Source organism: Cydia splendana, chromosome Z, assembly GCF_910591565.1.
Source record: "Cydia splendana chromosome Z, ilCydSple1.2, whole genome shotgun sequence".
Classification (NCBI taxonomy): domain Eukaryota; kingdom Metazoa; phylum Arthropoda; class Insecta; order Lepidoptera; family Tortricidae; genus Cydia; species Cydia splendana.
In genome coordinates this window covers 8,700,881-8,772,969 of record NC_085987.1, presented here as the reverse complement: position 1 = coordinate 8,772,969, position 72,089 = coordinate 8,700,881, and the positions used below count along the sequence as shown (strand labels likewise).

Sequence of the window (72,089 nt, the reverse complement as noted above, 5' to 3'; positions counted from 1 at the left end):
TACAGAACTATTAAAAGAGTTTTTATACTCGGTATTAACAAGAATCTGTGCTTGAATGATATGTTTACCGCAGCTAATATCTCATTCTTGATTAGAGTTGGTAAGAAATCAGGTCTTAAATATGAATTTATACTAGAAATATTGTTTTATGAGAATGTGTTTGAAATACTTCTTAGTCTTTTGACTTAAGATACGTTCCTTTTAAGTTTTTTTTATCCATCCATATCCATATCCTAACCATCGCCTGGGCCGCAGAGGATGCGTTATGCATGTACCAATCTCAGGTCTGATCGTGTTTCGTAATGCTGGTGCCTAGCACTGACCAAGAGGAATATCGTCACCGCCTAGGATGGCGTATATTTAGTCTAGGTCACGATGCACTGGTTAGCCCAAGAACTCTAACCGCCCGCACTCGCACGCTAAATGGGAATATACGGCGTGCTGATGCTCCGCGCCGGCTCTTTATGGTTTCAATCGGCCAGCAGGAGCTTTTTCTAGTTAGCGTTTTATAACTTATCGGCTAGAATAAACAATATTTTAATTACTTTAATACGGGTAACACTACAGGGGCCCTACACAAATCGTCCTGTTACGACTTCGAGTTGTGATTTCGAGCTTACTTGTACCCAGGGTGCAAAATGGAACCGTTCGTAAATCCGTCAGTCGGCTGTCATGTACAGAATTGAAACTCTTATTAACCTTTTGAACGCCACAGACGGCAATTGACGTCAACGCAAAATCGTGACAACGACGCCAAAGACGGCATTTGACGTCGATCGTTTTTTGATGAAAATCTACTGAAAAACACCCCACTTTTAGGTTGGCATTATTTATTCACAAAAGTAAATTTTACCCCCGTGGCGTCAGTGGCACGGCAAATGGATGCGCCGTTTGGCGTTCAAAAGGGGGGTTAGGTATTCGCGCGTGGCGTGACAATAGTGAAAAATAAAAATCATTTAGGTAGGTACCGCCCTTTGCAAAGCAATCTTTGTTTTGTTGTTTATAAATAATTATCGCACCACGCACCCGAAAGTGTAAAATGACCTCGATTGATGCTTGATTACCATTGCCAGCGATATTTTGGAGGTGCTACCTGATATCCGCGACAGAGCAATACCGGTCGTAACATGCGGTTCCTGAACACAATATAGAGAGCTTATAATATTTACTAGTATGTGTATAAATCAGTGTATGTAACTGTACATAATTAGGCATTAAAACACTCGTGTCACATGTGCCATATTTAAACAATTATTAACTTCGCGCCTATAAACTTTTTATATGCACAGTATTATAATTTGCGGACGAAAGTACCTACTAGTTTTAAACGGATGACCTTGGAGTCCGTTTAATTGAATCCTATCCAAACATAACTACCTATGTAAGAATGACAAGTTTGTAAACGGTTTCACTAATAAAAGAAATGAGATCTAATTGGAAACCAAGTTCTTTCAAAGCCTCTTAAGCCTCAGCTCCTATCCTGTATAACTTTCTTAAAATTTTACAATGGTATGTTATTTGTTATGTAAGTTATGTTACATGCTACGCATTAGTGCGACTCCTATCAGAATCTTTATCTTAATAAGAACTCTATAAGCCACACCATCACCATGTCAGGGCGTATGTTCACTGTGAGATTGTTTCGGTACTAAAAGAGATATTTTGGCAATTAGATACTGTATCAGGTCTCTGTCATCCAATCGAGTTTACGCTTGCTGATACCTTCATAATTTTCCCTCATTCCTTTTGTCATACGTTATTCAATAATTTCATAATTCCAATCATTATACTGTTAAATAAGTCAATTAGGTAATGTAATAATCAGACCTAGTCAAGATATGAAGGTATCTCAGCAATATCAACTGCATTTCAACACGTTTTACCTGGCTGATTGACGCAATAAGATGATAAGTCCTGCAGGCTTATAGTAAAGTTATATTAGCTTCAAGCATGCACTTCCATTAGGTACGTAGTATGCGAGGATGCGGTCGTGATAAAGCATTCGAATAGGTTCTCACGAGGTCACACCAATGAAGTTATGATTGCGTAGGAAAATGGGACCAATATCAATTCGATATACGTTCTAAAGCAATCAGGAAAACAAATTTGCCTTCATTTCCTCTCGGAACAAACGTGTACCGAATCTGGCTTGGCAATATCTCTTTTGAGGCGGTGGATCGTAATGGAAACCATTTCTCATCAATTTTCTAAATAAAGGCGCACAGAAGCCAGCGGATAAAACAAAGCGAGAGCGCGCACGACATAGATTGAGCTGAATTATCGCTTTACCGCAGAACACAATCTGCGCGGAGCCCTACGCGTGCACCTATCGCCGTGCGAGTAGGGTCACACCGATTTTTTGACCATTGTGTGAAATACTGAAACGATCGTTATTCATAGGTATTTAAATCACGTGATTAAATGTCGCCATTATTTTGACCCCTCCCGTTCCCCTTTGGAAGATCACTTCTACTTTTTTAGGACTAAACATATCAAACTGGGTTATCTTTAGAAACCTTACTGCCCTGCTTATCGTTTGTGCAGTACTTGAACGAAAAACATCGTTTAATTAAAGAACTTATTTAAAACTGAACAAGATAAACAATTGCATGACTTTTCAACTGCGATTACTGCATATGTTGTTAGCACGGCAGCTTAGGACACCAAGGATTATCATATAAATTTTGTGGTAACACTGAAATCTGCTCACAAATCACAATGCATTTCATTTGCAGAAATTACGCTTAGAGTTAACTAATTTAATTAGTGAGTTGATAAATTTTGTGTGGTGATTGAATAATTACTCGTGCTATTTTGTCACAGCCCCCTCCCCTATCGTGATCTAATCAAATCTAATGTATTTTAATGTCCCCTAATATATAAAGTGTTACATGATTAATTTTACAAAAGCTAATAAAAAAATAACCATAAAATGTAAACGCAAAGGGTATCTTATATCTCTATAAGAAATCACAGAATTCTCCAATTAGAATGTCCAACTGTTTTAACAGGCTTGTTTTTTCATCTTTAAGGCACTGACAACCCATATATCATTTAACTGAAACATTTTTGTCAGTAGTTAGATACCAACTTTTAAATTTTGTATCAGATGGTGACCCTACATGTGAGTCGAGCGCGGACCAGCCGATAGCGCGTAACTATGTTAAATGTACCCGCCGAGCCTTTATCAATTGAGGTGATAGCTTGAACTTTCATGGTATTACATTTAAGTTAAAAATAGAATATAATAAATATGGTGAGGGACAACGGGATTAAAACAAATGGCTGAATTAACTTTTTCTTCTTACACGTTGCCATGGTTACCATCGCCTGGGGCCTTCTTTAAATACTGGTTTTATGGCATTTGAATTAACCAATGCATTTTTGTTATAATATGTAGGGTCATCTATCAAGCACGTTTAATAAAGTGGTACAAGGTACCGTGCTACTATTGTCGTCTGACAGAATAACAGAAACGAATAGTTGTTTCACCCAAATTTCAAATCAAACTGTTTAATAGAACAAATTGAACATTTCCCGCCCTAGCTTGGTTTCCTCCAGGTATGTGGTGTTAGAGTTTGGATGGCTAGTCGTGTCATTTAAAATTCTTTATATGCCAAAAAATAATGCCAATCAAATAAGCTTGTAAATCCAAGATGTCATTTCATTTCATGAACAATGATATTATGGTTGCCAAGGGAGCTATCAAGTGGATTCATTTTCTGGAGTTAGATTTATGATTTGTTTATATCTGTATAACGCCATACGATTAAATAATTATTGCCAAGTAACTAAAGCTCTGTTTTCCACGGATAGCGGTGCCATATGTCATATAGTGGTTTTGTATTGAGACTATACAAAATAATACGGCTTAATATGGACGGAGTAGTATTTTGAATAGAGACGGCCGCTATATGACGGCACCGCTATCCTAGGAAACCAACTTTAGGCTTTTTTTAACAAGCTTTTATTAGGTCGACCTGTATGTAACTATGTAATGGAATCTAAGGTAACTAATCTAACCATCTTCCAAGGATCATAGCGTCATGAAAATTGGCAGCTGTATGTACCTAGTTCTGATGACAATACAATAATATGGTACTGTCGAACTGATCTGATGATGGAGACAGGAGGTGGCCATAGGAACTCTCGACCTGTATGTAACTAACTGTAATGGAATCTAAGGTAACTAATTTAACCATCTTCCAAGGATCGTAGCGTCATGAAAATTGGCAGCTGTATGTAGTTCTGATGACAATACCTACAATAATATGGCACTGTCGAACTGATCTGATGGTGGAGACAGGAGGTGACCATAGGAACTCTGTGATGAAACAACGCAACCTAATTGTGTTAGGGGTTTTTAGAATTGTCTCGATGAGTATTAGTTGTCTGTCGATGTCGTAAGAAAAGCGATAAAAGCTTGTACCAAAAATGAAATTTTTGCCAAAAACTTATTTAATTAACGCATTTTATTTTGTGACCCGATACGCTGGTCAGCGCCTAATAATTATACGCTGCGGTGTCAACAAGGGACCAGTTTTTGAAGCATAGGACCTATAAGCTTTCACACATCGAATCCTCATCTAACCATGTAAAAAGCCCTAACTCGTAATCTGTGTTCCTACATATACTGGCATCCCGTAAATTGTAAGGCTAGCCTGGTAAACGTAAGGCTAAACTTTCTATACCTATTTATTCTTCTGCAGTTGAGTTGGATAACTGTAAATAAAAACACCTTAATTCGGCGTCGCGACCAGGCAATCAAACTGTCGCATTCAAAACCACCAGTAAATTGGGGGAAAGACGTGTGACGCTAATATTCTTACGCATGACAAATGACCGCCATCTTGCGCCTAATATCTGCCGCGAATAATGAGCCCAAATCAAAATGGTGAACATTCGTAATTCGCATGTCACAAGTTGTATTACGCCGTGCGTGCTGGGCGGCATTACAGGCATACAAACTTGTCTGCGGGAAATATCAAGCGACTATAGACTCTCTGTCGGGGGATTAAGGATTGATAATTTGTTACATAAATTTGTGGCCGTTTTGCCACGCCCGTCTGTCAACTAGCCTCGTAAAAAAGTAAAATTATACATTCCCAAAGTTGTGTTATGTTATGAAATCTGAGGAGAAAACGGATCTGCGTCGTCATACGGAAAATTAATTGATACGCAACAATGAACGCGCTTCCTAAATTTGCGCGTGAGTGGCGCAATGTGCGCGCAGGGCACTTTGTGCGCGCAGCATTATGCGTTACCAGTAATACAAGTATAACTATCGCACTCACCCATATACCTACTTGCTCTGGGTTTGTGTTATGTTATGTTATCAAACAAACCTCTTTGAGCCTTATTTTCTACCTTAGTAACTTTACACTGATTAGGGGTCATCCATTAATTACGTCACACGAATTTCTAGGTTTTTTTACCCCTCCCCCCCTCCTTGTCACACTTGGTCACATTTGGCAAACCCCTCCCCCCTGGCGTGACGTCACATTTCTTCAACGAAATCGGCAAATATTTATTTAATATTCCATCAAAATATTTTTGTCAAAAGAAATATTAGTAATTTTATAACCCAAAACTGATTAAGAAATAAAATTAAACGAAAAAAAACGATTATCGTTTCAAAACCTTGTTATTTAAATGATAATTAGCGTATAAAATAATTTAAATACATTTTCGGTTACTGATGAAGTTAAAGTGACGTCACAAAGTTTATGACTCCCCCCTCCCCCTTGTCACAACATGTCACATTTTCTTGTCCCCCTCCCTCCCCCTAAACGTGTGATGTAATTAATGGATGACCCCTTATCCTTTGGCAACAGTTCGCAAATGGCGTGGTAGCTGCGCACTTAACAGATCTGGATGTAGGTGAGTTCAAAGGAAAGTGGACAACCTTCTTCACATAAACGTTGCCCTTATTTTCCTCTCTGGACATTAATATTATACAAAAGCCTAAAAGACCCCTGATGAAAGGATCTCTGAAGGATGTTTCTTATGCACGTGAAGCATAAGGACCTTTTATCTTATGGAAAGTCACGTATTTTTACGCAATTATGGATATAGATTATAGATATGTACATACATATGTTAACCACAGCATTGTCCCTTCATCAAATCAGGTAAATATATTCACCATGATGTCAGATTCAGAGAGGAAAATGGAGACTTCATTTGTATGGATAAATAGTCGCCACTTTGGTCTTGTCGTCGAGGCGCACCAGTAGCGTCAAGACGAGATAGACGTGCTGAATGTTCTGATTTCCTACCAAAAACACAAATGTAAATGATAGAGGGATCAAACTAACTAGTGGTATCTGAAAAGGTAGTAGGTAAGTTTGCCACCAGTCTTGAAAGACAAATTAAAGTGTTATTAGCATTTAAGTGTTTTGAACCTGATCCTTATTTGATTGTTGGTTGTTTTTACACGACTGGCCAAAAAAGAGTGTAAATATTCAGGATTGTAAGAGTGTAAGGACTGTAAGGTGTTAGTATGTATGTAAGTATGTGAGTTTCTTTATTGGTTTTACTCATCCTATGAGAAAATTGCAATAAGAATGATGGTATACAAGGATACCATCATTCTTATTGTAATTTTAAGAATTGCCAACCAGATGAGCAAACCATTAGGTATATAGGATTTGGCGTCGCTAAAAATATTGGCCTGACTGGTGAAATCCGTGTCGATCCACTCTCCTCCTGATCTCTGCCCTAGGGGCACGAGGAAAGTATGGCGATACGAGTCAGCGGACTGGGATGAGATGCGGCATTTCTTTGCGTCTTTCCCCTGGCAGCAGGTCTGTTTTTCTTCGGGTGACCCCTCGTGTTCTGCTGAGGCTGTTGCGGATGTGATTCAGCAGGGAATGAAATATTTCATTCTATTCTCCGACCTATCGCTCGATCACAAGACCCGAGCATGGTACAATTCGGACTGTGCTCGAGCTGAGGCCCTTAAGCAGTCTGCATACCAGGCTTGGGCACTAGCCCGCGATACCAAAGCTGGAGCACAGAGGGTTCGCGCGAGGAAAAAAGCCTTTAACTCAGCTGCCAAGTCCTGCAAACGGGTGCTTCGAAAGGCTCGATTCGACCACGTCAGTCGAATAGGGGCCAAACTCGCCTCCTACCCTCCTGGTAGCAAGCGGTTATGGTCCCTGTCGAAAGCGGTCGAATCCAACTTCTGCCGACCCACATTGCCACCTCTGCAGAAACCTGATGGGACAGTGGCCCACTCCGCGACATAGAAAGCTAACTTGTTTGCTTCTCTGTTTGCGAGCAATTCACGTCTAGACGCAGGCTCAAAACTTCCACCTACGCTACCTCAATGCAGTTCCTCTATGCAGAGAATTGCTATACATCAAAAAGAGGTACGCCGAGCTCTGCAGAATCTTGACGTGAATAAGGCCAATGGACCAGACGGTATACCTGCACGTGTACTAAAGCAGTGTGCGCCTGAGTTGTCTCCTGTACTGACACGCCTGTATCGCCTCTCTCTCCAAACTAGAACGGTGCCGAAATCCTGGAAACTTGCAAAGTGCAAACGTGCAGCCAGTACCCAAGAAGGGTAGTCGTGCTGATCCCTGCAATTACCGACCAATCGCCATTACCTCCATGCTCTGTAAAGTCATGAAAAGGGTATCTGTTTTCCGCAAAACGGAGTCCATTCGACCTGACTCCTTCTTTCCGAGGTGCATCTGTACCTATTACCGACAGCCTCCTCGGCGTGGAGCTGAGTTCAGTCCTCAGCTTCGGCAGCTTCACTAAAGCACAAACTGCAGCCAGAAAGCTGGGCGTCCTAAATAAGGTGAAGCGATACCTGCGAAACCTGCGAAACCTGGACAGCTTCTAACACTTTACAAAGCTCAAGTCCGATCGTGTATGGAGTATTGCAGCCACCTGTGGGATGGCTCAGCTAAATACCAACTCGCCGCTTTGGACTCAGTGGAGCGCAGAGCCAGGAGGATGATCGGCGACAAGAAGCTAACGGCTAAGCTTCAGTCTTTGGCCCATCGGCGGAAAGTCGGTATTCTACAGGTTGCACTTCGGGGAGTGTGCCCAAGAGCTACACGAGCTTATTCCACCGTCCCCATTCTACCATCGGACTTTTCTACGGCCGGTTTCCATCCTTACTTGGTAGATATTCCACCAATTCGAACGAAGCGCTTTGCTTCTTCTTTCCTTATGCGCACTGCCAAGGAATGGAATTCCTTGCCGGCGTCTATATTTCCATGTTCTTATAACCCGGCAACCTTCAAATCAAGAGTGAACAGGCACCTTCTGGGCGAGCGCGCTCCATCGTAGGCCACGTCTACGCCTCGGCTAGTCTGTGGCCATGAGTAAGCCCATTCATAATAAAAAAAAAGCCTCGGCATCCAAGTCATTAAATCTCGCAACTATAGATGGTCAAGAAAATCTTGTCAGTAGAAAAAGGCGCGAAGTTAAAATTTTCTATGGGACGATATCCTTTCGCGCCTACATTTTTCAAATTTGCCGCCTTTTTCTACTGACAAGATCTGCTTGACCCAGTATATTTTGGATTCTTAAAAGGGTCAATATTAATATTAAAAAAAAAACAGTTCAAGCAACTTCCTAATAATCGTTTAAACCCATACTTAGATATTTTGACATGAACTAACATATGCATTGTAATAATAATATGGTCTTATAGGTCTATAATGACTCTCCAATGTTTCCTGATGTAACAATGAAAAATGGTCCTCGACATCATAAGAGTGGAACCCTGCGGACAGTAAATAACTTCGATTGGACGCAGTTACGTGTCGCTTTAGTTATTAGACAATAATTAAAGTAATCATATCGACACAAAGCGCGATCATTAATTAACTCTGCCTGTTTTAAAACGACATTCACCAACCATGACCTGCTATAATCAATAATCACAAAATAATATTATGTAGAAGCGGAACTAACCGGGTCGGTAGAGAGTACTGGGGACGCAGCGGGCGACTAACTACAAAGCCGGGGTCATCCACACAATGCCGTGACGACGTGTCGAAAACGAGCATTCAAAGTCGACACCGAAAAAAATATCGATTTCCGTAAATAAGTGAGTGTGGCACATTTATAATAATGATGAATGGAGCCATCGGTTGTGTCGATATTGCGTGGCTAATCGTAACCGCTCGACTCGATTCTAGTATGTTAAATGTAACGCAATTACATACGATACGACGTCTGTAACTGAACGTACTGAGAGCTATATTCGCCCGACACGGCTTTTGAAGTAGTTTAACACGGTGTGTGTTCATTGGGCGCTAATTGAAAAGGAATAATCCCAGGCCGGCTATAAATCTAATTTAAACTAGGGCGTTTGCTCGGTGACCGAGGATTACAAAGATTTATTTATCCATAACATCATTAAAGTGTCTAGTAGACATGTGTGTCTTCAATAACGGCTACTATGAAAATCTGTGTAAAGATTTCAAAAATTACTTTATGCTTACATTTCACGTGTGTTGTAGGTATTTTCTTTTCAATTCTCAATCATAAAAAATAATTAACTCTGCCTGTTTTAAAACTACATTCCCCAATCATGACCTGCTATAATCAATAATTACAAAACAATATTATATAATAATATTGGTTTAATACATTATTGAATCATTTGATAATATTAATATTTCGCTTCGTTTTTAGCGCCTATGTCATGTCGTTGGTATGGCTATAAAACTAATAATATTTCTCTCCGTATAAAATTTACAAATGATGTAACGATTATTGTATGAGCAAATTGCGCCTGACCGCAGCACAAGCGCCAAATGTCGGCTGCCCATCGAGGCTAGCTTACTTCAATCGTGTGTTTCCACTTACTTTAAATTTGCACTATAAAATGATGGCGTAAAGTTCAATTTGTAAATTCATCCTTCTATTTAAAGTTACCTTGCGAAAATTATGCCTCCGCGACTAACCCTTCTGGGCGAGAGCGTGTCTAATCAGCCCATCGAAACTATTGCGCACGGTTCACTCACTTCCCAAACATACGCCTCCTTTAAAACTAAAACGCAGTAAGGATGAAAAGAAAAAGGTATCAACGTTTCTATTAATACGTATCCTTAGAGTTAAAATTGAACTGATAATGGTATTCGGTTTTTTGAGTCTAAAAGAGGGTTATTCTAATGAAAAATTGATTATTGTTACACGTAACACGAATGAGCTCGATAATCGACACCGTTACATAGTTTTACCCCTTTGATCTCGAGTCATTCGTCAATTATTTTCTGATAGGTAGTAGGAATGAATAATTTAGGGTCGACACTTAGTTGACAGGCGGTTTATTTATTAAACAAAAATCTATTTGTCACGGTACCAACATATGACGTTTAACGAAACGTTTTTAAACTGCTGTGACTTGTTTTTTTCATACTTACTCGTATTCATTCAGCTTCTAGGCAAAATGAAATTAGGTAAACATAGATTAAGCAAGTATACCTAACCGATGTTTTGAGCAACATTCGTTCATAAGATTTAAATAGGATACTTTCATAGACATTTTTCGCTTGTCAAGTCGGTGCAGATTCAGCTTAGACGGAATCTTATCAGTAGGTACGGAATTTTCTGCGCAATATTCGTCATCGTCGTATACTTAGATACATTCCCCGGGCAGGAACACGGAAGTCAACCATTACTTGAGTGTTACGTGTTTAACCATTACTGCAGCGAAAGTTGCAAAAGGCAACAGCTGTTGCGGAATTAAACGAAAGCAGGCGAGGACAAAAGCCCTCGAACTCCAATTCATTCCCTAATTACCTAATTAGGGGGGAGCGAGCGCGGGAGTCCGCGCGCATTAACTGGCCGCAGTGGTGCACGCTTAGCAAGGTACCAAAATCTACATCTGAATCTACCATTCATACATTCAGCAGATTCGAACGTGAAAATTTCTCTTTTCCGATCTTTTCTTTCGATCTCGGTCGCAGGTGATTTGATAATTGTATTCATCACCATCAGCTTCCTGGCTTTCAGATTCGATTGCTTGGAACCACGATCCCTTAATACCCTAAGAAAAAGCGGAACCCTTAGGTTTAGGATCACTTTGTTGTCCGTCCGTCCGTATGTCTGTCAAGACCCTTTTTCTCGGGAACGCGTGGATGTATCAAATTGAAATTAAAACCATTGCATATACTCAGGTCTAAGTTAGCGTAAAAAAAGATAAGCACGGCCTGTTATCCCTGAATGCTTTTATGCAAGAAACGTATATTTTAACACTCACAAGGAAATCAAAATTCATAGGGTACCTCCCGTCGAACAAGAACTATACAATTTGGCAAGTACCTAATGTCTTCTTATACTACAAGTACAAGGAAAAATCTCAAAACCATAAAGGACCCCGCAGCAAACATAGGGAAAAAGTGGTTTCAGTCAAATCTCACGAAATTTTAGTATGATGTATATTAAAGTCTCTTGATTATTATTTTTATTAGGGTACAACGCTCTCAGAAGTATACGTTCAGAAATTATTAGGTTTTTATTGTTCTATTTATGTGATGTCTTTCCTACAATCGATACCACAAGGTACACAAACTGACAGTGACAGTTGCTGATGTTATGATTTACAAAAACTAGGTATGCTGCATATAGTTTGTATGAAACAACTACATTCATTATTTCTGAAAGTATACTTCTGAGAGAGTAGTGTCCATACACAAAAAATATCGAGAGCCATAAATCTACATCATACTAAAATTTTGTGAGATTTGACTGAAAGCACTTTTTCCCTATGTTTGCTGCCCAAAACACAAACATACCCAAATCTTGAAACTTAGTCTTAAGTATTATAATGCAATGCTAATAATAGTCAAGGTGCACTCAATCAGTTCAAAATTTTCTCACATCAAGCGATCAAATAAAAAAGCTAGTTGATAGCGGCCATACAAATAGTGTAGGCTGTATGTTTAACCAATTGAGCAATTTACTAACGGGCTACAGATTTTCTATTAGAATAATTCATATGAGCTAATTATTGTTCTTATCTCGGATCACACGTCGGATAATTACACACACTCACACATGCACACACTCGCAACTTGCTAATTACACAAACCGCGCGGCACTATTCTGATAACAACTACAAAATACAATTAGGAAAGGTAGGTGAAGTTTGGCAGTATTTAGAGTGTAAACTTTGCTAACTTGTTGTGTTGAAAAGTAAACGGAATTATTTTTATAAGTATTTATGTAAGTATTATTATATTTTATTAGTTAGGCCGCAAATAATAAAATGAGAGCTCTTAACTATAATATGCACATTAAACAATCAGTAACTTATTTTTATAATTTTGACATAATGTTTTCACATAAAGCTTAAATATAGATGTAGGTACATATTCCCTTACAGTATTGAAATTATTTTTAACATACCTATGTGTATGTATACATTTACAACCTATAACATTTACGTCAACAATCGTATTGACTTAAATATTGTCTCTTCAATCCTCTCTTCTAATTTTTCGCTGAAAAGGTATCTACTACCATGTTCTGTTTATTCCATGGTTTATAACCTTTATTATATTCTTAAGTAAAAAATAGGTAAGTATAAAATATTTGACATAAGGCGCCTACATGAAATCATATATGTAGTAAATTTTCCGCAACCTGCGAAATATCACTACAGTAACGTTAGCTCGTGATCCTGATCAGAATCAGGCGGCGTTGCGTTAGTGTGCGTGCGTCCCACACAGGTGGGCAGCGTCACCTGACACCAGCCTCGGAACCGGCCACTTCCGGCGGACGTGGCAATTAGTGACACACAACACAACACACACAAGGGTGGCTTTGTGACCGCGCCAACCACTGGCCGAGGTCGACCGTCAAATCTGTCACATTTTGCAATCACCTTATAATGCCAATCAAATCTGCACACTTAATTCATTACAATCATTACATAGGTATCTATCCGATAATTCTGTTGTGATCTAGATCTTGAAGTTACTATACCTGAACTTATATTTGGTAGGCACTGATTTGACATTACTCGCAGTGTATCCCACAAAATTTCATTGGTGTGCGCGGGATGCGAAGTTTCTAATTCTAGTTGTATTTTCAAAGTTTGAATACCAGGCCATCTTGTTACCAGACACGTGAGCCACTTCCTAGCACTGGGAATGGTGTTATATAATGATAGAATTCCTATGGTTCAATGAGATCTAGGTCGAATTTGTACAAAGTATCAGTTTTGATATAAAATCACGTTTTATTTTCATGAACGAAATTATTAATTCGAACGAAGAAGGGCTATAGTCCAAGCAAACCCTTTAAAATTGAAATGGCAAAAAGTTTCAAGAAGTATGCTGAATTAATTATTTTAAAAACTGACATAATTAATTAAAAATAGTTGGTACTCGTAATCATCACGGATTTTCCACTCCAAAGAGACCTGCCATATTCGCAGAAGAACTTACTATCATATTTCTATTGAAACTTAAGCTTTTCACTAACTATTACCTAACCTAACTCGCATTTCTAACGGAAAATACTAAATCAAAATTAAGTTTTTGGAAATTATGATGCTCCAAGTTAACACACACTTCAGACTGTTAACATGTAGTTCATAGGTACTCGTAAGCATATATATATATCATGGTTGAATTAAAATGAGAAATAGTGTAATTAAACTACTTATGTATTTTGTACTGCATAATTACACAATTTTAAACATTTTTAATACCATGAAAATGAGAACTAATAAACTCGTCGGTTTACGTCTGCTAAATTGAATGTTACTATGGCTATATTTTATTTCGCAATCATTCGTTAATGAATAATTATTAATTACGAGCATGCTTACGCACGCCCGGCTATTGTGGGAGCCGACATAAAGACACCGCCACTTTACGCGGTACGTTATAAAGCTTTAGTAGAGACCACCCATAAAGTATATTTCCTTTCGTCTTATGGCATATTTATCAAGTACTAAACTGACTTGAAATTGATATAAATGTCTCACAATAACATATGTCAGTGTAAATTTATATGTTTAAATGTCGTTGTATCCAAATTTAAACTATGGCCAGATTTCATACACTTTCTTAATTAATAATCACAATTATTAATCTAAAAGATATATAAACCAGTCGCACTATTTGGATATTGACAGACTATTAACGGGTCAAACAGAAAACAGTGTTCGCGTCTTTCCTGCAGACATACCCAAATGTTAAGGGCTATAAAGGTTAATTTTCTTATTTAACCCTTATCCACATGAAAAGGTACTTCTTTTATTTGGATAAGTATGATAAAATCATTACCTAGATGCCCACAAGCTGTTAACTATTGCCCACAGGAGAGAAAACTGTACAGTTCGGACGAACACACAAGTTTTCTCTCCTGTGTGCAATAGTTAACAATTTGTGTTTGACGGAGAAATATTATTCTTGATACGAGTACGCTCATCTTTGAACAAAACATAAACGTTAATCTAAAAACAATAAAAAAATCGGAGTAATGTTCTATACCTAATCTTATCGCTGGTAATCTTAGATTTACTTCAATTAATATGGTATCAATCTAAATAAACTGTATAGTCCGACTCGTTTCCCTAACAAATTTCAATATTAATATCAAGTGGAAAAGTAAGCACAATAGGTATTATAAGGAACTTGATTTATTTACGATTTCGTACCTTGCCACATTGACAATAATATGTATGAGAACCCTCGTGGCTTTTATATTGATTGTATGTTTTGTAAGTACTAAGTACCTATGTGATAATTCGACTACCTATATAAAGAAGGTTTCTTATGATTATTAAGTTAAGGTAGAGGTTTAAATGAAATAATATTATCTGTCACAAACTAGAGGCAAGCAAGGTGTATCTGTCTACATGCATTTTTTTTGTGATATTGCCAAAACTAAGTATCAATACCAGATTACCGTTTTAAATAAATATTTTAGTTTTGGCAATGATTTAATTTTACTTAAAAATATCCTCGCTTTGACCTCGCGGCTATAACATTGTTCTGATTTTTATTCTCAATTATCAGTTATCTAATTTATAAATTTATCCTTTTTTATTTCAATTCGAATGTGTAACGTAACACCGAGATCTTCTATTATTCTCCGTAGATCGTAATTACGATCACTTTTAACAAAGGTTTTTTAGTCATAAAAGCTCACTTAACTGACAAGATGTAACGAAGCTTAAAACCCGCCTTCATTATTCATAATTTAGAATTTTGATGCGTTCAAAGCTAAAAAAACAGTTTGTATGATAATTAAGCCGTCTATGATTCGTGGGGAAGCCATTGTTCTGCGCTGCGCTGCTCGCCGTGTGCGCTCGCTAATATACGGGCTAAACGTTTATGCGACAATTATACGAGTATCGTTGGGAAATGCAATAGGGTATTATACTGTATTTAAAATAAATAATTTTATACCATGCATGAAATAAAGCACCATATAATTATTAGAAAAATACAGATAGCAGTTATTATTAAACACAACTTCTATTTAATAAATCGGATAGAAATATAAAAAGTAGGTGAGTTGACCGTGACGTCACGATGTAATGTTTCATATAAATTCCATATTAGCAAATCGTTTTGACAATTTAAAAAAAGTAACTGATTTGACTAGTAGGAAAATACCCTATTCTGTTTTCATTGTTCTAAATGACGAACATCGACGCTCAGACATACGACTCGGAAGTTCATATTTGCTATTTTTATCTGAAACTGGCATATGTTTTGCTCGGTAATGTTTACGTAGACTAAACTAAGGCGACATAAGCTTGGACAGTGGTGTAAAATGAATGAGCGGTTGAGCGTCGGTCCGAGTGTCCGGAGGGGGCTACGCTCCGGTGCGCGCCGGGGCTGCGGCGGCGGGGTACCGCGATAACATCGCGATTACGCGCTACAAAACGCCCGATATCGCGGGCACATTACGACCCGTGCCCGCGTAATAGCCATTTACGGGGAAAACCGTTTTCAAAAATCAACATCACCCAAAAAAATTGCAACAACGCTCTTAGCGCCTCGCGGTACCGTAGAGCTATCTAATTCAATGTCAGAACAATAAAATTACACAATAGTGCAACACAATTCGTGTAAATCTGGGCTCAGCTAACCGCGAAACGTCCATTTCATTTCCATAATTTCACAAAATGGCAGATTAAAATCCAAAAGCGCTGACAATCGAGTGTCGTGCGAACAATGCGCGCACTGCGCTATTATCCAATTTAACTGTCAAAAAAGTCGCGATCGCGTCGCTCGCTTACCGGGCTAATAAATAAAACTTTGCTGTAAATGCTGTTTTGAATAAAGCAAATTTTCTGGTAATTTCAATAATTTGACATGACAAAACAACTGTGCTACTGCTGTTTTATAATTAATATATGTAGTTAGGTGAAGAAGCGCCACTTGCACCATCTCACTAACCCGGGATTAAGCGGTTAAACCAGTGTCAAATTGTAATGGTAACCATTGTAACACCAGATTTAACGGGTTAACCCCGGGTTTAGTGAATGGTTCAAGTGGCTCTAAGTGTAATTACATTGATAACAAGAGGTATGCATGTCAGGCCACTATGCATACCTCTACAATGTAGGTATATACTTATTATCAAACCAGAAAGACAGATTTATTTAGGTTAATACTCGTACCTGAAAAATTAGTTTACCAAATACATATTATACAAGGTGATTTTGTTAATTATGTCCGCATACCTACTCATTTCGGCGAAGTAACTGTTTTCTATAGAACAACAGATTTTTTTTTGCGACATCGGGGTTGGCTCCATAGTAAAACTTGTTCAGTTTGACCAACTTATTCACCCCGCACAGTATGGGTCAAACAACAAAATCACCATGTATAGACAGAGGTAGAGTCATCTTTTCGTTAACAGAACGGAATTGATTAAACGTAAAAATGCGTTAGAGTTGTGCAGGTATCGCTCTGTCGCGATAAATGAAACGACTAATTACCCCCGCGCGATACGCTCTGCGTATCGCCGTTCTTACCGCACACACCGCGCTTAGTTTATCATTGTGACGGCAAGCCATAAAAACACTACCATTGTTTTTAATCGAACGAGCGAGCGAAGCGAACGAAGTTCTTACATTCGACTTGGGACACGCGGCTGGCTAGGGGCACGTCCCGGCATTTCGATGTTTTTAAGCTGAACTATCAGAGGATAGTTTGATACTCAAGAACTTAAGTAAATATGTTCTAATTTAAATGAAATTGGGTAAACGTGTAGTTGAGGGCATTATATTTTAGTCATTAAATTATGACTAGGCTCGATCAAGGGGTTATTGAGCTAGAAGAGTTTAGAAGGCTAAAAAGCTATTTGTGAGGGTCTTGCTATTCTGCTCATCTTTTTGCAAGAAAGTATGGTCGAGTTTGGTATCAAATGAAAGTGCTTTTATAATCAAAATCAAAATGGTAAATTTAAAAACGATTTTTTAAATTTACCATTTTGAAATAATTAGCAAGATAAAAATAAACATAATATAGGTATTTGACACTTGACAGGAAATATTTCGGCTTACCACAGATACAGTATCAGTTAAGGGCTCCACAGACCTTGTAATATATCCACGCTATTTTTGATCCATTGCCGCCTATAGTGGGACATAAAATAGTAGAAATTAAATAAAATGGAACTCTAAAATTTCCATACTATAGTTGGTCAAACAAGTTTGTCAAAAAAGGCGCGATATTCAATTTTTCTATGGGACGACAACCCATCGCGCCTACATTTTTTAGCCGCTTTTTTCTACTGACGGAAATGGCTATAAATTATTGCCATGTGTAAGCATTTTACGCCAAAAATGTGACAGCTACGTAGAAAGTGGCGCCTTCATTTATTTATTAACCGACTTCCAAATCTCAAAAGGATTTCATCTCTTGATTTTTTTAAATGTTTGTATGATATGGAGTCATATCTCCGTCATTACTGGACCGATTTAAAAAATTTTTTTTTGATTGTATGTAGGTATATGCATACAGATTGGTCCCGTTTTTATCAAAACCAAGTTCTTATGATGGGATCCATGAGGAATCGAGGGAACTCCTCAAATGTTAAAGGCATACATATAGTGATTTATGTGCTTTATCAACAAATCAAGCATATACATTCAAAAAAGCGACATTTGATGAAGTGGAACTGCTGAGGATGATCAGAACGGAACTCTTCAACGAAGCATAGTTCACGTTTGGCTATTTGTCCTCTTCGTTATGTTTGTTAAGCAAGTTAAGTTTTTAAGCCACATTTTTGTCAAGCTCGAGTTCTGATGATGGGATCCACGAGAAATCGAGGGAACTCCTCAAATCTTAAAGGCATGCGTATAGAGATTTGTGTATTTTTATCAGAAAATCAAGGATATTCATTAAAAACTGTCGCATTTGATGAAGTGGAACTGCTGATGATGATCAGAACGGAACTCTTCAACGACGCATAGTTCACGTTTGGCGATTTGTCCACTTCGTTATGTTTGTTAAGCAAGTTAAGTTTTTAAGCCACATTTTTGTCAAGCTCGAGTTTTGATGATGGGATCCACGAGGAATCGAGGGAACTCCTCAAATCTTAAAGGCATGCGTATAGAGATTTTTGTATTTTCATCAGAAAATCAAGCATTTTCATTAAAAACTGTCGCATTTGATGAAGTGGAACTGCTGATGATGATCAGAACAGAACTCTTCAATGACTACACGTTTAGCGATTTCGAATTTCGATTTTGACGGAGCTGGCCCTGGAGCCAGACCTGACCCGGATCCGGGCTCTTATCTGGACCTGGACTAAGACCTGGACCTGGTCCTGAACCCGGAACTGGACCTTGACCCGGAAAACCACTGATACCTAAGCTAAATAAACCACTATGATTACCTACCATAAAATGTAGGTACTTATAAAGTATAATGATGCCAAACTTACTAGCCCCTCCCGCTCAAACCCCCGTACACCGCACCGCACGCGCCGTTAGTGGGTTAGGTTAGGTTTGAACTGCGATCCTCACAGAACCGAATAAAAGTGGGTTAGGCTAACCTTACCCACTTTTTTTCGGTTCTGTGAGGATTCGTTCTGTGTTAGAACTGCGAGCCTTACAGAAACGAATGCTACTAGAAAAGTGGTTTTGGTTAGGTTCGAACTGCAATCCTCACAGAACCGAACTGCTATCAGAGAAGTGGGTTCGTGAGGCTAAAACTGCGACCCTTACAGAAACGAAATGCTACCTACTAGAAAAGTGGGTGGTTTTACCTCCTTTTCGACATAGTGCACCATCTATGTACAATAACCTTTCACCGGCCCCCATAGTAGTCGGTTTTTTTTTTCTTGAAAATTATTTTCTACTATTTTATGTCGAACTATACGAGTAAGTAGGTGCAACAAAGTCAATCGCTCTATATAATTTTTGGCAAACCGCGAGTTCTCAGTTCGGCGCGAACTACTAGTTTATCTAATTTTTTAAAAGTATAACAGTTATATAGTGAAGCGTCGTCTGGGTTACATTAATGTTAAATAAGTTTCTATTCGAATTCGAATATACTATACATAGGTATAGTATACCTATGTATAGTATACCTACCAAAGGTTCCAACCAGTATTCGAGAATTCAGAATGAAGTAGAAGAAGAGCGATGTTAGCATGACTTGTTTTTTTCTTCATTCGGAGGAGAACGTCTAAAGTTCCGTAGGTACGAGTGGTTCCTGCGACTAAACGATGTGGTAATTAAGTGCGATACCATCATGCTCGTGGCTAATAAAAATTGCGGCGGTTAGCTATTCAAATTGTACGGTTAACAATCTTAACTACAATGCTTATCATATAACGGGCTAGTTCGGCTCCTTCGGCTATACATACTTTCTCCAATTCACGTCTCAGACTGTAATCAAGTTGAAACTTTAACCTTGTATTGTCCGCCATAAGAATCATATCAAACAATGCAACCCCGAGATAAGAGGTACCAATAGAGGCCGATTAATTTTCGCTTTGTAATGGTGGTTTTCTGCTCTGTGAAATCTATGCCAACTACTTATTACCTAAGTATTCAGGATATCGTGAAGTGGAAATCGTTTAGGATGTAATAGCACAAATCTCATTAACTGTAATGATCAATTGTAATCAGCTTCATTGCATTCTAATAAGTACCTAATGTTGAAAGGATAAACACTTTTTACCTTTTGAATGATTGAATAAAATGTTCTAGTACTAACAAACTACAAGTAAACACTGTAAACCAATAAATCAGTGATTTATTTACTTAAAAATACAGTAACTAGGTACTACCGCCGTTTTAGCCTATGTAGTTAGTTGTAACTTTGTCGACCATGCTGGAGATGCTGGAATTGAATCCCGTATATATGTGTATCATCGTTCAGAAGAGGTTCCTGCTCGTTTAAAATAATTACGTGTCCAAATCATATTGTCCTCTCCTACAGCACTGCTGCATGCATGGGCTCGAAACAAAATTGCCAGTACATTGGCAGAGCCGTGTTGCTTTCCCTAATAGTACCTAATAGCCCTTTTCATATCTGTTATATTCCTACCCGTCAAATAAAAAAACTGTTTTTTTTTTCAGTACAAACGGTATTTCTTGTATTTGGGGTTAGTTATTGTAGAATATTACCATATAAAATTAAACTTCATTAGTAGTGATTTTTAAACAAAAACATTATTTTTGTACAAACGCGAGAACCTCAAAACTGGTCTGACTAGATGAAAACATATGCATTGGGGCTAGTACTGTGATCTACAACATTGACGATTCTGGCGGCGTATATGGGTTCTGTCAGTCTTCTTTATTTACTAGAATCTGGTGGAACGCAACATTTCATAAGCTCTTAAGTGTAATATTAGAGCTTTTCAGACAAAATTTCATAGCACATTGGTATACTATGAAGTATTTGCACAAATTAAATTATTTTTCAGAAAATATTTTAATTTGTTTTTATCAAGTAGAAACACTACTATATAAATTATAAACTGAAAATAAATGTCATATACTAAGAAAAAGTGACCAAGGCCTCCAGTGCCCCAGGCTGGAATCGAACCAGCGTCCTCTGCTATCGCGGCAGGTGCCTGAACCACTCGGCCACCGGGCCACAGCGACACTAGTCAAATTTTCCAAGTATATGCACTTCCTACTGAAGGCTTGTGGCGCCCCCTAGCCATCTCTAAGGTAGAACAGTATGGTTCGAACCTTCTATCTGGATCATTCTCATGATGATACCGAGCTAGCGAGAGAGATGGCGCTGCCAATCAATACTATGAAGTATTTGAACAAATTAAATTATTTTTCAGAAAATATTTTAATTTGTTTTTATCAAGTAGAAACACTACTATATAAATTATAAACTGAAAATAAATGTCATATACTAAGAAAAAGTGACCAAGGCCTCCAGTGCCCCAGGCTGGAATCGAACCAGCGTCCTCTGCTATCGCGGCAGGTGCCTGAACCACTCGGCCACCGGGCCACAGCGACACTAGTCAAATTTTCCAAGTATATGCACTTCCTACTGAAGGCTTGTGGCGCCCCCTAGCCATCTCTAAGGTAGAACAGTATGGTTCGAACCTTCTATCTGGATCATTCTCATGATGATACCGAGCTAGCGAGAGAGATGGCGCTGCCAATCAATACTATGAAGTATTTGAACAAATTAAATTATTTTTCAGAAAATATTTTAATTTGTTTTTATCAAGTAGAAACACTACTATATAAATTATAAACTGAAAATAAATGTCATATACTAAGAAAAAGTGACCAAGGCCTCCAGTGCCCCAGGCTGGAATCGAACCAGCGTCCTCTGCTATCGCGGCAGGTGCCTGAACCACTCGGCCACCGGGCCACAGCGACACTAGTCAAATTTTCCAAGTATATGCACTTCCTACTGAAGGCTTGTGGCGCCCCCTAGCCATCTCTAAGGTAGAACAGTATGGTTCGAACCTTCTATCTGGATCATTCTCATGATGATACCGAGCTAGCGAGAGAGATGGCGCTGCCAATCAATACTATGAAGTATTTGAACAAATTAAATTATTTTTCAGAAAATATTTTAATTTGTTTTTATCAAGTAGAAACACTACTATATAAATTATAAACTGAAAATAAATGTCATATACTAAGAAAAAGTGACCAAGGCCTCCAGTGCCCCAGGCTGGAATCGAACCAGCGTCCTCTGCTATCGCGGCAGGTGCCTGAACCACTCGGCCACCGGGCCACAGCGACACTAGTCAAATTTTCCAAGTATATGCACTTCCTACTGAAGGCTTGTGGCGCCCCCTAGCCATCTCTAAGGTAGAACAGTATGGTTCGAACCTTCTATCTGGATCATTCTCATGATGATACCGAGCTAGCGAGAGAGATGGCGCTGCCAATCACTGTGGCCCGGTGGCCGAGTGGTTCAGGCACCTGCCGCGATAGCAGAGGACGCTGGTTCGATTCCAGCCTGGGGCACTGGAGGCCTTGGTCACTTTTTCTTAGTATATGACATTTATTTTCAGTTTATAATTTATATAGTAGTGTTTCTACTTGATAAAAACAAATTAAAATATTTTCTGAAAAATAATTTAATTTGTTCAAATACTTCATAGTATTGATTGGCAGCGCCATCTCTCTCGCTAGCTCGGTATCATCATGAGAATGATCCAGATAGAAGGTTCGAACCATACTGTTCTACCTTAGAGATGGCTAGGGGGCGCCACAAGCCTTCAGTAGGAAGTGCATATACTTGGAAAATTTGACTAGTGTCGCTGTGGCCCGGTGGCCGAGTGGTTCAGGCACCTGCCGCGATAGCAGAGGACGCTGGTTCGATTCCAGCCTGGGGCACTGGAGGCCTTGGTCACTTTTTCTTAGTATATGACATTTATTTTCAGTTTATAATTTATATAGTAGTGTTTCTACTTGATAAAAACAAATTAAAATATTTTCTGAAAAATAATTTAATTTGTTCAAATACTTCATAGTATTGATTGGCAGCGCCATCTCTCTCGCTAGCTCGGTATCATCATGAGAATGATCCAGATAGAAGGTTCGAACCATACTGTTCTACCTTAGAGATGGCTAGGGGGCGCCACAAGCCTTCAGTAGGAAGTGCATATACTTGGAAAATTTGACTAGTGTCGCTGTGGCCCGGTGGCCGAGTGGTTCAGGCACCTGCCGCGATAGCAGAGGACGCTGGTTCGATTCCAGCCTGGGGCACTGGAGGCCTTGGTCACTTTTTCTTAGTATATGACATTTATTTTCAGTTTATAATTTATATAGTAGTGTTTCTACTTGATAAAAACAAATTAAAATATTTTCTGAAAAATAATTTAATTTGTTCAAATACTTCATAGTATTGATTGGCAGCGCCATCTCTCTCGCTAGCTCGGTATCATCATGAGAATGATCCAGATAGAAGGTTCGAACCATACTGTTCTACCTTAGAGATGGCTAGGGGGCGCCACAAGCCTTCAGTAGGAAGTGCATATACTTGGAAAATTTGACTAGTGTCGCTGTGGCCCGGTGGCCGAGTGGTTCAGGCACCTGCCGCGATAGCAGAGGACGCTGGTTCGATTCCAGCCTGGGGCACTGGAGGCCTTGGTCACTTTTTCTTAGTATATGACATTTATTTTCAGTTTATAATTTATATAGTAGTGTTTCTACTTGATAAAAACAAATTAAAATATTTTCTGAAAAATAATTTAATTTGTTCAAATACTTCATAGTATTGATTGGCAGCGCCATCTCTCTCGCTAGCTCGGTATCATCATGAGAATGATCCAGATAGAAGGTTCGAACCATACTGTTCTACCTTAGAGATGGCTAGGGGGCGCCACAAGCCTTCAGTAGGAAGTGCATATACTTGGAAAATTTGACTAGTGTCGCTGTGGCCCGGTGGCCGAGTGGTTCAGGCACCTGCCGCGATAGCAGAGGACGCTGGTTCGATTCCAGCCTGGGGCACTGGAGGCCTTGGTCACTTTTTCTTAGTATATGACATTTATTTTCAGTTTATAATTTATATAGTAGTGTTTCTACTTGATAAAAACAAATTAAAATATTTTCTGAAAAATAATTTAATTTGTTCAAATACTTCATAGTATTGATTGGCAGCGCCATCTCTCTCGCTAGCTCGGTATCATCATGAGAATGATCCAGATAGAAGGTTCGAACCATACTGTTCTACCTTAGAGATGGCTAGGGGGCGCCACAAGCCTTCAGTAGGAAGTGCATATACTTGGAAAATTTGACTAGTGTCGCTGTGGCCCGGTGGCCGAGTGGTTCAGGCACCTGCCGCGATAGCAGAGGACGCTGGTTCGATTCCAGCCTGGGGCACTGGAGGCCTTGGTCACTTTTTCTTAGTATATGACATTTATTTTCAGTTTATAATTTATATAGTAGTGTTTCTACTTGATAAAAACAAATTAAAATATTTTCTGAAAAATAATTTAATTTGTTCAAATACTTCATAGTATTGATTGGCAGCGCCATCTCTCTCGCTAGCTCGGTATCATCATGAGAATGATCCAGATAGAAGGTTCGAACCATACTGTTCTACCTTAGAGATGGCTAGGGGGCGCCACAAGCCTTCAGTAGGAAGTGCATATACTTGGAAAATTTGACTAGTGTCGCTGTGGCCCGGTGGCCGAGTGGTTCAGGCACCTGCCGCGATAGCAGAGGACGCTGGTTCGATTCCAGCCTGGGGCACTGGAGGCCTTGGTCACTTTTTCTTAGTATATGACATTTATTTTCAGTTCACATTGGTATAGTAGCTACTTATGTTATAACGAGTTAACATGTATGACTAGTGGTGTTGCTATAGCCTGATAATACTCATATTATTACAACAAAACATTCGGCTCCCCAGCAAAGCGGCGGTTCGAACAATTAAGTATTTTAATTGCCCCATTAGCGCGTTTACGTGCCCACCTAATTAATATGCAAATACATATTTTCTCTATAAAGGGCGATCGTACCGTGTCCATTTTTAACGGCGCAACTAGATTAAGAGAATTACGTAAATACATTGTTTTAAAATTGTATATCTTTGGTTTTTTTAAGGTATGTTTATTTCAAAATAAATCGAACTTACCAAGTGAAGTATCATTTGAATAATATGAGATGTCTGGCGCCAAACATTGAACACATGTCTGCTAAAATCCGTACAAGTTTACTACAATAATTGTGTCGCTTAACTTCAAACTCGGGTAAATCCATTCGACCCTCTCAGCAAATCTCTACCCTATTACCTTTTCTTAATACCAAAATCGCATAATCTGACAGATGGATTTACCCGAGTTTGAATTTAAGCGACTCAATTGAGGGTCGTGGGTCATAGGTAGCCATAGTCATCTTGAATCAAATGACGGGTAGCTGCTATGACTTTGAGGAGTTAGATGGCGGCTTCAGATGGAACTATGTCAATAAAAATAGTTTTCTAAGTATGTATTTTTTGTATAATTTTGTCATCGTCATCGGTTTTCTAATTACTTACCTGAAATTGCATCTGCGATTAATATTATTAACTAATTTATACACCGACATAGTAAGAATAACGGAAATTATATTATGGGTAGGAATTTTTCAAGATTCAGATTAAATCATATTTTTACCGAGCGTTTACGAATAGGTAAGTGTTACATGCAGCTTCAATATATGAGTGCGAGCCGAACGCGTCGATATGACATATATACCTAACTAGTACCTATCGTTATTTAATTTTCATCACACTTGCTCGAAAAATACCTTATTTCATGCAGGTGTATTAAAGGACAAAGGCCTATATTGTTCCTGCGGGAGTTATGAATTGTAAAAAAAGCTATAACTCCCTAGAGTTATAGCTTAATTATGTCACTAATTATTCATATCAACCATGTAGGTTATAAGTAAAATACTTTGTTTAAAGAGTTTTACTTTTAAAATACCGACGTTTATTATTTAATATTTTTGTTTATGCTTAAAAATATTTCACTTCTTCATCAAAATATTTAATTTGATTAATTTAATAGCCGTTTAAAATATTATTACACAATTTTCAATTGTGGCTGAATGTCGATGGGTCTGTACCTTCGATGCCTATGTACACTGCCAAAACAATTCAATATGGCGGACGAATGTTTGAAATGTCACCGTATTTAAGAATGATTTCGCTTAAAATTATGTTTTTCTTCGCAAGTGTGATGAAAAATATTGTGCGTTGGTAACTTCGGGGGTAAGAATATTGTTACTCGAGTCTTTAATTCACTCCAGCCACGGCTGGCGTGAATATAATAGGCTCTCGTACAATATTCCACTTACCTCCCACGTTGCACAATGCACTAATATTACCTGCTTAGCAAATCCATAGGTAATAGTTACTTACTACCTACTGACGATTTTCATCATTTTGTGACTAACAGATAGAAAATTATTAGAGCCTATATGGTATATAGAGTACAAGACTAATAAAGGTTAGGTTAGGGTTTTCGTATGAAAAAATGGAATATCCTTGTATATTTACGATTTAAAGTCCAGACATCACCCTAAAAACCTGACATTTGTAGACGGTAAATTCTCCAAAAATAGCATCACGTGGCCACCGATCAACCACCATAGAAAAGTGTTGGACGCCTCGCCCGGACGCGGAACGTTCTAGAGTAAACCATCCTTTGTTCTTGCCATTGCCACGACAAAGTATAAAAGTATGCCCTATTCCAAAACCTTTCATGTCCTACTAGCCCCTTAACTCGCCACAAAATGCTGTCGCTAATAGACTAGAGCATAACCTTCCCTTTACTCTGCCCTACCCCACATTATTAGCTAGCTTCTAGTGGTTACTTGAGTTTCTTTTTATGAAACTCGCCTACACTCGCCTAGTCCCCGCCCTGCTACCCTGACAAAAGACCAAAAATCCTGACTCCGGCCAGTTGTCCAGAAAGCTGTCCAGGTCACCACGCCATCTCCGTCTGGGCCTGCCCCGTCCACGTCCCTCTACCGGCATTACAAAGGATTTAGGGACGGTTGCACCAAACCGTCTGTCACCGTTAAAGCGTTCGCTAAATTTATTTGTATGGGAAATTTCATACTTCCCTGCTGTTTGACGTTAATCAGTCTGTTAAATGTGGTTGGTGCAACTGGGCCTTAGTCGCAGCCGGCGGTAGCGCCTGCGCCTGTCATTCTAAGCCATCATGAGTTGGTTGCTCGGGTGAACGAGTATCATTTTAATTAGCGCACTTTGACTGCTCCATTGAAACGATCGGTTGATCGTTTCGCAATGATAATGACAATCGGTTTTATTGTTTTATATTTGTCTAATCCGATACTTTAAATGGCGCAGTCAATAATGTAAATACGAGGTGCTTATTGGTAACAGCAATTGTCCAGCAATTGTCTGGTATCCCTTTAAAAGCACTTTTCGATTAGATATTAGAGACTCCTTAACGTGAGACTGTCACTGGTACGTACTTGATTTATCTTTTTATGTAGGAACGGCCAGTTTTTTTTGGCTGCTATTTAACTGATCAACAGATTTAGTAAAATTTAATACCAAAAAAATATATTTTACCACCCTAAACTAATAAACGATCACCAAAATTATAACACCATTTTAATGTGAAATGATTACCAATTTTATTACATTTTACTATCCTATTAAAGGAAATGACACCAAACTAATCATTATTAATCCAAAAATAGTAAATGATTACCAAATTTCAAACCCCATTTTAATGTGAAATGATAACCAAATTTTTACATCTTGCTATCCTATTAAAGAAAATGACACCAAAGTTATCATTGTAAACCCAAAAATAGTAAATGACCACCAAAATTAGAACTCCATTTTAATGTAAAATTATAACCAATTTTTTAAATCTTGCAATTTTTTAAGTCCTATTAAAGCAAATGACTCCAAAGTAATCATTGTAAACCCAAAAATAGTAAATGACCACCAAAATTGTAACCACATTTTAATTAAAATTGTGCAAATATTTCATATATCGTTATCCTATTAAATTAATTAATCCACTTCGTCACCTTTTTCTAGTAGCATTTTATTTCTGTAACAGTCGCATTTCTAACCTAACCTAACCCACTTTTCGAGTAGCATTTCGTTTCTGTAAGGGTCGCACTTCAAACCTAACCTAACCCACTTTTCTAGTAGCATTTCTTTTCTGCAAGGGTCGCAGTTCAAACCTAACCTAACCCACTTTTCTAGTAGCATTTATTTTCTGTAAGGGTCGCAGTTCAAACCTAACCTTACCCACTTTTCTAGTAGCATTTCTTTTCTGTAAGGGTCGCAGTTCAAACCTAACCTAACCTACTTTTCTAGTAGCATTTCTTTTCTGTAAGGGTCGCAGTTCAAACCAAACCTAACCCACTTTTCTAGTAGCATTTATTTTCTGTAAGGGTCGCAGTTCAAACCTAACCTAACCCACTTTTCTTGAAGCATTTCGTTTCCGTAAGGGTCGCAGTTCAAACCTAGCCTAACCCACTTTTCTAGAAGCATTTCTTTTCTGTAAGGGTCGCAGTTCAAACCTAACCTTACCCACTTTTCTAGAAGCATTTCTTTTCTGTAAGGGTCGCAGTTCAAACCTAACCTAACCCACTTTTCTAGTAGTATTGTATTTCTGTATGGGTCGGAGTTCTAACCTAACCTAACCCACTTTTCTAGTAGCATTTCGTTTCTGTAAGGGTCGGAGTTCAAACCTAACCTAACCCGCTTTTCTAGTAGCATCTCGTTTCTGTAAGGGTCGCAGTTCAAACCTAACCTAACCCACTTTTTAGTACCATTTCCTTTCTGTAAGGGTCGCAGTGCTAAGCTAACCTAACCCACTTATCTGATAGCAGTTCGGTTCTGTGAGGATCGCAGTTCTTACCTAACCTAACCCACTTTTATAGAAGCATCTCGTTTCTGTAAAGGTCGCAATTCAAACCTAACCTAACCTACTTTTCTAGTAGCATTTCAGTATGCTATTAGAAAAGTAGGTTAGGTTAGGTAGGAATGCGGTGCGGGGTACGGGGAGTTGAGCGAGAGGGGCTAGTAATTTTGACATCATTTTACTTTATTTGGTAATATGTATACATTTTTTGGTAATCATAGTGGTTATTTAGGTGAAAATATCGCATTAATTTGGTCTTCAAGATTTGGTGATCATTCATGATTTTTGGTGATCATTCAATATATTTGGTATTTGAATACAATTTGAAGTGCAGTCGTAATTAAAACGGTGGTAGTTTTGTAATTTTAGGCCTTATTTTTTTGGTGTTCAGTAAGTTTTTTGGCAAGCATGATGTTTTTATTTAGGGTACCAAAGTATTTTTTGGTGGTCATTATATTTGTAGCCGTTTTTTTAACGTTGTTTTGTGTTGATGAAATACCTGTGTGTCAAATTTGCGCGTTTGTCAGGACAAACACGTGAACACGTTCAATGTATAATAGGAGCTAAATCGTGGAGGTTGCCAGCAGCCTTAAATAACAGTGACCTATACCCTTCGGTATACTATAAAGAGGTACGAGTAATAAGGATAAAGTGTATGTACTTCATAGTTAACTATGAAATTCTAGCGGTGATAATATAATCGGACTAAAGCTAACTCTGCTATGACTGACTGCTATGACGTGACAAAGTGTCATAATAGACGTAATATTTTCATAGAATAAATTTGACGTTTATGCTGAATTAGGTACTGATACTTCCACACTTGGTCATTGCATAATACCTGGAGACCTAGTTGGAATCAGGTTACAATTAGTCAGGAAGGCTAAAAAGTCCACACTAGGATCTATGTGAGAAACAAAGGCCCTATATTAATAGACTGCACATCGAGGACAAAAAACATCCTAATGTTTTCTGAGGCATCTTTCGCCTGGCAGCTCTAACCGAAAGTCAAGTATATTATGGTTATTTATGCTAGAGCCATCCAGGACGCGCAGGCGAGGCGCAGCAGTGCGGTGACAGCCTGTTCAATTGTTGTTTGGCGAGTTGTAGCTATGGGCAGGCTAATACTAAAGCAATTGCACAAGAGAATAATAATCTATTTTATGAAGTATACTGTCATAGTATTGAAGTTTATTAGCGTGAGAAGTTCTTTTTGCTACAATGCGAAGTTAGCCCACAATTTGCGACGCTGACTGATGCGTCGGTGTCGGTTGCAGTTTAACAGAGAGTACGCCGCGCTAACGTCCCGCTGTCACGCACCGCGCTTGTCCGTTTAATGGCTCCCTGCTTAATTGTCTGCGCTATCTTCATTTTATACGTTATATCGGACCAACCGAGAAGATCTTTACTTTTCAGTTACTCGCTATTTACGTCTTAATGTTTTAGTTCCCAACGGTCACGTCGGATGTCATCAGTCACAATCGTCACATCGACGTTAAAGTTAATCACGCTCCCCATCGTTGTTCGTGAACATTTAGTACAAACAAACCTTAACAAAGGCCACGCGAGTAAAAGCCTACGAAGTTGAATAATTCATCCCCAACTCCGAGCGACAACGTTCGTTGAAAAGTCACGGTCGTCAGCTCGCGTTTTACGAAACAACTTGTCCCCGCTCGCGTTTACACGAACCTCACGAAATCTGAAGCTTTTCTTTTGAACATTTTTAGAGGGTATAAAACCTATTTAAAAGGCAATCAGTCAGCGGCCGCTGATTGCTCGGCGCGCACGCCACTGGCCGTGTTCACAAAACGGCGCAATTAGCAGCCCCTCTTCCCTGCCGCCGCCAGAGGGCGCGCCTGTGCACTGCTGATCCTTATCACAAACGACCGTTTTCTAGAACCGCTTCTACTAACTATTGCGTGTTCCATTTCACCTCAACATCGACGTACGATGCAAACTACACCGCCTTTTGTTCTGTTATTCAAATTACTTTTACTTACAATTAGACATATTTTGCACATTTCGCTACATCAATGCTCATGAGGTGAATCATGCCAATAGAACAGAAGTAAAACATTAACCGAACACGCCAGCTAGATACAAATGCCAAATGAATATTTATACCGTTTAAACGTTCTCTAATCACGGACGGCACGAACGCTTTGTTACCGCAAAACCTACTTGTCGAGTGTATTGTATAAATGTGCAGTGCTTTAGACCAATAGGTTCTGAGCTAGCTACCTACTGTATGTGGCAGTTTGCTGGAAAGTCACCCACACACTTGTGTGACCAATACGGGAGTAAATGTATTACCCAGGCCGATTTGTGAAATAATTGATTCATATTTCAATCAAGCGACCTTCAATAATAAGTAATTGACGAAGTTTAGCTGTTTGCTATTACTATGGTGTTTTCATTGATAGACTAAAATTGTTTCGTTTTTTGTTTAAAAAAACACATCTGCATTTTGTTGTCTGAATACCCACAACACAAGCCTTCTTGAGCTTACCGTGGGGCTTAATCAATTTGTGTAAATATGTCCCATCATTTTTATTTATTTATTTGTTCATAGGTATGTAGGTGCATTATTACTTAAATAGTAAATAGTGAAATGATGTAATGCTCACTATGTAATTTTATGTTCATTTTATGCACTCTTAAATTATAAAAGAATATCTCAGACTATGACTTTAAATTAATTTCATCTTCATTTAACGTTAACATTAAATAAACTTATCTTATATTTATTTTTAATACCGGAAACTATTGAAGTGACATCCTGTTTCCAAAATAGCACATTTATTCATTCCGAGTATTTGATTATCCTTTACTGGACTACTTCTAGAAAGGTAGACGTTAATACCCAAACATATAGGTACATAGTTGTGTTTACTATGTACCTATAGCTACTTACCAAATTTTGTAAAACGAAAATGTACAAAAATATGTTATATAAAACTAATATTCATTACTAATCAGTGTCGGTTTTAATTAAAATTATCAACCTTCAGGCTTGTAATTTTATGAGGATAAATCAAAAGGCGTTATCTTAATTGACAACATTTTAATTACAAAACACCACAAGATCTATCGGACATAGCATGTCACGGTCGGAATGCTTAAGTACATCGCCATAGCTGGTACCCGAAGCATAAGGTACTTCTCAACATACATTTAATACTTTAGCTGTGTATTTAATACTAACAATACATACATAATATCATTAGTTATATTTATATAGATAATATAATATACAGTTTCTGCAATTTTGCAAATGGTTTCCAATTATTTTTGGAACGTTGCATCACTACACACAATTCTTTACTTAACAACTATTTCGATTATTGCGTGTTTCGAAAACATTTATTATTATATATCTAACTTATTCAATATTTCCCATTACTAGACTGGGTTTTTAAGTACATCTGGACTGTGTTCGTGTAAGATTTGAGTTACGGGCAATTTTAATAGAAGTAATTAGGTAGGTACTCGCTGCACATTTATATAATCCGACGAAATCTAAACAATACCTTTCAGGTATACCCAATCCGTTATTCAAAGCAATTTAATCTGTAAATCCAAAGTAAACAGCCAAAATGAAAAAGGGCTTAAATGTCTAACTTATGTACAAGATTGAACAAAATAGTGCTGGCATACTGAAGAACACTGACGGCAAAGAAGTCCTCTTGGTTGTCATGTGCACATTCCGCTGCAACAGGATGGAATTATTCACGCTGTCTAGCCACGGGTCGAATAAGGTAAACGTACTGGTGCTCGACGCGGTCCCAGTACATGTCATCTTGAAACTTAAGTCATTGTCAATAGAGGTGACAGCACGGTGTCATCTATTGGGCATTAGCATGTCGAGCACTAGTACGTTTACCTTAATCAACGGTAGGGTCAGAAAATGTGCGCAATATTGTGCACATTCTCAGTACCCTCCGGACTGACGCTACATAAGAAAAAACTTTTACTAGGTGTTCTTCTGTTACTTACTACCAGTGATCGGACAAATCATCGCAAAACCATCAAAAATCATTTATATCTCAAAATCGGACAAGATTTATTAAAAACATATTATGTACACAGTATCTTTATAAAATTTCCAGATTATACTCAAAAACTGCAGTTCAAAATTGTAAAAAAAATGTATCATGTTCCATACAATATTTGTTTTTGCGATAAATTGTCCGAACTCTGCTTACTACATGTGCATATAGTCAGAACCCTAATATCTTTGCGGTGCTTGTAAACCCGCCTTACTACCAGCAGCTTACAATTTATCAAAAACTATTTTATGTGCGAAATCTCACAATCTGTTCATGAGCCCAGTCCGGAGTAGTCGGTTATTACAATAACCAGAGTCGTCAATACAGGTAGCTTATTGTTAGGATGGCGAGGGAGCACGCCCGCAGAGTAGTGGACGTTCTATTCGCCTGAACACGATTTGCTCAATTGTTCATGCTACGTTAACGGCGAATTATCCGGCAAACGCCTAGCGTGCGAACGTGCTTTTAGGCAGTTAGCTTACCCACGTGGAACTTACTTATCTATACGCTTAGTAGGTCTACTGAGCAATTATTTTTCAACGAGCTTTCTGAGATGATAAAGCCACTTTTGTGTATTATATAAGTTTACTCATAAAATTTCACGAGTAGCGTCTTTACGACCCGCCGACGAAGGACCTATGGTCTCAAAGTCCGACCGACACATTGTCCTCTTTAAGCATGTGTACTCTACAATACTATTAGTTATACCTATGACATCAATTCATATTGTACACGTTAAGTTAAAAGTTCTTATATCAAATCTGGGTTTAAGATATCACATGTTTTGGACTGCCGCCGTCCACACTTCTCGATCACTCCCCGATATTATGAACGGTAGAAAAGCTAATACGTAACAGATTTGTCAAATCAACGTCATCATACTTAAATGGAGCAATAATTTAATTCTACCAAAATTGGGATTAAGGTAACAAAATAGAATACCAGAACACGATACCGCACGTAAAGTCTTCACTTTCGCAGTCTCACAGTTTCGCAAGTTAATTGTCTTTTGTCGACATGCAAGTTTTGTTTAATTTAACTGGTCCTTAGATCACAATCACTGGAATTATACGTGTATAGGTTCATCGTCGTCGTCGTCGTCGGTGCGGCGGTCGAGCGAGGGCTCCCTCGAGGACCGCGGCGGCGGCGCGGGGCTGCCGGGGTCCACATCGGGCGAGGGCGTGCGGCGCGCCTGCGCGTAGTAGCCGAGCGCGCCCAGCGCGGGCGCTCCCAGCGCGCCCAGGTGCGCCGACGGGCCCGGCAGCCCGAGCCCCAGTGGTGGCACCGATCCTAGCGGCGCGCCCGGGTATAACCTGACGCAAAATGTTTACATTATACACCCTGTCAACGGATGGACAAGATGTCATCTTATATATCTTCCTTTGATAACATAAATAGAGTCAGTCAGTGTATTTCTGAAACTTAATAGGCGTTCTAACATCCTTTTAGCCAGCCTAGCTTCCAGCGTTTCTAGACTCTTTAGTCAGCACTTTGAGTACCTACTCATCTGAAATACAGTTACCTAGTGTCTTCTGTCCCAAGTCATCATCGGGAGTTTTTCCTCTGTAAGTCTACAGGCAATAAATAGCTTCGCAGGAGGAAAGCATGTACTTATAGGTGTTTTGATATATGTTCTGTTTGAGTATTTTACTTCTTACAAACATATTGAGAATCCAGAAATGCGCAGGCTAAAGTTGAAAAAGAAAATAGGTAAATGTGACGTTAGTTATAGTCACACCCTCAATATTTCGTTTTCTTCTAATAACTTAAATAGATTTTGAGGTAATATTATCCTGCTTCAGGCTATTTCATTTATGTTCTATATTTTTTAGATCTATTCAATGCGTAGTTCTGTTGGTGCAGTTTGTAGTCAGAAACTTTCAATCAGGTGTAGGTGTGATGAATGTAGTGAGAAAGATTTTCGTAAACAGTAGTCTAGTTACCGGTAAGGCAGCGGTTTCTGCAGCGTGTTGGCCGAGGCGGCGGCGGCGGCGTTGGCGGCGGCCTGCCGGTAGTACAGGTCGGCGGTCGGCGCCGGCTGCGCGGGGTACGCCGGTACGCCGGCCCAGTACCCGCCGTACAGCCGCTGGAAGGCTGCGTAGTTGCCCGCCTCCGCCAGCAGCTCTAGCCCTACCGCCGTTTGACGCTTCCATTTCGTCCTGAGGACAATAAAAAACAGTTATTAAAGTTCCATTTCTACTAGTTAGGAAAGTATAGGTACCTACTAATCAGAGAGCACTGAGAGATTCATATTGTTTTCCATCATTGCTTTATGCTTTCGTTGTATTAAGTAGGAAGTATGTTTGTAATGAATTTAGATAGACTAGCTATTGTAATGAATTTAGATCGAAAATGGTAGTTTTTTTAGGCATTTAAAGAAAGATGTCTCGATATTTGAACATTTCAATCTACAACAATACATTCACGGTCCATTAACATTTCAAATAAATCGAGTCGGAACGCCGTGCGAATCCCACAAGAAATTACATAAAAACGATTTATGCCACATTACGAACTTAAATTGACTCTAAAATTCTGTAAACTGTCGTATACGAACCCCTAAAGCGATAGATCACTAACCCTAACTGTGACCCCAATCGTCATCAAATTTGTCACAGGCCACTCGAGAGCACAATGAAGATGCCGCAATGAAATGAGTAATAAAAAATATAAATAAAATAATAAATTTGACAAAACGTCTTAGGCACTCATGCGCTCGTCGGAGCGTGGTCGAGTTTAATTTGATTTATTTGATTCGGTAGGAAAGGGTGCGCTCGTATATTATTATACATTAACGCGTTATTGCGACGGGGACAAATGTCATTTTGATCTTTTTTATGTGAACATCCTAAAAAGCAATTCGAAGGAAACTTTCCAAAGATAAACTGCCAACTGCTTGCTAAGTAAGTAGCTAGATTAGGTATCCATCTAGCAATCCCCTCGCAAAGGGTAAAATACTTAAGTATTATTATAAAAATAGACAAGACATTAGACAAACACAATCTCATCAAAAGCACCTTTGACGAAAAGGGTATTTTGAGGAATCGCCCGTTTGACCATATGCGGAAAACTCTATAGATTATAGACACTAAGGGTTAATGTTATACCAACAAGTAAACCATGGTCTAATAAAACATGGTCTTCTATTCCCAGAGTGACACAGGCCTACGTCACAATAACATGGCCGCTATATATAGCGCTATCGCATATTATCATATAGCGCTGTCGCATGATGACGTAGGCTTGTGTCAGTTAGGTGACCTAGAAAAGACGGGAATAGAGTACCAGGCGGAGTATATTATTATACCATGAAGTAAACAAACCTACTAATAGTACTTAGGTAGGTGCGTCCCATTACAAATTCCCAGACAATAGGCTAATAGGAACTGTATTCGGCAGAGGAGAACTAACAGCGCCCCATCCCAAACAAAATTAATTTCGCTCTCAAAACCACGATTAGTTCCGAAGTGTTCCGTTATTGTCATCAAGTGAGGTTTTTATTAATTCGAAGGGAGTAATTTATTATTGCTATTCGCATTATCATCGGTGCTATTATTATGTTCCATTGTGTGCGGCCCGCGGTTAGCCGCCGCTTCACTGGCCACCTCGTTAATTAATTTCTCTAAATGGATCATTTAATTTCATTAAATTAATGTAAATGAGGGGGAGTTCAGATGCTCGTTGCCGATCTTTTCATATTTTTTATCATTTAAATTATTACCTCGCTATCTATCATGTTGTTTTTAGTTTTGTTAACGTAACTTTTATATATTAGCTAATATTACTTACCGACATGTCCGAGGATTAAAGTTGACATCATCCGTCAAATTATTTTAGGTTTAATACTAATTGCGCAAACTGTTGTACCTAATAATTTAGCTAATTAGCATTCGGCTACCCATCGCCCGGTAGTTATGCGCATTAATCATTATATTATGATTATGAGACGATGTTCTCGGGCAGCGCCATTCGAGAGCACTTAAGTATTTAATTGTCAAGTGCTGAATAAGAGGCAATCTGCTCGGTGACACTATTATCTTTTATTGCCGCCTTGGGCTATGAACAAAAAGCTTCTCGAGCGCACCCAAGTTCGATGTTATCTCGGAGCCTCTCACCAGACGTTATACGCTGCTCTCGCTCTAACGCGAGCGCGGCGTCGCGACAGCGGGCCTCTTCCGTCTTTGTCCCGCAGCCCCCAGCGGAGTTCGAGTACGGCTCCGCCCAGCGGTTTAGTGATTTGATGCTGCGTGAACTGATTCAATTGTTGTTCGAGAAGGAGCATCCAAAAACGCGCCTTAACCGTTCAAGCTAAAGACGAAAATCGTCCGGTAAAACGATTCCGCTTACGACCTCTCTGCGGGGGGAGTCGTTTCTCTCGATTTGGGTTTAGGGCAACGTGATGCGAATTCAGCTTGTATATCCGGCGGACAAAGAGCATTTCATCGATCCGTGTGCTCGCACAGTTCGCGCCGCACTCAGCGCTTGGGCCCTTTCGCTGTTGGCCTGCCAGGAATAATTTGACTTTACTTCGAACATTATTTATATGCTGCTTAGAAAGTTTTACGGACGTTTCTGTACGAAGATCCGGAAGAACTAATGAGTGCTGTTTAAAGTTTAGAACATCTTTAATGTTACATATCCAGATACGTTCTGTACAATATCTACATTTAAGATCACGATATTGAAGACTTAAAATTCTAAGTTATTAATTATTATGGATTTTTGGTGAGTAGGCATAGTATGTATGTGGAGCCATATTAGACAACTCAAAATACATCCATGTACCTAATGGACCGACGATATTACTTCTGCCGTGGAAAAATCTTTTTTAAAGGGTACCTACTACGGATGCAACAGTATGACGTCTTGCATAACATGAGTGACCATATGTGCCCGTACCATACCGTACCAGTATGTGACCAAGGAGAGCGTACATGAATCAAATAAAGGTAAAACTCAACGTCGTGTCGTATCAGGCTGTCAAAGAGAAGGCAGAAGACCGCCAAACATGGAAAGTGCTCTACCGTCAAGAGTCTTACTCTTTAATATATGATGATGATGTCAATCATGTTATCGTGTCAGAATCAGAACTCAAACAAAGTTTTAATAGCTACGTAGTTGGGAATACCTGCTTATGTCTGTTAACGTTCCAAAAACCAAGCACACCGGAGGAGGGCCCTGACCTCTCCGCAACCGTCCTCAAAACCTTGTATTTACTTAGAACTGCTCACTCATGCACTCAATTAATATTTAAAAATAAATCCGCATCACGAAATGACGATTGAGCGGTGGTCCGTCTAAATTGCAGGCTACCTATGAAATCTGGCCTCTGTCCGCTTATTAAAATCCGAGCAGAGCTCAAATGGCATTTCCAGAATTATGATTAGTGGTTAAATGATAAGCTCGGCGACCTGAGCGACCTTGGTTCGATTCCCGTGTCTCTGGAGGTGTAATTTGGAGGGTTCGCAATAACCGATTAGGCCGTTCTTGGTAGCTGTGAGGGGGTATTATGTCATTAGAGATGTGTGCACACACGTCCCGAGTTTTCTCTTAGGTCTTTGTGTGTGATATTCTTGAATATAATTTAAGAAGCATGAAAGGATTTACATACGTATCAAATCAACTCAATGCTCTATTGCAGTTTTTGGAAGTGAATATGTTATGTTCTGATACACATATTACAATAATTGCTTTATTTGTTTTTATTTAGCGTTGAGTAGCTATTTTTATTTAATAATATAATTATTTCAATTTCTTTTCAGCCTCATGGCTTCCACTGGAACTGAGTGGAAAATACTACACAACGTTTTACTAAACGCATAGGTATTTATTGAAAGATTAGCTGCACTTTTGTACCTACATTATCAGAGTTACTTATGTCAATCCATTGAGTAAAAATGTCGGTACATAAATATTTACTTTACTAGGTAATCTCTACTATTTTTATACTAAATTATCCTGTATTTTTGGGACTAACAACGGCTACAAATATAATGGCCACCAAAAAATACTTTGGTACCCTAAATAAAAAAATCATGCTTACCAAAAAAAGTCTCTGAACACCAAAAAAATAAGGCCTAAAATTACAAAAGTACCACCGTTTTAATTACGACTGCACTTCAAATTGTATTCAAATACCAAATATATTGAATGATCACCAAAAATCATTAATGATCACCAAATCTTGAAGACCAAATTAATGCGATATTTTCACCTAAATAAACCACTATGATTATCAAAAAATGTATACATATTACCAAATAAAGGAAAATGATGCCAAAACTATTAGCCCCTCCCGCTCAACCCCCCGTTCCCCGCACCGCATACCTACCTAACTTAACTTACTTTTCTAATAGCATACTGAAATGCTACTAGAAAAGTAGGTTAGATTAGGTTTGAACTGCTATCAGTTAAGTGGGTTAGGTTAGCACTGCGACTCTTACAGAAACGAAAGGTTACTAGAAAATTAGGTTAGGTTAGGTTTGAACTGCGACATTTACAGAAACGAAATGCTTCTATAAAAGTGGGTTAGGTTAGGTAAGCGATCCTCACAGAACCGAACTGCTATCAGATAAGTGGGTTAGGTTAGCTTAGAACTGCGACCCTTACAGAAAGGAAAAGCTACTAAAAAGTGGGTCAGGTTAGGTTTGAACTGCGATCCTTACAGAAACGAAATGCTACTAGAAAAGTGGCTTAGGTTAGGTTAGTACTCAAACCCTTACAGAAACGAAATGCTACTAGAAAAGTGGGTTAGGTTAGGTTAGAACTCCGACCCTTACAGAAACGAAATGCTACTAGAAAAGTAAAGTGGGTTAGGTTATGTTTGAACTGCGACCCTTACAGAAACGAAATGCTACTAGAAAAGTAAAGTGGGTTAGGTTATGTTTGAACTGCAACCCTTACAGAAATGAAATGCTACTAGAAAAGTGGGTTAGGTTAGGTTTGAACTGCGACCCATACAGAAAAAAAATACTACTAGAAAAGTGGGTTAGGTTAGGTTTGAACTGCGACCCTTACAGAAAAGAAATGCTACTAGAAAAGTGGGTCAGGTTTGGTTTGAACTGCAACCCTTACAGACAAGAAATGCTACTAGAAAAGTGGGTTAGGCTAGGTTTGAACTGCGACCCTTACGGAAATGAAATGCTTCAAGAAAAGTGGGTTATGTTAGGTTTCAACTGCGACCCTTACAGAAAAGAAATGCTACTAGAAAAGTGGGTTAGGTTAGGTTTGAACTGCGACCCTTACAGAAAATAAACTCTACTAGAAAAGTGGGTTAGGTTAGGTTTGAACTGCGAGCCATACAGATACGAAATGCTACTAGAAAAGTGGGTTAGGTTAGGTTTGAACTGCGACCCTTGCAGAAAAGAAATGCTACTAGAAAAATGGGTTAGGTTCGGTTTGAACGGCGACCCTTACAGAAACGAAATGCTACTCGAAAAGTGGGTTAGGTTAGGTTAGAACTGCGACTGTTACAGAAATAAAATGCTACTAGAAAAAGGTGACGAAGTGGATTAATTTATTTAATAGGATAACGATATATGAAATATTTGCACATTTTTAATGAAAATGTGGTTACAATTTTGGTGGTCATTTACTATTTTTGGGTTTACAATGATTATTTTGGAGTCATCGGCTTGAATAGGATAGCAAGATTTATAATTTGGTGATAATTTTACATTAAAATGGAGTTCTAATTTTGGTGGTCATTTACTATTTTTGGGTTTACAATGATTATTTTGGTGTCATTTTCTTTAATAGGATAGCAAGATGTAAAAATTTGGTCATCATTTCACATTAAAATGGGGTTTGAAATTTGGTAATCATTTACTATTTTTGGGTTAATAATGATTAGTTTGGTGTCATTTCCTTTAATAGGATAGTAAAATGTAATAAAATTGGTAATCATTTCACATTAAAATGGTGTTATAATTTTGGTGATCTTTTATAATTTTAGGGTGGTAAAATATATTTTTTTGATATTAAATTTTACTAAATCTGGTGATTAGTTAAATAGCAGCCAATAACAACGCACGTATATCGTATATTACCACACACATACCAAAGACTTTCAAATGAATTTTAAGGAAACACAACAGTCCACGGAATTCCCGTAATTCGTTCATTCAATCTCCTCGGCTATGAATCCGCGTGGTGTGCACCGCGCGGCGCAGTAACGTTGGGTTGAGGCACCGTTTAATACAAATGATACAAATTTACGCACCAACGCAACCGACATCCTCTAGGTTCACAATGGATTTGTTTCCAAAATATATTTTTTGGACAAAAACTTACAGCAATAACAAAAACTAACATGGGAGACCGAGCTTTGCTCGGAAAACATATATAAAAACTCAAAAATGCGCGTTTTTCCAGAGATAAGACCTAGCTAGATCGATTTATCGCCCCCGAAAACCCCCATATACCTAGCAAGAATTGCTCGTTTAAAGGTATTAGATATAAAAACTATAAGTAGAAAAATATTTCCGACTTTTCTTAGTTATTATTTTCAAATCTAAATGTCGGTGGGTGGGTGCGTATCTATTACTCTCATACATTTGGATCAGGGACTTCGGCGTCAAGGCGAGCAGCGGGTGTACACAGACCAATATGATAATAAAAAAAAATCCGGGCAAGTGCGAGTCGGAGTCGCGCATCAAGGGTTCCGTACCATAATGCAAAAAAAAAACGGAAAAAAATGCAAAAAAAAAACGGTCACCCATCCAAGTACTGACCACGCCCGACGTTGCTTAACTTTGGTCAAAAATCACGTTTGTTGTATAGGAGCCCCATTTAAATCTTTATTATATTCTGTTTTTAGTATTTGTTGTAACAGCGGCAACAGAAATACATCATCTGTGAAAATTTCAACTGTTCGTGAGATAAAGCCTGGTGACAGACAGACGGACGGACGGACGGACGGACAGCGAAGTCTTAGTAATAGGGTCCCGTTTTACCCTTTGGGTACGGAACCCTAACTAGTAAAGTGGTAGTAGCCCTATCAGTTAACCTAGTAACCACATTTAGTACAGTAGTAGTCACATTTTTATTTAACACTTTACAGGGATGTATGTCGTCAAAAATCCACGTTTGACTCCATTGCTGTGTATCATAAGGTCATATGGTACTCGACTCTCTAAAATTAGGCAAGCCCTACAACTATAGTTCGTTTTTTTAGCATTAGAAAGAACTTCGCAGAAGTAAGCTTGTGGTTCCAAATCCAGCACTTTTAGCGGTAATAATTTGAAGTAAATTATATGTATTGACCATGCTACATTAGATAATTCAATAATTATTAACAATTAAAGAGCCTAATAAAAATTGCACGCTTGCTTCTGTGGAGTTCTTTCTAATGCTAAAAAAACGAACTATATAGCTGTTCATGAACGCAGTAAATAATAACTATCAATTCTATTCCTCGCGTTATCCCGGCATTTTGCCACGGCTCATGGGAGCCTGGGGTCCGATTCGCAACTAATCCCGATAATTGGCGTAGACACTAGTTTTTACGAAAGTGACTGCCATCTGACCTTCCATCCCAGAGGGGAAACTAGGCCTTATTGGGATTAGTACAGTTTCCTCACGATGTTTTCCTTCACCGAAAAGCGACTGGTAAATATCAAATGATATTTCGTACATAAAAGTTCCGAAAAACTCATTGGTAGAAGCCGGGGTTTGAACCCGCGACCTCCGGATTGAAAGTCGCACGCTCTTACCGCTAGGCCACTAGCGCTTTTTATATAAATAATAACTATTAATTATGTGTATCTACATAATACATAATATGAAGGTGTCATGCTTGAATATAGTACGAAGTAGCTTTTATGAATAGTATAGTCAGTGAAAAACTGCGTGGAGTCAATTAGTTGAAAGTAAATACGAGATTCGGTCGGTGAGCGCAGTGAAATAAAGTAACAATGTTAGATGGCAGTTTTTTGCGCGCGTATTAAATGAGTCAGAACAATAAAGTAAGCGGAGCCGCGGGCGCAGGCGATCTTCAAGCATATAATCTTCGATGTTGCCACACTTAGAATTCAGGGCATAGATATTGTATGAAAAGAAACTTAAACTTTACAGTGTATAGGGGGATATAATTAGGTAAGTTAAGTGGTATATAGGTATATTATTAAGATTATTAATTAGATTTTTTTCAATTACAAGTTAATTTTTATTTCTCATAAACTATGGAGATCTATCATGAATGTTTGACTTTCAAAAATGACACAACACACTTACCTATGACAATAGAAAATACATACCTATTAAAATAATTAAAGCAACAACCACTACTTACTTTATTTATTTAATTACATAGGTATTACTTTAGTATAATATAATTATAATGTAGGTAGAAGTTTGGAGTAATCTGATTTATTTCTGCCAGATGAAGGAGCCCATAGCTATAGTTACTTACTCTTGAGCTTGAGTTAGTGCAGTACTGTACATAATTTGTACGAATCGTTGTGATAATTTTCTAACAAAATTCATAAAATCGTGTTAGCCATTTAAATAAAAAAATATTTACCCAAAACCATTGCTAAGTAAAGTGTAAAGAGTGTAGTCTAGTAAAATATGTCCATGCTGTGGTGAAAAAAACGACTAGTATTAGAATGCTCATAGAATATTAACGGCAATAAAGCATTTTTCCGTTAAATATAAGTTAGATGAGTTATTTTACTGTCGACTGGCAACATCGGCTCACACGTAGGTATGTCATTACAGTTCGTCATTAGGCACGTAATCGTTGCAAATCGCCGTCGCCAGCTAAACGCCGATAAACGCGGCCATTACAAATTTACGAGCCACAGACAGTCACTGGCGCACTATGTGTTTATATTTTTAACGATTTCGTCGGATTGCCGGTGGAGGGCTTGTAATTAAGAACATTTGAAGCGGACTAAAGGGATTTCCAGGGTTGTCTCTCGCCAGTGTGTAATTAATTTTTTAACGATTTTGTCAGATCGCGCTGCCGCTGCGGTCCGTAATTAAGACATATTGCAAATTTACAATAGGGGCTCACGTTTAGAATCATTGTAATTGCTTCATTTCCTTTATGATTCAGAAAGTTGTGTCTATTTATCTAACATGTATTTTATTATATACATGTTGGATAAATAGACACAAGACAAACAATACGCAAAGAAACATAAATAGTCGGCGCCGCATTTGAATTTTTTACTCGGTTTTCTGTCTTTAAATACTTACAATTTTATCATAAATGTTTATATGTATACAGGGTGTCCCTAGCCATTGGACAAAGCCGAAATGTACATATGCATTAGGGTACTTAGAACCAGCATACAAAGTATCATAACAATCGGTGTAGCGAGCGGTTACGAAGAAATTAACAAATTACGATTTTTTAGGGTTCCGTACCCAAAAGGTAAAACGGGACCCTATTACTAAGACTTCGCTGTCCGTCCGTCCGTCCGTCCGTCCGTCCGTCCGTCCGTCCGTCCGTCCGTCTGTCACCAGGCTGTATCTCACGAACCGTGATAGCTAGACAGTTGAAATTTTCACAGATGATGTATTTCTGTTGCCGCTATAACAACAAATACTAAAAACAGAATAAAATAAAGATTTAAATGGGGCTCCCATACAGCAAACGTGATTTTTGACCAAAGTTAAGCAACGTCGGGCGTGGTCAGTACTTGGATGGGTGACCGTTTTTTTTTTGCATTGTTTTCCGTTTTTTTTTCATTATGGTACGGAACCCTTCGTGCGCGAGTCCGACTCGCACTTGCCCGGTTTTTTTTACTTTGGAGCAACCTGTATGTGTTAGTAGCTCCTGACTCCTGAGGTAATAAAAGTATGAAACCTTCTTCGACCGTTTTGATTATCTTTTTTATTTATGACATTAATAAGATTCTGACTTTTGACAAATGTCATCATTGCCGCACATTTTCAAACAAATTGTCAAAAGCACTGCCAATGATTAATACAGTATGTTTCTTTTTGTTGTCGATTATTGGAAATAACTTATGTTTGATAATTTATATTTTTTATCTTTTGTTCTAATTAAAAAAATATTACCGTTAGCGCATTTCTGAGAAGTAACCCTACGTGGAATTTCAGGGTTTGTCCAATGGCTAAGGTCACCCTGTATAAACTGGTAATTTTAATATTTTTATTTGCATTTTGTATGAATACATGGTAGGATTAGTAGGTACATTTACCTATTTAATGCGTAATTCATATTAAATGTGTCTCAAAACCTGTAAACGAATAGTTTATAAGTCATTGCATTTCACGAGAACTAGGGTCCAACCTAAAAGTTATGGTGTTAATGACTAATTTCGTTAAATGCATTCGCCTTTGTGAGATGCAAGAACTATAATAGTGTTAAAAGTGTCGGCGGAAGAGCCGTAATGAGTGGCCGGTGGTGGCGGCGGCGACGGCGGCGGCGCCGCTCCGCCCGTGACTTGCAGGCGCTCATCTGCCTCCGTTCACACGTCCACACTAATAATAATATAAGGGCTAACATGAAAAACTCGACGGCTACTCTAGGGTTAAGTAAGGAACTCGAACGCTCGAGCTATTATGAGCTGATGACTAATTAATTATAAGCACCACTCGAACTAGCGTTTGTCCCGTTATCATTTATTAGATAATTAAACATATAATCAAGATTTTGCACAAGCATTTCCTTAACAATGCTCAAATTATGAGAAACCTGACAAAAGAGAAATTTGATTCTAATTATCATCAGACCGTGAAAAGATCATAACGTGGTGAATAATTCATAAAAAATCTACTTACAGATATTTTGATTCGAGTATTACAGAATTTCAAATGAACTACATTGTAACATATTAATAGGTGGTCCGTACTTTTTAATATATGTTTGATGCCAATCTGTGTCGGTGGCATCGTAGCTCTTGAACGGATGGGCCGATTTCGATCGAGTTTTCTCGCGGTGGTTCTTAGCTATATTACGTAGAAAATCCAGCAGTTTGAAGAGTACCAGCTCTTTTCCAAAAAGATGTTCGGCATTTTTGGCATAAAATGGTTTTTGTTGGCATATAGCGTAGGGTTTTCTTTTTATTTTTAATTTAATAGTTATTAATTAGTTTTGCAGTCTTGTGATTTTAGTTTCTTTTGGATTAAAAATAAATTGTTTGCGTTTTATTTATGTATTTAGGTACCTATTTATTTTTTATTTGGAGTTTACAATTTGATGTAGGTCAGTAATTCAAAACACTAGTCTGAGAATGCTACTGAATTACTGATTGTATGTAAAATAGGATAGATGACAATTTTATTTAACTGTCTTAATGTATCCTGTTTTTTGTTAAAATAAAATATCGCGGTTAAGTAAATATTTGTAATACTTTGATTATAGAAATGTAAGGAATTATTTATATCTCTCGCGTCGAATGATGGCCCCTATGATAATTATTTTTTATATGAAGTAGCTGTTACGTATTAATATGTAATACGGTAATAACATATCATTTCAATTATTTTTTAAATTAAGCCCAACCAAAAGAGACTTGAAGGAAATGTTACATGGACGGTCCCTTTCTTTCGATTCGACGCCAGACATATTATAGTACTTACCTTACAATTACAATCATTGTACAAATAAGTGTAAATAACTTTAAAAAAATGTTTCTATTATGCACCAATATTTTGCTCGTGTTCTCTCCATTTAACTACTCTCTGTATAATCAAATTCAAAATGTACTTAGGTATTATCCATGTATAGGTGCCTAGGTACGTACCTACGTTGTAAAAAAGTAAAAGATTGACCGCACACAAAAGCCATTAAATTCTTCAATTAAGCCCGATTTCACACCCTTTCACGAACCGAAAAATCGAAGACCAAACATTAGCTTTACCGAAATTATAGAAACCAACAAAAAGTGTGGCAAAAAGTGTTGGGACTACGCTGTGACGGACCGCCGTGCGCGACGCCACCGGCGGGAGGGGCCCGTCTATTGTCTGTTAAATCTTCCACTTTAAATCAATTTCACTCACACAAATTAGTTCTGAAAGTGATATCCTGGAAAACTCGTCCGTGGGCTCAGGTGCTGTGTAGCTTATGAACCTAACCGTAATATCGTAATACTCACATCTATACACTCAGGAAATAAATTGCGCTTACATATTTCTATGTCCAAGTTAAATTTCAAATTATAAAACTTCTGATATGCTTGGTAAGTCAATACAAAAAGATAGAGCGTATTCAATACCATTTTGTACCTACAATAACCATTTAAACCTTGTACATACAACCGTTGTGCTAATTTTACTGGTGAGTTTCTGAAAATTCAAACCAGTTCATAAAACAATATCTACATAAACGTCAAGTAGTAGCAAGGCTCACAGAACCGATTAATAAACAATATATCTCCCATCTAACATCATCCGATAGAGATTGGTATAAAGCAATAGAAAATTAGTGTAGTTTATTTTTTAGCTACCGAAGCTTTTGTCCGGAAGGTGGTGTCGGCGCCCGCAAAGGCCTAATTATTAAACGTTTGTTTTTGAAACGGCCGCCAGGTACAGTCGCCGCCGAAACGCCTGCTCCTATTTTTTTTCGGAGCATAATTACGAATGTAAATATAGACCGTCCTAAATAGTTATCGTTAAGTGTGTTTCATAGTTTTTAATTAGTTTTATAATAATATGAGGGTACCTTACATATGTACATTTGTAAATATTGGTATACAACAGCTTGCTTTTTAGTGCGAAAAATAAAGTACGGAGACCGTTTATTAACCGAATATATATTATTCAACGAAATCGAACTAACATTTTCGACGTATTGTTTTTCTTCTACTTAAAGTAGGTAAGTAAAAAAATATTGGCAATGTAGGTATGTCCAAAGTATCACTGGAAAATTCGCAAAGCAGAGTGAATTAGTATTTAAGATACATTGACATAGTAAATAGTTCGCCAGTAGCGATAGTCCGTCCGTTGTGCTGAGTCAGCGCCGCTTTGTGGTGCCGACTCTCTCACGAGTCGGGAGCCTCCGCCCGGCGGACTCGCCAGCGCTGGAGAAGCTAATACACGGCTCAAACCTTTGATTGCCACTGTCGGGAAAAACAACTCTTATTTTAATGCCTTGCTCACGAAATTTGCCAAAAACGGCTGCGCACACACAGTTGGCACGACCGTGGCATCCAAAAGTGAGCACTAGAAAAAAAAGTGTACATGAAAGGTTTTGATGTTATTCTCTCATACAGATTACCGATGCGATATACTTATCTAAGCTACATTCACTCTTATAAGTACATTTTTAGACGAACATTCCCTTAGAATTAGATTATACCTACCTACAACTGGTAAACACGTTATGTTTTTGTTTTGAAATAGGTTCTCATTATATTTACTAATAAATCTGTATTCTGTAATAGACTACGTGCACGTATAGTAATAGTATTTTAATTCATTAATATAATTCAATGTGATTCTTTTCTAAACATGCAAAAAATTGAGAACCATGCGAGTACACCGAACGATAACTATCATCACGCAATCGTAAAATTAATTATATTTCTTAGTAAATTAACATTATTTTTGAGATCTATTGCGGTTAGTGTATTATTTATATAGTGGGTATTGTATTTATAATTTACTGGTTGTTTTGTCGTGATAGGTAATCGTATGATTAAAATATTTGTTTTAGTCGAGAAATCATTCCTATGGAACATAAATATTGAAATCTACCACGTAACACATTTTAATTCCATTAGACACTAAGAGTTAGGTAAGCAACCGTGGTAAGCAGCTTTTCCACGATTGTCATGTAAAGCGCTTACCTACTTTTCCTGACGATAGGTTGTCATTCTATAAGTATTAGTTCATAATCACTCCACATTGCCGAGTAAGTAGCTGAGTAACCTCACGGTCTTATTAATGAGCGATAGGTAGGTAGGTACCTATAACACAGCGGAATAACAAATAGTAAGTAATTCTAATTATATGCCGGGTACACGGGACAGAACTGTTAAGGGACTTTGTGAGACGCGAGTATAGGAATTGCGGTGACGATTGGAGCCTAGTAATAAGGTAGAAGGTAATTTTGGAGTGCCGGAACTCACCGTCGGTTTTGGTACCACGTTTTGACCTGCGTGTCGGTCAGCCCCAGCTTGGCGGCCAGCTCCATGCGGTCCTGCACGCTGAGGTACTTCTGCCGCTCGAACGACTTCTCGAGTGTCTGGAGCTGGTGGTCGGTGAAGGCCGTGCGCGCCTTGCGCTGCTTCTTGGCCAGGCTCGACGAGTCCCCGCCGCAACTCTTGCTCGAAATGTCGTCCGAGTCATCCTTCACACCTGCAACCAATGAGACTTAGTTTAAAAAAATTAATGTGTCGCTAGATTTCATTTTATGGTATACATGAGTTTTAAGTTTATGGTAATAATATCAATATGCCCAGTGGAAGTTATATTAACTATTAAAAGTTTTGTTTTGTTTCCCGAAGTGAAATTAGGAAGGTAATTATATTTTTTGTATCCATATCGTGCCTCTTAGTTTTTTTCCATTCGTACTTTTTAGGTCTCGTTCAAATATATAAGGTAATATTTTAGAAAAGATCATCATTTGTATATGTTATGTCTTTAATGTATGCGTTTCGTGAATATTAAACATGATTTATTTGGTCGATATTAAGTGTAAAGAAACTGGTCGCGAAGCCGTGGTGCTTGCGGGGCTTCGTGCGGTTACCGACTCACTTCCCTCTGCGCTGCTCCGTGCTCGGAGTGCTCGGACGCTGGAAGCGGCTAACAAAGAAGCCTACACTTTCCACTAATTCTTACACTCTCGGCATTCCACATATTGTTTTTCTGATAGATACTATGATTTCTTTGTTTCTTAAATTGTTTAATCTATAAAACAGCTTGCAACATTGGCATTTTGTGGTTTTTCGGTTGTCAATATCTAAGCCAAAAAGGCATTTTTATTTTTAAATAACTAATTATACTATTAAAAAAATATTTGTCATGAGAACTATCGTACTGATTGATTAAATTCTTGAAAAGCCGCTGTAAAAGCAAAGCTTTCCTATAGTTTATTCGGTTTTAATTTAAAAGTAAGTACATATAGGAGTATTTAATAAATATTTAATATCTGTGTCCAAGATTGTTGGTTTGACGAAGGATTAAGAGTAATGTGTAAGGAATTAGCTCAGCCGAGTGTGGCGGCGGTTGTGGCTTGCCACCCATGTACATGTAAGTAGGTACCTACGTACCCTACCACCTTACATTTCACTTTGTGTTGTTTTATGATTAAAGCTGCAAGAATTAGTGCGGGAGAAATATTAAAGAAATTATTGTGTAACGGCAGCTGTCATCTCATACCGATATCAAACTTCAAGGGATTTCTATGGTCACAACGTGCAGGGCTAAGTATCTACTAATAATATACTACTATCTGCAACCACTTACGTACCTACTCGTAGCAGCTTATGCAGGTTACGAATGGCTACAAATATAATGACCACCAAAAAATACTTTGGTACCCTAAATAAAAAAATCATGCTTACCAAAAAAAATTACTGAACACCAAAAAAATAAGGCCTAAAAATACAAAAGTACCACCGATTTAATAACGACTGCACTTCAAATTGTATTCAAATACCAAATATATTGAATGATCAACAAAAATCATTAATGATCACCAAATCTTCAATACCAAATTAATGCGATATTTTTACCTAAATAAACCACTATGATTACCAAAAAATGTATTCATATTACCAAATAAAGTAAAATGATGCCAAAATTACTAGCCCCTCCCGCTCAACCCCCCGTACCCCGCACCGCATACCTACCTAACCTAACCTACTTTTCTAGTAGCATTTCGTTATGCTACTAGAAAAGTAGGTTAAACTGCTATCTGTCAGTTAAGTGGGTTAGGTTAGGTTAGCACTGCGACACTTACAGAAACGAAATGGTACTAGAAAAGTAGGTTAGGTTTGAACTGCGACCTTTACAGAAACGAAATGCTACTATAAAAGTGGGTTAGGTTAGGTTAGGTTAGAACTGCGATCCTCACAGAACCGAACTGCTATCAGATAAGTGGGTTAGGTTAGGTTAGAACTGCGATCCTTACAGAAACGAAATGCTGCTAAAATAGTGGGTTAGGTTAGGTTTGAACTGCGACCCTTACAGAAAAGAAACTCTACTAGAAAAGTGGGTTAGGATAGGTAGGAACTAAGACCCTTATAGAAACTAAATGCTACTAGAAAAGTGGGTTATGTTAGGTTTGAACTGCGACCCTTACAGAAACAAAATGCTACTAAAAAAGTGGGTTAGGTTAGGTTTGAACTGCGACCCTTACAGAACCAAACTGCTATCAGAAAAGTAGGTTAGGTTTGAACTGCGACCCTTACAGAAACGAAATGCTACTAGAAAAGTGGGTTAGGTTAGGTTTAAACTGCGACACTTACAGAAAAGAAATGCTACTAGAAAAGTGGGTTAGGCTAGGTTTGAACCAGTGTTGGCCGAAAGTTAATCCAAATTGAAAATGCTGGCCATTAACCATTATAAATTGAACCGTAATCTGTAATCGTCCGTTACGGTTTAAGGTTCAATTTATAATGGTTAATGGCCAACATTTTCAATTCGCATTAACTTTCGGCCAACACTGGTTTGAACTGCGACCTTTACAGAAACGAAATGTTACTAGAAAAGTGGGTTAGGTTAGGTTTGAACTGCGACCCTTACAGAACCAAACTGCTATCAGAAAAGTGGGTTAGGTTAGGTTTGAACTGCGACCCTTACAGAAACGAAATGCTACTAGAAAAGTGGGTTAGGTTAGTTTTGAACTGCGACCCTTACAGAAACGAAATGCTACTAGAAAAGTGGGTTAGGTTAGGTTTGAACTGCGACCCTTACAGAAACGAAATCCTACTAGAAAAGTGGGTAAGGTCACAGACTGCGACTGTTACAGAAATAAAATGCTACTAGAAAATGGTGACGAAGTGGATTAATAAATTTAATAGGATAACGATATATTAAATATTTCCACATTTTTAATTAAAATGTGGTTACAATTTTGATGGTCATTTACTATTTTTGGGTTTACAATGATTATTTTGGAGTCATTTGCTTTAATAAGATAGCAAGATTTAAAAATTTGGTTACAATTTTACATTAAAATGGTGTTCTAATTTTGGTGGTCATTTACTATTTTTGGGTTTACAATGATTATTTTGGTGTCATTTTCTTTAATAGGATAGCAAGATGTAAAAATTTGGTTATCATTTCACATTAAAATGGGGTTTTTAATTTTTTAATCATTTACTATTTTTGGGTTAATAATGATTAGTTTAGTGTCATTTCCTTTAATAGGATAGTAAAATGTAATAAAATTGGTAATCATTTCACATTAAAATGGTGTTATAATTTTGGTGATCATTTATTATTTTAGGGTGGTAAAATAGATTTTTTTGGTATTAAATTTTACTAAATCTGGTGATCAGTTAAATAGCAGCCGTTACGAATTACAAAATGTAAGTCCAAAAGTAAAATTATCTATGTCACTACTAATTAGTCTTACATTAATAATAATGACAACAATATATTATATCCACTATATTATAGGTATGTTGTCTTCAAATATTTACCAATCTTACTCGGGGTCGACTTGGATTGGAAAATAGTCTAATAGTAAGCGACCGCCGTATCGATTACTAACCTACAGAGCGTGGAGATGCTTTAGCAAAAGCGCGGGTCCGAAAAGACGAGTACGTACCTACTTACACATAAGTGGTATTAGGTATAGGGTTGCCAACCGTACTATATTATATAGTATTGTACTATATTTTGGCTCTCTGTACTATATACTTTTGGAAAAATACTATATAATATATAGTACGCTAAAATACTATATTTCCGATTAAACGTATATTACACACATGTTTAGTATTTTATCTAAAAGTACTATATTTTTTTGAAATGTACTATATTTTTGATGCCTTATTCTGGAAAATACTATAGTCTACCAAAAAAAAGTTGGCAACCCTAAATTTAGGTACTATGTTTGTTTTCGGTACTGAAAACGTTCAGCGGCTAAAAACAGAATGTGTCAAACCGCATGAACAGACTATGATCTGGAATTGATATAAAATCTAAATTTATACTAAGTAAACTCTATCATTCTTTGGATATCTGTTTACCAGAGCAATTAATTGTTTGCTTACATACAGTTGTTTCGTCCAATTGTTTAAAGTAAATATATTTTACAAGCCATGTTAAAGGACAGGTGAATGCTTTTACATGTGTATGACCGTGACTCAATTACTTGTAATTAAAATAATAGGTACGTGGCGGCCGTCTGTGCGACTGTCTACATAAAGGACAAGCCTCCTAGCCGATTTGCATAATGTAATCTGTTGATTGAATATCCACTTTAGTGCAATAAAGCTGTTGTTCTATTTGGTTATGTTTATGGAATATATTAAGCAAACACGTTTAGATTTCTCAATTGTAGTTTCAATATTTTCATCAGCTCATTATTTTTTTGACATTGACGAAAAGATTTCCCTGTAAATATTGGTACCTACTAAGAGTACAACAGGAACTTTGGTGATTTTTTATCGTGAACCTTTCATAGAAATATCTTTTTCTCCTGAGCGCCTTAAATGCGCCATTTTTTGTGTAAGTAGTAACAATAGTAGATTGTTAACCAAGGGATGAAAGGACCCATTTCTGTCGAGGTAGTTTGGCGCTCGAAAGCAGTGAGATCGCCTATAGTCCGACACTGAAATGGTGCCTTTAACCCGAGTTAAACACTCTATTTTTCATAAAAAAGTGTGCAGAAAATGACACGTTTCTGCTCCAGATCACTGTACTTTCTAAGTACGTTTTTTCTTTTCTTTTTTATAAGCAATTATAATTTTGTTTAAATTTTTATTTTATTTTATATTAATATTTTATTTGTATTTGTTGTACAATTTCATTCTGATAATTAACTCCCCATTCCATAAATAACTATATTTTTACCTATATTGTTAATTACGGCGGCAGATCGTAAAACCGGGCATATCGAGATATTCCTAGGCATATCATGAAACGCCGCCATTTCTCGATCTGACTAACATTTGCCCAGGCATATCACGATGTGCCTTATAAAAGAGGCGGCAGATCGATCAGAGCAATGCATTCGTTGATATTCCTAGGTTCATACCGGGCGCATCGTAAAATAATTCCTTTATTTGCCACTGGTGGCGCTGCATTCTATGTGGCGTTTGAGCAGCATGCGTAGGTAGCTAGGTGATATTCCTAGATTTCCTAGGCAGATCATGAAACGCCGGCATTTCATGATCTGCCTCAAGGGGTGATAGGTTTGCACGATATGGCTGGTGTTCGCTAGGCAGATCATGAAATGCCGGCGTTTCATGATCTGACTAGGAATATCACCCTTTGAGGTTTGCACGATATGGCTGGTGTTCGCTAGGCAGATCATGAAATGCCGGCGTTTCATGATCTGACTAGGAATATCACCCCTTGAGGTTTGCACGATATGGCTGCCCAAGTAGCACAGATAGCTCTATAACTACTCACTTTTAGTTCTATCTAACGCTCTGTGCGTATTAAGACACTTATAAGAGCACACTCGTGGTCCTACAGCTGTATAATAGATCTCAGTGATATTTATATAGCTTAGGGCTGATTAAAAGCTGCATTACGGCTCTGAAAACTACCATTAATACGCAAAGAGTGATATAAAGGTATATTTGCTACGACCCTATACAGCTTTAAGGGTTATCAAATGCTTTAACCGTTATAAGGCTTGTTTAGTGGATAAAATTACGCCATGTGCTGTATAAGGAGGTAATTGTGGACTTTTATTACGTTGACTTATTAAGGGAGCACAAGTGAACTATTATGAAGCTAATAGACGTATAATGGAACACATGTGGCACATAATACAGCTTGTCGCTTAACATGTTTACCACTAAGCAGCTTTTATTACACTGACTTTTAAGGGAGCACGAGTGAACTAATATGAAGCTAATAGACGTATAATGGAACACATGTGCCGCATAATACAGCTTATCGCTGAACGTGTTTACCGCTAAGTAGCTTTTATTACGCTGACTTTTTAAGGAAGCACGAATGAACTATTATGAAGCCAATAGACGTATAATGGAACACACGTGGCGCATAATACAGCTTATCGCTGAACATGTTTACCGCTAAGCAGCTTTTATTACGCTGACTTTTAAGGGAGCACGAGTGAACTAATATGAAGCCAATAGACGTATAAATGGAACACATGGGGCGCATAATACAGCTTATAGCTGAACATGTTTACCGCTAAACAGCTTTTATTATTCTGACTTTTTGAGGAAGCACGAATGAACTATTATGAAGCCAATAGACGTATAATGGAACACATGGGGCGCATAATACAGCTTATCGCTGAACATGTTTACCGCTAAAGCAGCTTTTATTTCGCTGACTTATTATAAGGGAGAACGAGTGAATTATTATGAAACCAATAGACGTATAATCGAACACATGTGGCGCATAATACGGCTTAGCGCTGAACATGTTTACCACTAAGCAGCCTATTATACTACCATTGGGACTGTCTGCATAGCGGCTGTTAAAACGTTCATAAGATGCCTTATAACTGTTTAGAGGTTCACTAGTGTATCGAAATAACGACTTGGACTTTATAGTGGTTCACTTAAGTATCTTTATCAGATATATAACAGTCGTATGCTGCATATAAGAATTTTAACGGTTCACGTTGCTTTTTAACATTGACCGCCATTTTATTGTATATAACCTACAAAATTGAAATTGCTTTTCCAACTTTTCAGGGTAACAATATGGTTTTGTGCCTGAGTTCTTAACCTAAATCTTTAGTTTAGTACTTCCTATAACGTATTATTAACTTTTTATCTCATAATTCTGTCCAAACCACTGAAATAAATTTACACATAGCTTATTTATATCATTAATTTAAATAAAGACTGATTATTTTCGTGGCGCACTGAAATTTTCTTAGATAATGTATATGTATAATGTCAATAAACTTGCATTCCCAAACATCTTTCTCGCATTAATATATAAAAGATCATGTACAAACATTTAACTAAACACTTTAACAAAATGACTTATGGTGTCGTTGCGCTTAACGTTTTTGCTTCAATATAAATATATTCACCTCTGCGTTCGTCGTCACTATACTAAATATAATAGCTGATTTTTAAGGCAGAGGTGTAAAAGTATGTTATTAATTATCTTTTATTCAGCCCAACGTCAATCTTTCCCGGTATTAGGGCGCACATGTGACATATTAGCTGAATAAAGGGTAACTGGTGGTCTCTTACCCAGCCAATATACACCTCTTATAACTCCTGTTACCCCTTATAATTCCGTTAAATTGCTGCTACAACGCTCTTAAGTAGCTATGTGAACTTAAGGCTGCCTAATTTGTGCCCATTTAAGAGTTATAAAAGCTGAAAAGACGCTTATACAGCTCTTATGCAGCTTTTATATTCCAGCTTCAAGCGTATTCGTACTTCATTATGCGGCTGCTATACAGCTAATCTGTGCTACTTGGGTGGTGTTCGCTAGGCAGATCATGAAATGCCGGCGTTTCATGATCTGCCTAGGAATATCACACCCTACTTATTTGATATGCCTAAACGTTGCCAGGCAAATCGTCAAACGTTGAGGTTTAAACGATATGGCTGGTAGTCGTTAGTCAGATTTGAAATGGCGGCTTTTCATGATATGCCTAGGAATATCTTGATATGCCCGATTTTACGATCTGCCGCCGACATATACATATGTACTTACGTATTTTACTTTCCACTTACCTATTCGAAATGGAAAGTAAAGTTTTTAAACTCGGGTTAAAGGCACCATTTCATCCCTTGGTTAACAATCTACTATTGTTACTGTTAGGTATGTAAACATTTCTTTCGGGTATATTTTTTGCTTGTATTATTTGGAGTCATCGTTAACTTTTATCAACTATTTTCTTTGTCCTAAAATGTCCCTAAGGCTACGGCCTGCTGCTACTGCTACGGCAGTTCAAGCAATTTTTGCGGCTGGGTGTAACATTCATATTCACACCACCTATTCGGAAAATAGCTTATTCTTCCCTGCTAGGAGGGATCAAAGTGGCACTTTTCCTCCCTGCTAGGAGGGATCAAAGTGGCACTTTTCCTCCCTGCTAGGAGGGATCAAAGTAACACTTTCTTACATTTTTTTGCACATTATTTTTTTAGCTTAAATAATCTGTTTAAGCATCAGATTGTGTCAACACTAAGATTTTTTTTTATTTTCCTCATAGTTGATGTGAAAAGCAGTATGTGTCACACGGTATCAAAATTATTTCGTTTTGGGCGTTAACGCTTGAATGCCTCATTACGGTCAGGATTCTACTTCTATTGTAGAATCCATCGCTTCATTCAGGATTCAATGTACGCCCTTGACGGAAATATATCATTTTGATCCCTTGTAACACAAACTACTATTGTGTAGTACACATAAACTATGAGGAAAATAAAAAAATCTTAGTGTCGACACAATTATTATGTTTCAAAATATTATTCAAGCTAAAAAAAGAATGCAAAAAATAACAAAAATAGTGTCCTAGAACAGAAAAGTGCCACTTTGATCCCCCCTAGCAGGGAGGAAAAGTGCCACTTTGATCCCTCCTAGCGGGGAAGAAAAAGCCCTTTTCCTAATAGGTGATGTTAAAACTACCATTCCACCCTCTACATCAAATAATAGAGTCATGCATTGTACAGTCGAGTTCACAAATGTCTTTAGAACGTTTCAAAAATATATTTACTTGTCTCTACGAGTTTAACACTGAAATAAGGTGGTGTACGTAACTATATGTATGGAATGTGGGCTTGTAAAAATGTTTATGAACTCGGACCGTACCTACACCTTGCTATTATACAGATACTACGTATGAAATAGCCAAACGCACAGGTAGCTAAGGACATTCTTAGTTGATCGGTGGTAATTAGTTGTGGGAGTGGGTTGATCTAACTGCATTTTAATTGTGGCTGGGCCGAGGTTGATTTCTGTTAGAAAGAGAAAGGAACCTTACTATAATGCGAGGTGCTCAAGAAGGCCGTACTGTCTGGAGTTTATAAGTACTTTATTTATATTTATTTTATGCACGTGTAGAAGGTACTTACTGATTTGCATCCTATTAATATAACATTTATGAAGTAGGAGTAACGAAATAAATTTGTAGAGAGCGTTTTCCAAAAACAATGTATACCTTTCATATTAATTTTTTTACGATAAGGAATTCAAATTTGGGTATAAATGCATTTGTTATACAATTTCCATTCTGATATTTGACTCCCCATTCCATAAATAACGATACTTTGGCCTAAATAGTTAATTGAAAGTACTCTAAAAAAATACTAAAAAATGTATACCTACTTAGTCATGTTTAAAAAAAAACACATGCATTTTACTTTCCTCGTATTCGAAATGAAAAATGGAGTGAAAGGACTCGGGTGAAAGGCATCATTATGGTCTCGGACTACCTATTGGCTAAGGCTATAAGTGCCTTACCTATATACAAAACTAACACCATAAATAAAAGTAATTCGGTGCGGGTAATCTTTTAACAAAACGGACAAATCATTTCGGATCGCGAAAAAACCCAGTTTTAACGGACAGTAGCACTTGGCTTGTACCCATTTCGTCACCTTTCATATGCATATCGTCGTTTGTAAACTTTCATATTAGGTACGAAACAAGAAAAAAGCAATTACTTTTAATAGGTTTAATTTAATTGCAATTAAACAACCCGGCAGCTACTAGTTCAGGTACTTAATCGTGTTACCGTTTATACAATTCGCCTAATCACAGCTGCGAGTGAGAGCGACGATGCAAGAAATTAATTGATCTATAATGGCGAACGTGTGATCGCGGCGCGGGCGCAGGCTCCCATCGCTCACCGAACCTTTGCCTCCGGTGAACCGCAGGACAAGGGATTATTAGACCCACACGGTCGCCGGCCATTGCGAACGGGCCCGGTGACTTCAAATATTCTGACATTTTGTGAAACGGAAAACTCAGCCTGGCCGTCGGCGTCGGATCACGACCCTTGCAAGAGTCATCGTGTCGGGCCCGATATATTTATAGCCCCGTTCGCAAGTGCCCGGCGATCATATAGATCTTATAACCGCTGTTCCTACGGGTGATCTCCAATCACGCATACGCTGCGTCCTACGTGAGCGATCTTAAGTGTTCTAGGTGAGCGATCGACACAAAGGCCAAACGGCGCGGCGCGGCGCGATGTGATGGCCTCGTGCTTACACGTGCGCGCGGATTCAACGCATTAGTGGGATTTGAAATGTTCTATAGTTTAATGCTAGAAGTAATCGACTTTATTCCTATTTAATGAAGTCGATTTTTGTATTGTGTGCTACAGTAATTGTTGCGTGCAAAATATAAATAAAATCAAATATCTAACAAGGAAGTAAAATAATAATAATAAAGAAAAATGGTGACCATCAATTTCGCTGAAACCAAAAAAAATATTAAAAAATTGCTGAAAATAGTTTTTGCCTATAGATTACGGAAAAACCTATTACGAAATCAAATGTGGGCCAACTAATCAAATCAAATGTGGTAATTCTACATGCGCCACGCTTTAAGCCGCGTCTAAAATCAAGCCGATTGAGCGCGCCGCGCCGCTTCTCGTTCGCAAAGAGATCGCTCTCTATTCAGAAAAGCATTGTTTCTACCGCGCCGCACCGCTTCGCGTTCGCGTCTTGTTCGTGCGTAAGACGCCGCGATAGTATTACGGATCTCGCTACGTAACACTTACACTCAGTGAAGGAATATCCGTTCACTGCTTACACTGGATTGTCTGAAACGAATGCTCGCTTGTGGTCGGCATGCGGTGGGAATACTTGCCTCGCCAATCCTCGATTAATTCGAGTAGGTACCCCTGCTCCCACAACATTTTTATTTGCGTTTATTCTGTATTTGCTTTTTTTATTTCTTATAAAAATATTAATAAATCAAATACAAAGCCCTCATACAAACACAAATACAAAACAAATTCAAAGGCCTAGAGCTACCTTTTTCGGTTTGGTGATCGTCTCATTTAGCGGTCGTACTCGTAAAATTTACGATACCTAATACTTGTGGCCTATATAAAAAAATACTATACCTAGGTACCTATTTGATTGGTTTCGTTATTCATCCATCTACCACAATTTTAGCCAAGTCGTTCAGTACCATTATTAAGTACCTATATGAGTAGATATTTATTCAGATAACATATAATTTTATTCTAGGCGCGCCAAAACGCTGTAAAATTAAATATGTAGTAGAGTTAGACCAAGCTATGATGGCAGTGATTTTGATAGCCCAGATGGGGCAAGTGTTATTTTAACGTCATAAGTCATAATCTCATAGAAGTTACACGTTAAAAATAACGATTCAAATAAAAACGGGTTCCAATAAAAAAAACTTTACGCACTTGTAATACTTAACATTGCATATGTACCTATGAGACTTGTTAGTCTCATGGAAATAAATGTGCGCAATGAAAAGTAAACAGTCGTCAAAGGACACAGCGCTACGGAATGTTTTGATATAAATCGATGTGAAATCGGATGAAAAATTATGCATTTTCCGATACTTCGAAGCGAATGGACATTTCCACTGAAGTTGGCAATAAGTATACATAATTGGAATAACATCCTCTTGCCATTATCAATTGATAATAAACAATGCTAGTTTTCTGTTTAAAAACGCCATTTGTGTGTAATTTATGACTCATAATTCATACTTATAATAAGAAATAGGTATTCATAGTAGGTACATGATAAATTTGTTCCTATCAATTAAAGTTATTTCATGTAATACCTACTGAAACTTAAATATGGACATAGAAATAAGTAATTAAAAAAATTAATTCAATGCATCTATGAAAAAGTTTTTTTTAATATAAGTTAGGTATAATAAGCCAATATTTCCCGTACGGTTTAGGATTAAATTAACGGCTTATTCGGCCGACATTTCCAACATTAGTCCAACTAAACAAACTGGAAATAATCCTCAACGAAAAAAAGCTCCCCGAGAAATCTCGAGACAACTTTTATGCCTACCTACTTATTTTAAACCGGACTCGATTTCACACCTCGCATCTCCTGTCAAACGCGACGTAAAGCCGCGAATAGTATTATAAGGGGATCCAAACTGGCCCTATTTATATCAATGATATCTATTTATTGTCACAATAAAAAGTTTTGATGTTATCAACTTAAAGCGATGAAAGAATCGTTACCTTCATCTCGCCTTTACGATTATGCTAAAAGTCACCATTCGAAGTCATCAAGCGCTGATTTGAAATTAATTTGTAGGGGCATAAGGTTTAGTTTTGTAGCTCAAGCGACGGGGTAGGTTAAGCTGCTTAGCGAAGCGCTGACGTGCATTTGAGGTTAGGTTTGATATTTCAAGTAACGGGCGGTGACCGAGAATAAACAAGTACAACCGATGCCAAAACTAAGTTTAATATTAATTTTACAAAATGAAGGTGTACCTACTGATTATGACCACATCAACCCTTAAAGTCAAATTATAACCACACTCCCGCAATAAATTCTGCTTGGACAATGAGTGCGATAACACCTATTGAAGAGTAATGTCAACGTAAACGAGGTAAGTAGGCATTCTTGAATGACCGAAATAGAAATAGAATACAAATAGAAGTCTTCCACATATTTTAAGCGTGTAACTGGCACAATAGTTATTGGGACCGACGGGCCGTAGACCTTAGTATTAACCATAGATTAATTAGTTAAATTGTCAGCGGGAGTTGTATGAGCGCTAATTGCTCTAAACGTTGTGTTTTTCACATTCTTGGTAAGTGGGTTTTTAAATTACGACGGCGAGAAGTTTAGTATTTACAGTTGCATGAGATGTTTAATTGCTGCCAGCGGATGTTAAAGTCAGTAATTGGGAGGTAAATTCATGAGATAACGTATATTGTAAAGAAAATAATAGCTTGGGTGTCCTCGCTAAAGACAACTTACGAGTTGGACTTTCGTATGAAGTCCACGCCGGCGGCACCGACTGCGCGTGACTGTACGTCGCCCAGTATGGTGCGGATATTTGAAATTTCGGGGAGCTATTTAAAATTTTAAAAAGCAATCGTAGCTTGACATTTGACAAAAAGCTGATTATGACGTCAGTTTTTTTTCCCTTGTGACGTGGAGTGCCCTTTCAGCCGGGATTAATTTGGTCCGTTTTATAAGGGCTTACTTATCTCGAGAGCGAGGTACGAACGGGTTGTATTTATCGCGCCCATTATACGTTTTATTATTTAATTTATTTAACGCCTCGGCTTTATCGGCTTGTCTATTAAATCGTCGACGGGTAATGCGATCGAAACTCAAACATTTGTAAAGCCTTATCTAAATTTGTTAATTCACTTTTACGACGATCGAAGAGCATTTTTTGGAATTTATCACTGAAGGCTCTCATAATACGAATCTTTCGGTGTGTGTTCTTCCGGTTATCTGGAAGGGGCAGTCAATTATTAAATGCGTCTAATGGAGTAAACTTTGTTTTAAATGTTTTTAATGTTTCCGCAAATTAATGCGTTGTTTATGCTAAGAGCCGCGGTGACCGTTTATCAACGTCCACCTGTTGTTTTGCTACTTGAACAATACAAAAATGCATTTTAACATATTCTGGTAACGAGTCATTATATTGTACATCTACTGACTAATTAGTACGGGGCTCAACCGAATTAAATTTAATGAGGAACTGTAACGATGCTAAGATTACATGGCGCATGGCATAGATAATAAAAGGAACTACCTAAAAGAAAGTTTCATCTACTTATACCTAGGTACGCAAGCGGTAATGGGGTGTGCATGCATTTTGATACTGGCGCAAGCCGGGCACTCCAATATGCATGTTTCCTTAGTTACTACCTCCAAATAGGGCAGTTGATCAGATATGCATTTATGACTATGGGTACCTATTCTATAACTTGCAAAATCTTGAAACACTAAACTAAGGAAGTTCGTTTAGCTCTTTTGTTGATTTAAATACACCTAAAAATAATCACAAGATTTGGTAGGTACCTAGTTATTTTGGGAACTTACGAGTAAACGAGTAAAGGTATCTGTCATACTTCGAAATAAGGTAGATTGTGCTCCAAATTTAAAATGTTTGTTTATAAAATTAAGTACAATACCGCGCTTGAATAGCTGTATAAATGGTCAGAGTTGCCTATAATAACTACATATTGGACAACGATCGGTCACAGCGGTCGCGGCTGGGGCGACAAAATCCTTCTCGTATCGGGCGCGCCGACGCCGCCGCCAGGCCGACGCGAGGCATTCGGCTTTAATGCACTTTTTATGTTTTACAACTCGTGTTTAGTAACCAATGACGGTTTATGAATAAATTAAAAGACAAAGTAAACGAGGCGAATGATTTATTATGTGCATAAAATTTACTATTTTAGTGTTTACTTTTCTTTCTAAATCAATATTATAATATTGTTCATTTTTATTGGGTGTATTACACATGATATTATATTATAAAAAACTTAAAATATAGTTAAATTATTTAGACCACACTTAATCCTACACATATTTAAACTGTTTTTTTTGCTATCATTAGATCATCATAATGGCTGAAAGATTTTCCTATAAAGGTGCTATAATAAACTTTAGCCTTTATTTACAAACGTTTCCATCAATTAATAAACTTGCTCGGACATTGTAAATGTTCCTTGTAATAATTGTTAAATTCGTCGATGCTTAATGCACTCAGCGATATAATCTCGAGATAACCGTGAGAGATACGGCTTCTAAATACGAACAAGCATAAGCGTCTTGCGTGACTTTAATTTATTACTTAAGTACACTTTTGTGGTGGATTTTTATTATTTATGCAATTTTATAGCTCAAGTACGAAACTTAAGGGTAACTGATGTGCCGTCGGAAAGTTTCCAAAATTGCTAAATTTCTAAATGGAAACAAATCGGAAACATCTCATATTTTTGTATGGGAACCGAAATTGTACATTTCCAAAATTAAAGTTTCCTGTGAAATTGTTCTGAAATATCTGAAAACTTTTCAACCTTACCGCCAGTTGCACATCTGTACTTAAAAGGGTTTTCCAACACAAATAACGTTTTTTAAGAGGTACTAACTTGCATTTATTTTATCCCTTTAACTTACGTAGGTATGTTACATATATGTATTTACATAATAATACTAGATTAATAAATACTCGATAATACCCAATTAGGTATCTTGAATTAAGTTGTAGGTGCATGTGAAACCACTTTAATAAAGTTTAGATATTCGAATATTACTATAATTTAATGGTTTGAATTAAAATGTTACGGCTAGAATAAGTCTAATTGTCCGTATTGCTACTGTACACCCTCCTAGATCTTATCGCATAGGTTACGACTTGGATTTAAGCGAGGAACAGTCACATAAATCATCAATCACGAGTACCTAGCTATTGTGATTGTTGTTTAGTGGGTGAGTAAGTTATTAAGATTATAGGTAAATGCTACTATTTATAACACGTTTACTTACTTATGAAATATTTACTTTCTACGTAAGTATACAAACCCGAGGCTGAAGCGATTAGAATTACATACCTACATATTAACCCCCTTATTCATAAAAGTCATAAAACTTGGCAAGCCTCTGTTTTATCTCTTTCTAATAAACAGAAATGTCAAAATGACGGATAGGGACAAACAATTATCAATAATTTGTTGTTAGATTGACAAACGTGTATGAATACCTAACTAACTAACCAATTTCATGAAGCACGTTCCTAACTGTTTTTCGTTCATTATTTTTAGTAGGTACATCGCAATTTAGAACAAAATTAGAGGTATATGATTTACTTAAGTTAAGTCATAAATTATTATATATTTATTTTATATTAAACAGTTATATTGTAATTCAAGTTATACTTTTTATTAACTTTATGTTTAGAGTAGTTTTAGCGTATTTCAATGTTTTTGTCCCCTGTCATCAATGTAAAGTGTTAGAATTTCACATAGGTACTTTACACCCATAACAAATGTAATTATTTACAACATAAATACGGAATTACTTATAGGAAAATTCAAATAAGAGATTAATAACTACCTAAAGTAATCCTACTGCAAAAAAAAACATGGAATGCACAATGCCGCAACGTGCAATTATTTATATGTAGGTACATATATTATATATGTATGTGAGTATATGTGTGATATGATTTCACATTTTCAGTAACATTATCAAAATAGTTTAAAACAGATCCTTCCTAAATTGATGCCCCTTTGAGAATCAGTATAATACTGGCTATTCGTAAATTAGTTAAAGTGTATCCTGTTCATTATTTATATTAGGTAAGTACATGTAACCACGTCGCGTCGGTCTCTTAACGCGTCAAAATTGAGGTAAGTACTTGTTGATATCCTAGTCGGATAAGTATATTTAAACCAAGTTATCTTGAATAGTGAAGTATGAAATCCAACTGTAAGCTGTAAGTAATGTTTGATCACCTGTCTATCGCCGGAGCCGCCGCCGTCCTGTTGAACCTAGAGCCTGGCAGAGTTAGTGACAGAAAGTGTACACAGCACATACAGATTCTTGACACACAGGGACGGCTCTAGCAGTCAGTTACGACGAATTGGGCCCGATAACTAACTGCTGAGCCTGTAGACTACCCGGACAAAAAAGTTAACATATATATATAAATCAAATACTTAATTTAAATGATTCAATTTTTCGACACGTCCCTGGGTAACAAGAATTAGAGATATAAATTGACCCTTCGCATGGCAGGCAGAGCTTACATTACATTACACATAATTGATTAGGAAATAGGAACTTCCGGACATAGCTGAAAAAGTATATAAAATTTTTCCTGTTCAACATTCGTTAATGAATACCTACCTAATTACGCATAAAGTAAATTTATACATTTTCTCATCAATTTTGGTCAAATCTTTTTAACCTTTTGATACTGAGGCGTATCGTTTTTCCGGAAATCCATAGGTAGAGTTTTTATTATATGTAGGTACGATTTAATTGTTCAGTTGAACTCTTTTGCTGGTCGCTACGACATCGACAGCTACGCCCGGTCTACGAGGCTAACAATTATATGGTGGCTTTTATAATGTTCGTCACGAATTTTTTGTAAGACCGTGGGTTTACTATTTGTAGGTATATTGTTTGTCTTTAGGTATTATGGAGGGTTTTGAAATGCTACCGAGTGTACCTAGGTGGTCCGTTTACCTGATGGGGTACCCTACGATTTCTGATTGGCTTGGTATGGAAAAATGAGGTAAATGGAGTGGTGCGTTGTGTGAGTACTGACCTGGTGAGTCGGTGGCTGATCGGTCGGAATCGGAGTCCCGGTGCGCGCTGAGGTCACGCGGGGCCGCGTCCAGGATGTCCGTGATCATAAACCTGGTGCGCGGCGCGCGCGCCTCGCGCTCGTCGCGCTGCACCGTCATCGCCACGGCGCCGCCGGCACCGGCGGGGCTCGCGTCGCCCGTCGCGCCCCTTACCGCATCCAGCGCACGCGGACCCTCCGGACCAATCTGCTGCAGCCCCGTCACCGCACCCACATAGCTCGGGAACAGTCACAAAATTAGCGCACCGAGTGCTAAACGGTACAATGCCACTTCCGCACTCGCATCGCCGCACGCGCCGTTCTAAAGCCTGCCCTACTGCTGCACTTTCAAAGTGTAAGTTCCTCGGCTTCTTGTGTGCGATGGCTCGCACTCGTTTATTGTTTATTTATATTAGTATCACTTCACTGATAGTTAGAGTTCACTAGTTTGAGTGTTAGTCCGAAAGTCGCGCGGAGAGTACGAGAAGCGATGCACGCTGCACGTCGGGTCGCGCGGCTCGGGTCGGTGTGACTGCGAGCTGGGCGCGCAGCGGCCAGCCGGCGGCGCGGGCGCGGCGGGCGGCCCGGAGGCGGCGCCCGCCAATGACGCGCCGCGTGGCTCGCCTCGCCCCGCAATGGGCGTGCCGCTGCCATGTTGCTCCGAGCGCTCTAATACTCTTTTTGCCCGGAGAAAGCTCCGCGCGGATTTAAGCTTTTATACGTGGATAAAACGCTTTTATAGGAAAATAAAGCGTTCTCGCAGCGGGATATCGCACTTTATTGCGGTGTTTTACTGAAAGTTGGCGACACTGTCAACTCGTAATTGGTTCACGCGCCAAATTGAGGATGGCGTAGCGCTACATAGACAGTTTGTATTTATCAATTTGGTTCATATCAATTATTCTAAATACGAGTATGACTGGCCGTACCCGGACGAATCAGTCATTTTAATCTGGCGATAGGTGTAGGTCAGTCAGCAGCAGAAGTTGCTAAGCGGGCGAGGTGTTCAAAATTCCCTTGACACCCTCTTATTCTCTTAACAGTAAAGTCGCGTTAAGATAATTTTGGACATCTTTCCCGCTTAGCAACTTCTGCTGCTGACTGTACCATGCAACCTTACAGATTTAGGTATTACAATTAAGCTCTACAGTAAAGAGGACAATTATGAATACCTAAATAGCTATACCTCACACGAATTTTGTTAACTTTTTGAAAATTTATAGAGATAATTACATGACGCTGAACGCAGCATATGTAGGTAGGTACCTATAGCGTCAACGAGAGCCCAAGGCCTTCAAATGTCTTTAAGTGTAATTTGTCCTTACTCCCAAGAGAATAGATTTCCAAAAACAAACAAAGAAGCCTATTACGTTCATTTTGTATGGCTTCAAATTCCAAGGAAAATGCCAAGTTTTTGGTCTCCATAGTTTAGACGTAAATTAGTGCTTGGTTGTCGTTTAATGATAGGTCACATGATAAGATATAGGTAGGTACGACACTTTCTTTAAAACGATATTAGAAGGCAACTATCTTGCGTAGCTAATCTATTCCAGAACATTCAAATCATAAAAGTAAGGTAAGTAGGTCCTAGGTAAGTACCTAATATGCACCTACGTTTACGTAGTTTTCATACATTATTTATAACATTTAAAACATTATTTTCATTTCCTGCCGTGTTTTTTAATAACAGATATACCTACCTTATTTATTTATTTATCGTATGGCATACTTTACCTGTCACCGCAGTATAAAAATTAAATTTAAAACTAGAATTCTTAAATTAATCCACGGATTTCCCAGTCAAGGTTTTGAGCTCGTCAATGTTGCCACCGAATTTGGTGTTGGGGCATTCTAGCACCATGTGGCGGATTGTTTGTTCGGGTTTTCCACATCCGCATGCCGCCGATTCACGCCATCCTCATTTATTCCTGTGGTATGCGGGGTTGCCCATCACGTCAGTTCTGAAGCGGTTCAGCAGACACCAGACAACGACGACGACGGGGTAGAGTTGGAGGTCTTGTACGGAGGCTGAGTTCGAAGAAGTCGGTTGGCGCCATATTGGATTGCCACTCGTTAAGTCAGGCATTCTCTACCTTCCACAGGGGTCCTTGGCGTTTAACCTAGCTAATGGTGGATTACGGGACTTAAACCTGTGATCAGTCTTGGCGAGCACATCGTCGGGTAGAGTTGGGTCTCTCCGTATCTTATCGAGCTCGCGGTAAAGGCACTTCCCGGCGTAGGTGGGGTGGGGCGATGTTGCTGAGGGCAGGTAGCCAGTAGACAGCCTATATACCTTGAAATACCACGAAAGAATTCCGTTTCATAAGTTCATAACTCGGTCCAGGTAGGTTTTTATACGTATCTAAAGACTACTTAAGGAAACGTAGGGGAGAGTCGGTTATAACGTCCCAGTTTTTACTTAAACGTGGATATTTTGTTTTTCAAGGTACCTATTTACGGAGCTTGGAAAACGGTTAGGGGAGGCAACAGCGGACTCTCGAGCAGGCAGCTTTCTCGCTCAAAGGATTGCTATCGCTATACAGCGTGGGAATGCTGCCTGCGTGATGGGCACGTTGCCGAGGGGCCTAGGCTTAGAAGGTAGGTTTTAGGGATTTTTATTGTTTTTAGTTAGATTTCGTTTTAGTTATTTTATTTTATAAGGTACTTAAGTATTAAGTTTGTATTATTTACCTAAATTATTAATCAATAATAAAGGTTGATTCAGTTACAAATGTGTTTTAGTGTGCATACAAAAGTTCAGTGTTTGGTTACATTCATTAAGAAAATGACCATTCTGGGATTTATTTAACATGGACAAAATGTTTTTTCTGGAAGCACTGCCATCGGTACGATTTAGCCGACGAGTTGGTTAAATCGTACCTACCACCCATATTAAAATAGTATCTATGAAGTGTTTTGCAATCGTCTTGCTTATTTTAGGTTTGAATAACAAATATTTATTACCACAATCCGAAATCATATTTATATGTTTAAAAAATAATTAGTCGTTTAAATCGTACCTATGCACTGGCATAGCCTAGCATAAAGCCCTCCATAATAAGTTCCCAACCGGCATTGGGCCAGCTTGGGGACTATATCTCAACCCAAGTACCTAACACAAAAGTAGCTGAATATTGTTTGAATAATAGAGCATGCCGTACTGTAAGCTGAATAAGGTAGCTGTATATCGTCTGTATAAGAGCTATTACAGACGTTATACAGAAGGTTTGGGCGCAAAGTGGGCAGTGCCCACGCCGCTTATTACTGAATAACAGTAATGTAATAGCTGTATAAGTGTGTGCCCACACATTGAAACGCTGAATAACACTTGTATAGAGGCTGTCAAAAGCTTCTATACCGCTTTTAAACCAAAGTTATCCAGCTTTGTACACAATGCATCAGTTATTCACACGTTATGAAGCTTTTGGTTCCAAAATGCATTTTTATTGAAAATATATTCAGATATTTGTGTTAAATCAATGATTTGTCTTCCATTTTAATTTGTGAACTCGTGTCAAAGTGTAGTTTCTGAAGTGAATACTTACAAAATAAGGAGGACATCACCCATATATTTATTTGATGTTTACATAACTTCAATTTCATTGCGAATGCGACTTTACTGTTAATATATATATACATTTTATTTAAAATTTTAAAGCGCCGCGTAAATAATGCACTGTTGTAAAAAGTAAATATAGAAAATTTACTACTCCACTTTTAAATTTGTAATTTATTTGCGGTGTTTAGATGTTTTAGTGATAGAAAATGTACTTTAACAAGTTATGCTACGATAAAACTAGTTTTATAAATGAATAAAAATGGGTTTTTCAGTTCATTTTCAATTCCTATATAATTGTAGAGGTTAGCTATATTTTAAAGGGGGTGATTATTTTATTTTTCTCATACCCAGTCCAGTCTACAAGTTTTTAATGCAACAATATCAATAACTAGCATTTGACACCTTGTTTGCCAACTAGCAACAACCTTAAATGGCCATTGGTAAATTTTATCTCGTTGCAGTAAGGTATGCAAATGGTCAGTTAACAGTGTTTACGATGGTAGCTAGCAATTGTTTTACGTCATTAAAACGACAATGAATCTTGTGTAAAATAACCAATCGAAGAGAATTGTTAAGAAAACTAAACCTCGTTTTTTTAAATAATGGTTGGATTAAAGAATAAATACGCAAGATGCGTTCAAAATAAAATAAAAACACGCTCAAGCTCAAAGCAATCAGGCTCAAGTAGCACTGTTGACCGTGTATAGAGCTACGGAACCCTCTCCATCGCGCACTTGTTGATACTAAGCAGTAGTTTGAATAGCGCTTCTCATTGCGTTCATTTTGCAGCTTTTAGCAATAAAAGATAGTATATGTGTACTAAAATCGCTATAACTTAAGTATAAGTGTTGTTTTAGTATTTATTATTCAGACGTTATGTCTATAAAAGCCATAATTAACCCATATATGCAGCTACTGAATAACAAATAATATGTGGATTTCATTACAGCTTCCAGTAATAGCGTCCACCTTTATTCAAAAACTAGCATTAAAACAGAAACTGCAACCGCTTTTATACAGTTGAAAGTCTTCACCGACGCTTCTTTTCAGCATTTAGTAGCCACTATCACATTTTTCTTAATATTGTCTGCTTAATATCTCACAACACAGAATATATACAGCTAATTGCTGCTAATGCTGCTATTATGCAGCTTATAGTAACCACAAATGCTTTAAGCTGAATAATGTCTGACTAACTGTGTAAGAAATAAGTATTATTCAGCTTTTAATATGCAAAACCGATACTATGCAAAATGTATTCAGCATTTATTGGTATATAGGCCCCACTAGGCCCACATATTTTCTTATTCCGAATTTAGTAATTTCCACCGCTTATACACAAAATTTATACAATCTTAATTTGAATAAGATGATAATTTTACTCTATTATCCTGCTTGTGTGTTACTTGGGAAGCCACTTCGTGCAAGAGCGGAGGCCTGTGCTCAGGACTGTGGGACGTATAGGTTCAAGCTGACTTAGGTATTATTTATTACTGTTTACAATTCCTTATCCTTTAGCCAGGTGACCTGTATACATTGCATAGACGTTAATATAGTGGGTACGTTCGTGTGCGTTTAAAAACAGAAGTTCGTTACAATTAATCCGATTTCGGGCACCCTTCGAGTAGGTGCCACCCTCGGGAATAGCTGACGCCTATGCAAAAACATTGAAATAAATGCTATTATTATGCGAATTATAAAATAGATTACAAGTATTCTATGTACCTATTCTATAGATGTTCTACAAATTCAACCTTATAACTTTTGTCACATTTTTCTCTATAATACATATCGACCGTTTGTATCCCGATTATAAAAATTAATTTAGACGGTATATGTTGAAGACTTGACTAGTTGGGAGACTTGAACCATTTATTTACAATGAGTGTCACTGTCCAAATATTTATTTCATCAGCTCTCCATCGTCCAGCATGCAAAAAATAAGTATTTTAATGTTGGTATTTTTTTATACGATGGTTCAAGTCTCCCACCTGGGCAAATTTACCGGAGTTCCCCTATATTTAACGTCGCCTCTTAATGAGTTAGCATTGCTATCTTAAAAAATAGTTGAAATATATAAGCTGATTTGTATTCGAGCTATTCTGCCAGGGAGCAAATACTAGAGTTATTTTGCAACAAATAAGATCCTATAAACCGGGTATCAAAAAGAAATAGTTTCCAAGATATCACTACCTATTCAAATTTTTCCTCCCACATACTGACTAGCCGTCGAAAAATGCACTTTGAAAAAAAAAATGAACTTGTGATGAATGCTCAGTAAATCTCGGCATATAATCTTCATTATTTCAAAAATAAAAGGTCTAACTCTAAAGTGATTAGTCTTACCCTTAGAT

General features: G+C 37.9%; 1 protein-coding gene across 1 annotated transcript; it reads right to left on the bottom strand.

The window, feature by feature from the left end:
• Positions 1-33,041: 33,041 nt before the first annotated feature.
• On the bottom strand, positions 33,042-67,062 carry LOC134804222 (homeobox protein B-H1-like). The gene is made up of 4 exons (XM_063777189.1): positions 66,159-67,062; positions 48,893-49,121; positions 34,790-35,005; positions 33,042-34,159 (listed from the first exon to the last, which is right to left on the bottom strand). The coding sequence occupies exons 1-4, from the start codon at positions 66,295-66,297 to the stop codon at positions 33,913-33,915; spliced, it is 831 nt and encodes a 276-aa protein (XP_063633259.1). The 5' UTR covers positions 66,298-67,062; the 3' UTR covers positions 33,042-33,912.
• Between the last annotated feature and the right edge of the window lie 5,027 nt (positions 67,063-72,089).

Bases quoted from the DNA above. Each gene is read 5' to 3' on its own strand.
- LOC134804222 (XM_063777189.1), bottom strand. From the start codon at position 66,297: ATGACGGTGCAGCGCGACGAGCGCGAGGCGCGCGCGCCGCGCACCAGG. The intron at 49,122-66,158 runs GTCAGTACTCAC...CATTGGTTGCAG, and splicing joins ATCAGCCACCGACTCACCAG to GTGTGAAGGATGACTCGGAC. The intron at 34,160-34,789 runs GTAACTAGACTA...ATTTTGCGTCAG, and splicing joins CAGAAACCGCTGCCTTACCG to GTTATACCCGGGCGCGCCGC.